General features: G+C 45.0%; 2 protein-coding genes across 2 annotated transcripts; one reads left to right on the top strand and one right to left on the bottom strand.

The window, feature by feature from the left end:
• Nucleotides 1-15,774: 15,774 nt before the first annotated feature.
• C1H4orf46 (chromosome 1 C4orf46 homolog) lies at nucleotides 15,775-26,540 on the bottom strand. The gene is made up of 2 exons (XM_044297877.1): nucleotides 26,397-26,540; nucleotides 15,775-16,259 (listed from the first exon to the last, which is right to left on the bottom strand). The coding sequence occupies exons 1-2, from the start codon at nucleotides 26,469-26,471 to the stop codon at nucleotides 16,104-16,106; spliced, it is 231 nt and encodes a 76-aa protein (XP_044153812.1). The 5' UTR covers nucleotides 26,472-26,540; the 3' UTR covers nucleotides 15,775-16,103.
• A 262-nt stretch (nucleotides 26,541-26,802) lies between these two features.
• ETFDH (electron transfer flavoprotein dehydrogenase) lies at nucleotides 26,803-55,909 on the top strand. Its single transcript, XM_044300058.1, has 13 exons — nucleotides 26,803-26,941; nucleotides 30,596-30,736; nucleotides 33,620-33,849; nucleotides 35,943-36,024; nucleotides 36,770-36,888; nucleotides 37,385-37,462; nucleotides 37,737-37,883; nucleotides 41,810-41,950; nucleotides 42,058-42,201; nucleotides 42,385-42,553; nucleotides 42,698-42,880; nucleotides 51,648-51,869; nucleotides 55,410-55,909. The coding sequence occupies exons 1-13, from the start codon at nucleotides 26,911-26,913 to the stop codon at nucleotides 55,571-55,573; spliced, it is 1,851 nt and encodes a 616-aa protein (XP_044155993.1). The 5' UTR covers nucleotides 26,803-26,910; the 3' UTR covers nucleotides 55,574-55,909.
• Nucleotides 55,910-72,089: the final 16,180 nt, after the last annotated feature.

The raw sequence follows: 72,089 nt of genomic DNA, 5'->3' as shown, positions 1-72,089 counted from the left end.
CTCTGAATCCGGTGGAGGAACAGACTGAAGGAATACACTGTATCTGGCATACATACCGGCTTTCAATGGACAAAAAATTCTACATGCAGCATTTTTTTGTCCAGCTAAAAGCCGGCAGATATGAGGAAAAGCGTCCGGATCCCATTACAGTGAATGGGGATCCAGCGGTGCATGGTGGTATCCGGCTGTGCTGGATACAGTGAACTCCGGCAGTCTGTTCCTCCACCTGAACAGACTGCCGGAGCTCACAGTTTTATCACAGAGTAGCTCACGCAAATTTATCACAGAGGCGCAAATGGCGGATCTTCAGCTCTGCCCCTTTTCCCACTAAACTACACTGCTTTCCTGCCAGACCACACCAGGGCTCAGCGGATTATTCTTTTGTGATGTCTAAGATGAGACAATAGTAAATGTGGGCCAGTGTCTAGTATGTAACTAATTCATCCATCAGTGGATGGCACCATAGCTGGAGGTTCTTACATGTGCTGTGTGCAGCATTCACAGAGGTTTGAAGATGTGTAGACTGAAAGGATGCCGATGTTGGAGACTAGGTAAGATTCATGTTGTTTACTCTTATAAGAGTCTATAAGTGAACAGGCTTTGACATGAGAAGGCTTAATTTAAAGGGGTTATCCCATGACTATTGAAAAAGAAAATGAATATCATACATCATACAGTACATGACGATCTCTTTCTAACAAAGCTAGAACCGGCCCTGCACCTCGCATGGATCCAGAGATCTCCACATTCACTGTTCTGCTAGATTTATATCAAGCTGGCAGCTCATGGGAGTGTCTTATCTGCTGCAGCTCAGGAGGCGTGTCCATGCTCTCCCTATCACAGCTCTGGGGGGCGTGCCCATGTCTCTCCCTATCACAGCTGAAGGGTGAAAGGGTGATTCCTTATCAATACACCTTCATTCCTTCCTTTGTCCCCGAAGACAGGCGCCTGGAGAACGTATTTCACAATGACACCTGCAGTATGATGTCAGAAACAGTTCTGTTTATTCCTTACAATACAGGTCTATATATACATCCATCCATACATACAAGAACAGCTGCAGCTCTCATTATAATAATGCTGACAAGGAACAGTTCCTTATACAGACAGAAGGTCAATGTAAATATAGTCACCCTCTAATATGATGTCACCCAACCTCCTGTCCTTCGTACAGATCATACAGCTAATTCTATTTAACCATTCAAAGGGGAGTGTCCCTGCTCTACCTATCACAGCTCAGGAGGCAGCTGAAGGATGAAACTGAGCACGTGCGGCCATATCAGTGAGGAGCTGGACAAAGAAATAAGAAAAAGACCAAACGGCAGGTGGAGCTATACATTTTATTGAATACCTCAGTGGCTATACTACATTTTTAATTACATGCAATTACAAATTAATTCAGATCCAGGTGCTGGTTTGAACTGTAGAATATTTTTCGTGTGACAACCCCTTAGGGACCCATGACGTACTGGTACGGCATTGTTCCGGAGTCCTTAAAGGGAACCTGTCATGTGGATATTTGATTATAATCTAATTATATACAATCATTAACTACTAAAAAGTGCCTTAAATGTATTCACTTACTGGTGTGACAGATGGTTACCTCATAATATACACACAAAGATGCCACATGCTAATGAGCTGATTTGAGTCCAGCGTGATGTCATTGAGTCCAGCGTATATTTAATTAACAGCTATAGCCACTCCCCTGCCCACCTGCTGCTGATTCATATGGAAAATAACTGTCATTCAGCAGCAGGTGGGCGGGGAGAGTCAGGAGCTCATAAATATTCATGACTCATCATTATCAGCTGGAGCTTTTCAATACAAGATGTTGGCAGATTGACTGGGTCAATTAAAGAAAGTGACCCAGCATTTTGAAGAGAATCAGTAACTTATTTATGTTGCCCTTAGTTAGGACACCATAAAACTGGTGACAGGTTCCCTTTAAGGACCCATGACGTACCGGTACGTCATGCGTTGTTCCGATCACCGCCGCCCGGCAGGCGGTGATCGGAACAAGGTGCCTGCTCAAATCATTGAGCAGGCACCTCTGCTAAATGCGCGGAGGGTCCCGTGACCCCCCCCGTGTCGGCGATCGCTGCAAACCGCAGGTCAATTCAAACCTGCTGTTTGCGGCTTTTACCTGGTGCGGCGGTGGTGCCATTGGGTCCCCAAGGGGCTGTGGGGGGACCCGATGGCATGGCCCCGGAAGCATGGCCCCTGGATCTCACAGGCCCCGGAAGCTGTATGAGTAATACACACAGTATTACTCATACAGCCAATGCATTCCAATACAGAAGTATTGGAACGCATTGTAAAGGAATATACCCCGAAAAGTTCAAGTCCCAAAGTGGGACAAAAAATGAAGTTAAAAAAAAAGTTGAAAAAATAAAGTTTTCCTCCCCAAAAATTTAGTTTCAAGTAAAAATAAACAAAAACGTCATTTTCCCCAAATAAAGTTAAAAAAAAATTGGTAAAAAATAGGGGGGAAAAAAAGTATACATATTAGGTATCGGCGCGTCCATATCGATCGGCTCTATAAAAATATCACATGACCTAACCCCTCAGATGAACACCGTAAAAATTAAAAACTGCTAAATAAACAATTTTTTGTCACCTTACATCACAAAAAGTACAACAGTAAGCGATCAAAAAGTCATATGCACCCCAAAATAGTGCCAATCAAACCGTCATCTCATCCCGCAAAAAATGAGACCCTACCTAAGATAATCGCCCAAAACTGAAAAAACTATGGCTCTCAGAACATGGAGACACTAAAACATGATTTTTTTTTTGTTTCAAAAATGATATTAATGTGTAAAACTTACATAAATAAAAGAAAAGTACACATATTTGGTATCGCCGCGTCCATATCGACCGGCTCTATAAAAAATATCACATGACCTAACCCCTCAGATGAACACCGTAAAAAATAAAAACTGCTAAATAAACCATTTTTTTGTCACCTTACATCACAAAAAGTGTAATAGCGAGCGATCAAAAAGTCACACGCACCCCAAAATAGTGCCAATAAAACCGTCATCTCATCCCGCAAAAATTAAACCCTACCCAAGGTAATCGCCCAAAAACTTAAAAAATTATGGCTGTCAGACTATGGAAACACTAAAACATGTGTTTTTTTGCTTCAAAAATGAAATCATTGTGTAAAACTTACAAAAATAAAAAAAAGTATACAAATTAGGTATCGTCGCATCCGTGACAACCTGGTCTATAAAAATATCACATGATCTAACCTGTCAGATGAGTGTTGTAAATAACAAAAAAATAAAAACTGTGCCAAAACAGCTATTTCTTGTTATCTTGCCTCACAAAAAGTGTAATATAGAGCAAACAAAAATCATATGTACCCTAAACTAGTATCAACAATACTGCCACCCTATCCTGCCAATACTGCCACCCACCCTAGTTTCTAAAATGGGGCCACTTTTTTGGAGTTTCTACTCTATGGTTGCATCAGGGGGCTTTAAATGGGACATGGTGTCAAAAAAAACAGTCCAGCAAAATCTGCCTTCCAAAAACCGTATGGCATTCCTTTCCTTCTGCGCCCTGCCGTGTGCCCGTATAGCTGTTTACGACCACATATGGAGTGTTTCTGTAAACTACAGAATCAGGGCCAAAAATATTGAGTTTTGTTTGGCTGTTAACCCTTTCTTTGTAACTGGAAAAAAAATATTAAAATGGGAAATCTGCCAAAAAAGTGAAATTTTGAAATTGTATCTCCATTTTCCATTAGTTCTTGAGGAACACCTAAAGGGTTAACAAAGTTTGTAAAATCAGTTTTGAATACCTTGAGGGGTGTAGTTTCTTAGATGGGGTCACTTTTATGAAGTTTCTACTCTAGGGGTGCATCAAGGGGGCTTCAAATGGGACTTGGTGTAAAAAAAAAACTGTCCAGCAAAATCTACCTTCCAAAAACAGTATGGCATTCCTTTCCTTCTGCGCCCTGCCGTGTGCCCGTACAGTAGTTTACAACCACATATGGGGCGTTTCTGTAAACTACAGAATCAGGGCCATAAATATTGAGTTTGGTTTGGCTGTTAACCCTTGCTTTGTAACTGGAAAAAAAATATTAAAATGGGAAATCTGCCCAAAAAGTGAAATTTTGAAATTGTATCTCTATTTTCCAAAGTTTGTAAAATCAGTTTTGAATACCTTTGAGGGGTGTCGTTTCTAGAATGGGGTCATTTTTGGGTGGTTTCTATTATGTAAGCCTCGCAAAGTGACTTCAGACCTGAACTGGTCCCTAAAAATTGGGGTTTTGAAAATTTCTGAAAAATTTCAAGATTTGCTTCTAAACTTCTAAGCCTTGTAAAATCCCCAAAAAATAAAATATATTCCCAAAATGATCCAAACATGAAGTAGGAGGGGCGTGGCTTGCTCATGGCAGAGTGAGACGTGCGTCGCTGCAGCTCTCCCGCCATTCTAACAGCTTTAGCTATTTCCACGCTATAAAATCAGCTTTCAACAGACCGATATGGGCAGAAAGACAGCCAAGACCACGGCGGACGCCGACCAGCCAGGTGATGGAGCCGGAATCCAGAAGTTCTTCGGCTCCCAGTCGAGCACAGTGGGACAGCAGAGAGCTCCCAAGATGGCCGCCGGCACCTCCACGCCGCTTCCAGAGAGCGGCTCCCGGTCGGTCCCCTCAGACACTGACTCCAGGAGTCCTTCCTCGTGCACCTCCGATATTGGATGGGACCTGCGAGCACAACTAAGAGCCTTACCTACAAAGGAGGACTTAGAACATTCGGTCTCCCGCCTCGAGCAAACTTACAAGTCAGAGATGGAGGTACTGAAGGGGGAGATTGTGCATTTGGGTCACCGGGTAGAGGCCTCTGAGAAAACGCAGGAGACTGTATTCGAACACCTTGCAGATCACCAGCAGGTGCTTTCTGCCCACTCCTTACAGATATCCCAGATCTTATTTCACATTGACGACATTGACAATCGTCACCGTAGAAACAACCTACGGATAAGGGAACTGCCGGAATCTGTTACACCGGCCGACTTGGAGGCCTCTGTTCAGGGGTTATTTAGCTCCCTGCTGCAGGGCTCGAACGATTCCCCCATCGAGCTGGACCGGGTCCACAGGGCCTAAATCGGCTGACCCTAACAGACCGCGGGACATTGTGTGCCGGGTGCATTTTTTCAGAGTCAAGGAGGACATTATGAAGGCAGCGCGCCAGTCCGAGGACTTGTCCTATCAAGGGACCCCGATTCAGATCCTGCCTGACTTATCAAGGAGAACACTGCAACTATGTAGAGCGGTGCGCCCTATTCTCACCCTCCTGAAAGAGAGGGACATCATATACCGCTGGGGCTTCCCGTTTCAGCTTCATGCCAGGAAGGACGGCAAGACAGCGACGTTCCGAGACCTGGACGATCTTCCGAAATTCATGGAGACTTTCTCGCTGCCCAAGGTTTCTCTCCCAGATTGGCCAGTGCTGCCATCTCCTGCACAGCTGCCAGACAGAGTGCAGTGTGGACCCAAGTTTCTCCGCGGTCCGCAAAACCTAAGAAGTCACCGTGATTTTCGTGGCTAGTCTCCTTATGTTGGCCTACTCCTAGTCCATCTATTAAGTGGACCACTACACCTGTTGTGTATTATTTGGGCCCACATACTCAGTTTTCTGTCCATTGTTCGATATAGTCTATTCTGACTGTTCTCGGTTCTCATTTATGCTCACCTATGTGTGTTACCTGCAATACTGTTGGTGCTGGCCGTGCCTAGGCTCCCATATAGGGACTACTGCATGGGCAGTACTATATTATATATAATAGCTTTATGCCTGTTTTCCGTTCATTATGAATGGCGGGAGGGTGTCAGCTCACCCTGGGCTTCCACTGCTCCTTCCGACAGAGTCTGTGTGGCAGAGACTCCCCTGAGATGCCTCCTTCTCAGACTGTTTGCCACTGGTTCTTGCCTTATGTGCTAAGTGTGAGTTTATGTGTTGTCCACCCTGTTTTGTCCTGTCTTCCTTGCCGTTCTTCCCCTCCCCCCTTTGTCCCTGACACTGGTGTACTCAGATCTCTGGTACTTACTTCCTTTGATGGCGTCTGTTAGAATCAGTTCCTATAATGTGAATGGATTTAATGAACCTGCTAAGCGCAATCAAATCCTGTATAGCATGCACAAACAAAAAGTCTCAATAGCTCTTTTGCAGGAGACACACTTTAAAACTGGTCATGTGCCCTCCTGCAAAAATAGGTATTTCACGACCTGGTCGCATTGTACCCATTCCGAGTCCAAATCTTGGGGCGTGTCCATTGCTGTCCACAAATCAGTGCCATGTGAAATTTTGGACACAGTTTCTGATGCCTCTGGCCGATTCTTTTTTATTAAGGTGTCCCTATCCTCAAGACTCTTGATAATCGCTAACGTTTACTTTCCTAACACAGGGCATTCTCGTTTTGCTTCCAAGATGTTCTCCTCCTTGATTGACTTCGCGGATGGCTTGCCGATTGTCCTGGGAGGTGTTATCAACTTTCCCCTGGACGTATCCCTGGATGCCTCCTCCGGTAGGTCCTCTATCTCCCCTGTGGTAGCCCGTGGCTTCAAGAGACATCTCAGATCCCTTAAACTTGTAGACGTGTGGCGAATTCTATTCCCTACCACGAAAGACTACACATACTTTTCTGCATCTCACAACACATATCACCGCCTGGACTATATTTTTATCTCCCACTCCTTACTCGACTCGCGTCCAGTTGCAGGGATTGAACCTGCTTTATTCTCAGATCATTCCATGACATGGGTGGCCCTTGACATTGGTACCTGGAAACTCAATGACAATATACTTAGGGATCCTGTCTGCGCTGCTGACATTCGATCCGCCCTCACCGACTTTGCATTAAACCATGAATCTGACCCTTCTAGCCCGACCATTCAGTGGGAAGCCCTGAAGTGTGTAATCAGAGGCAGATTCATTTCACACGCTTCTAAAATTAGAGCTGGGGAAGTTAAAGGGTTTCTACCACTTGGATTTCACATAACTAGGTGTCAGACACTAGCGCTCCGCTAGTGTCTGCTCTGCCAAACTATCCTGCTATAATAGATTTTGGGGCAACCGTTTACCTAAAAAAAGAACTTTTATTAATATGCTAATGACCCTCTACGTGCTTTGGGGGCGTCATTAGCACCTAGAGGATCGGTCTACCTTCTCAAGATGCCGCCGCTCAGCGCCTCCCTCCAGCCTGCCCATCTGCTTCGGAATGCATCAAACGGACGACTTCACGTGCATGCGCCGTGCGCGGCTGTATTCGGCGCATGCGCAGTGAATGTCCGACCGCTTCCCTGCTCAGACATCTCCACTGCGCCTGCGCACGGCGCATGCGCGTGAAGTCGTCCGTTTGATGCATTCCGAAGCAGATGGGCGGGCTGGAGGGAGGCGCTGAGCGGCGGCATCTTGAGAAGGTAGACCGATCCTCTAGGTGCTAATGACGCCCCCATAGCACCTAGAGGGTCATTAGCATATTAATAAAAGTTCTTTTTTAAGGTAAACGGCTGCCCCAAAATCTATTATAGCAGGATAGTTTGGCAGAGCAGACACTAGCAGAGCGCTAGTGTCTGACACCTAATTATGTGAAATCCAAGTGGTAGAAACCCTTTAAATCGTTATTGATAAAACTAGCGGATCTGGAGAAGAAACATAAGGGATCACTCTCAAATGAAGCTTTCCAGGAGGTATGTGAGACTCGCACAGCTCTCAGGAAAATAATTGATGAGAAGTACCTGGGCGCTAGAGATAGGTTGCAAAAACTCTTCTATGGTCACGGAGATAAAAGTGGCAGATTGTTGGCAAGGATGCTGCGGCCCAAATCGAACGCTTCTTATATTCCTTCCCTGAACCGCAGATTAGGTGGGAAAATACATGCTACAGGGGACATACTCCAAGAATTCCGTTCCTATTATGAAGAATTGTATAACATTAAGGGGAAGTTTGCGGATTTACCCATGTAAGCTAAAACTAAAAAGATCAGGGACTATATGTCCAACTTACTTGGCCCAACATTGTCCGCTGAGCAGAGGGAGGAATTAGACGGTGAAATAACGGAAATGGAGATCCATAAATCTATTAAGGGGTTGATGGTCGGCAAAAGCCCAGGGCCAGATGGCTTCACGCCTCGTTTTTATAAGAACTTTCTGAACGAGATCTCATCCCCCTTGAATGTGTAACTCCTTGGCGGAGGGCTCATCTTTCCCTCCTCAGGCTTTAATGGCCCATATATGTGTTTTTCCGAAACCGGGGAAGGACCCGTTAGTTTGTGGCAATTATCGCCCTATCTCTCTGATCAACGTAGACGTGAAGATCTACGCAAAAATATTAGCGGATCGAATGAAGCCCCTTATTCCATCTTTGATTCATGTGGACCAGACGGGCTTTGTCCCGGGGAGGGAAACACGTGATAACACCATCCGAACCATGGCCGTCATTGACCATGCTAGCAAAGGGGGCTCTCCTCTGTGTCTCTTGTCGATCGACGCAGAGAAGGCGTTCGATCGAGTAGATTGGTCCTTCTTATCAGAATCCCTAAAGGCGTTCGGCTTCGGCCCTGGCATGATCGATAGGATTCTGGCATTGTACCGTGACCCTAGCGCCCAGGTCCAAGTTAACGGATCATTATCGACTCCCTTCCGTATCCATAATGGAACCAGACAAGGGTGTCCACTTTCCCCTCTGTTATACATTATGGTTATGGAATTTCTAGCTAGAGCTCTACGTGCCAATGACTCCATCAGGGGCCTAAGTACGGGGGATTTGGAGTCAAAGATTGCCATCTATGCAGATGACCTCCTGATCTTTTGCACAGATCCACTAGTCAGCTTCCCTAACATTCTAAAGGAATTCTCGATCTTTGGTGACCTCAGTAATTTTAAAGTTAATCTTCACAAGTCTGAGGTCCTTAATATTACCTTACCCCAGGAACTGGTCAATAACCTACAGTCCTCCTTCCCCTTTCGCTGGGCCCGCAGCCACATATCTTATTTAGGCATGGTCATTCCCTCTAACTTGACCAACCTCTTCTCTTTGAATTTCATTCCCCTTATTGAGGAGGTCCGTAGGGACTTGAAGGACTGGGGGGGGGGGGGGGGTTGCCGTTGTCATGGTTTGGTAGGATTCACACACTTAAAATGAATATTCTTCCTCGTATACTATACCTTTTTCGCACCATACCAATACCCCTCCCGAACACCCTTTTCAGGACTCTGAGATCTATGATCCTTAAATTTATTTGGGCAGGATCCTCCCCTGGGACGGGGATGAGATTTTTGGTACGCAGCAGGTCAAGGGGAGGCATGGGGGTTCCGGATTTACCAAATTACCATAAAGCAGCAATTCTTTCATACATATTGGATTGGTTCCATAACGGGCATTCTAAAAGATGGGTCCAATTCAAGAAGCAGGTGGTGGGATTCCCATCCCAAAATCTACTTTGGATTTCTAAGTCCAAGAGGCCCTCGCGACTCCCCCTATTGACCTTGGGTATCTTGAAAATCTGGGATAGAATAGCAATACCATTAGGCCTCACTCAGTCCCCCAGCCCTTTGACTCCCCTTCTCAACAATCCTGACTTTCCTTTGGAAAGGTTGTACGTCCTTTCTGGGTTTGGATCGCGCGGACAATCCTACGGTATCTATGGTTTAGGAGAGGGGATCCCTGCAACCAATTTCCTCCTTCCCGGGAGGGTCAGCTAGAGGGGCATGGCTTCAGTATATCAGTTTGAGAGACTTTTTGTCCTCGCTAGGCCCCAATAACACTTTATCTAGGGACCTTTCCCCATTTGAGGCGCTGTGCACCCAAACATCCCCACCCACGCATTTAGTGTCTCTGGTTTACGGGCTACTCCAGGGGAGAGATGATACCATATCTGACCTTCCCTTTGTAAGGGCTTGGGAACGAGAATTAGGGAAATCTTTTCCTCCTGACATATGGGAGAAGGCATTTGAGATATCTTATAAATCGTCAATAAGCAGCAGTCTTCAGGAGAAGAATTTTAAGATTTTGTCCAGATGGTACAGGACCCCGATCCTGCTGCACTCTTTCTTTCCTTCTTGTCCGAGCACTTGTTGGAGATGCGGCCATGTGGAGGGCAGCATGTCCCATATCTGGTGGTTCTGCAGCAAAATCACTCCTTTCTGGGAGGCTATTAATGATCTATATGACATGGTTTGCGGTAGTTCCTCCAGATGGACTCCTGAGGGCGCTTTGCTCTCCATGTTCCCTAGCCCTATATCTGCTGTGAAAAAGGGTCTTCTGAGATTCTTTGTTCAGGCAGCACGTCTGGTTATCGCTAGATTCTGGAAGTCCACATGCGCCCCTCTCCCTAGGGACTGGCTCACCACCTTTGAAAAAATTTACAGAATGGAGGAGCTCTGGGCGGAGGACATGGGCGACTCCACTAAGTTCTTGAAAATTTGGACTCCTTGGATTCTGTTTAAGGGATCTCCTGATCTTACCACGTGGCTGAACAGAGGGGTTGCCGGTCCCTAGGGAGACTGTACCTCCCATTTGGATTTCTACTCTTTTTGCCTCCTTGATGGATGCGCCTAAGTTAGAGTTTATTCCACCTGCATTCTACACGCCTTAATAGGATATATTTTACATTGTCCGTCTTATCTCTACTTGTCTGGTCAGGGATTCCCCTTCTCCTTCCCCTCCTCCCCTTATGTGGTCCTGTCCTTGTCTGTCTTAAATTGTTGTGTAATTTAAGTAGGAGCTCTCGGTACCTCCTTTCCCGTAACTGGGTCTATGAGATTCCTTTACTTTGAATGTTGGGATCACATGTTATTCTTTCCATTGTCATGTCTACAAAGGTTTTTGCTTATATTTACTTGTACGCTGATAATATACACAGCCTCGACTTGGAATCGGGCTGTTTTCAATGTAAAATGATTACTTTGGCTCTTGCTAATAAAAGTATTTGAACAACAAACATGAAGTAGACATATGGGAAATGTAAAGTAATAACTATTTGTATTATTGAAGTAGAGAAATTGAAACTTGGAAATTTGCAATTTTTTACAAATTTTTGGTAAATTTGGTATTTTTTTATAAATAAAAATGATTTTTTTTTACTTCATTTTACCAGTGTTATGAAGTACAATATGTGACGAAAAAAACTATCTCAGAACGGCCTGGATAAGTCAAAGCGTTTTAAAGTTATCAGCACTTAAAGTGACACTGGTCAGATTTGTAAAAAATGGCCAAGTCCAGAAGGTGAAATAGGGCCGAGTCCTTAAGGGGTTAAAGGGGCTTTCTTGTCAGGACAACCACTGTAACAAATACAGCACCCCTTGGCTAACACCTGGTCACTTTTTCCCCCAGTGAGCAGCTAATATTGCAGAGGAAACTATAAGAGCTTACATAAAGCAAATCATTACAAACAAAATAGTGGCATAGTGATACATCACTGTTCGTATTGTCACCTGTTAGCTAGTTACATCATGATAAATATTAACACAATAATCATGCAGGGTCAGGTCTTAGCCTAATACTAAGTTAAACAATGTGAAATGTTTTACTTTTGGCATGTTTTTTCAGCTTCCCATTCATTTCAATGAAAGAATCAGTGTGGATTGTACATCAAGAGGTAGCATGCTGCTTTTTTCAGCCTGGAAAAAAAGTTCTGCCTCCCATTGAAAATGCCGTGTGAACGGACCCTTATTGGTAGTTTATTTTTGAGCAGTTATATATTGATATGGATAGAGAGATTAAAGTGACCTCCTTCTCCAGAAAAAGTGGGGGAATGTATAGCTAAAGTAGCCGGTGATATCTTTTTAGTCCTTCTCTCATGGTTCCCCCATTTTTAATTCCCTCCACATTCACCTAAAATGGCCACCAGATTTTCAAACTACATTATACACACTGTGCTTTCTTTTATAAAAAAAAAAATAATAATAACAAAAACAAACAAGGAGGCTGCATTTTAGCAACGGTGTTATGGCTGCAAGACTGAAGCCTATTGAAGTTCTAGAGGATAAAAGCTATAGAGTGTGTGAGAAACATACAACCGGCCATCCCAATGATGTCAAATAGAGCATAATTTGTCAGACACCTTCATCTTCCATTACTCCAAGGTAGGCGCTTTTAGCAGTGTTCAGCATTGGCCCTCTGACTGATCTGCAGCTACATCGTCCCATAAACATCCAGCTTTGATGCACCGTGTATGCCGACACCATTCTATCATAGCCATAGCTGTATCAGCAATTTATGCATCAGTAGTTCTTCTATGGGATCGAACCAGATGGACTGACCTTCTCTTCCTAAGGGCTCATGCACACGACCGTGTTTTGCGGTCCGTTTTTCACTGACCCGTTTGTCCGTATCTGAGTTTTTTTTTCCCTCTGATTTAAGTCCTCTTCCGTTCTGTTATTCCACAAAACATATCCATATGGTTTCCGCATTTGATCCATTTTTTTGCGGATTGGAAACTAAAACAGTAACTTATTAATCACCAAACACATGAGCAATATGGGCTGGGCACAGCATTTCTACAGTAAGGTTCCGCAAAATACGGATGTGTACCATATTTTTTGCGGACCCATAGACTTTAATGGGGCCTCGGACCGTGATTTGCGGACAATAATAGGACATGCACAACTTTTTTGTGGAACGGCCATGAGGACAAACGGAATGCACACAGAGTAACTTCAGTATTTTCTACAGCCCCATTGAAGTGAATGGTTCCGCATACGGTCCGCAAAAAAAAAAAAAAAAACACGGAACGGAAGCGGAAAGAAAATACGTTCATGTGCATGAGCCTTAAGAGTATCAATGAGCCCTATCGATCATCCCTGCTTGGGCCACAAAAACAAAAGCCATAAAACTACTGTGGAATTGCGTTTTTCCAATTTCACCCCATTTGTAATTTTTTTCCAGCTTCCCACTAGATTGTATGCAATATAAAATGATGCCATTGTCCTGCACAAACAGGCACTCATACACGTACAGTACAGACACAGTACAGAACTTTGGACACACCTTCTCATTCAAAGAGTTTTCTTTATTTTCATGACTATGAAAATTGTAGATTCACACTGAAGGCATCAAAACTAAGAATTAACACATGTGGAATTATATACATAAAAAAATGTGAAACAACTGAAAATATGTTATATTCTAGGTTCTTCAAAGTAGCCACCTTTTGCTTTGATTACTGCTTTGCACACTCTTGGCATTCTCTTGATGAGCTTCAAGAGGTAGTCACCTGAAATGGTCTTCCAACAGTCTTGAAGGAGTTCCCAGAGATGCTTAGCACTTGTTGGCCCTTTTGCCTTCACTCTGCGGTCCAGCTCACCCCAAACCATCTCGATTGGGTTCAGGTCCGGTAACTGTGGAGGCCAGGTCATCTGGCGCAGCACCCCATCACTCTCCTTCATGGTCAAATAACCCTTACACAGCCTGGAGGTGTGTTTGGGGTCATTGTCCTGTTGAAAAATAAATGATGGTCCAACTAAACGCAAACCGGATGGAATAGCATGCCGCTGCAAGATGCTGTGGTAGCCATGCTGGTTCAGTATGCCTTCAATTTTGAATAAATCCCCAACAGTGTCACCAGCAAAGCACCCCCACACCATCACACCTCCTCCTCCATGCTTCACGGTGGGAACCAGGCATGTAGAGTCCATCCGTTCACCTTTTCTGCGTCGCACAAAGACACGGTGGTTGGAACCAAACATCTCAAATTTGGACTCATCAGACCAAAGCAGATTTCCACAGGTCTAATGTCCATTCCTTGTGTTCTTTAGCCCAAACAAGTCTCTTCTTCTTGGTGCCTGTCCTTAGCAGTGGTTTCCTAGCAGATATTCTACCATGAAGGCCTAATTCACACAGTCTCCTCTTAACAGTTGTTCTAGAGACGTGTCTGCTGCTAGAACTCGGTGTGGCATTGACCTGGTCTCTAATCTGAGCTGCTGTTAACCTGCGATTTCTGAGGCTGGTGACTCGGATGAACTTATCCTCCTCAGCAGAGGTGACTCTTGGTCTTCCTTTCCTGGGGCGGTCCGCATGTGAGCCAGTTTCTTTGTAGCGCTTGATGGTTTTTGTGACTGCACTTGGGGACACTTTCAAAGTTTTCCCAATTTTTTAGACTGACTGACCTTCATTTCTTAAAGTAATGATGGCCACTCGTTTTTCTTTACTTAGCTGCTTTTTTCTTGCCATAATACAAATTCTAACAGTCTATTCAGTAGGACTATCAGCTGTGTATCCACCTGACTTCTCCACAACGCAACTGATGGTCCCAACCCCATTTATAAGGCAAGAAATCCCACTTTACTTTGAAGAACCTAGAATATGACATATTTTCAGTTGTTTCACACTTTTTTGTTATGTATATAATTCCACATGTGTTAATTCATAGTTTTGATGCCTTCAGTGTGAATCTACAATTTTCATAGTCATGAAAATAAAGAAAACTCTTTGAATGAGAAGGTGTGTCCAAACCTTTGGAATCACTAATGGAAATCAGTGACCAAACACTGACTGTGTGAATAAGGCCTAATTGTGTTTTATTATGAGGCCTAGACCAGTGGTCGGCAAAGTGCGGCTCGCGAGCCACCAGCGGCTCTTTAGACACTTCTATGCGGCTCTTTGGTGCACAATAATCGAATCACGAATAATCGATAAATGCGATTTTGCGGACCCGAAAATTATATATGAAGGGGCACATAACTGGCTTTGTGTGTGAAGTTTTTTTTACTACTGTCTGAACTCTGAAACAAGCTCTCTCCTATTGATAATATGGCCAGCCTCTGTACTCACTGTCACTATGAATGCACTGCAGCGAGCGGCTTCCGGTGCAGCTACATCACTTCCGGGTATAGACTTTTGTCCGGGTATAGAAAAGTGGCAGAACACCGGCCCGCTCGCTGCAGTGCATTCATAGTAAAAAGCGAGTACAGAGGCCGGACCTGTTATCAATAGGAGAGATTGTTTCAGACAGTAGTAAAATACTTTACACAGAAAGCCAGTTATGTGCACAGTTTAGGACACACAAGAGGACATAGGGCCATGAGGGGGACCAGCAGAAGATGCTATATGTGTGTCTTATGCTGGCCCCGCTCATGGCCCTATGTGTCATAGCACACATCCCCTGCCCATAACAGCGCCATCCACAGATCCACCCCATAACAGCGCCATCCACAGATCCACCCCATAACAGAGCCATCCACAGATCCACCCCATAACAGCGCCATCCACAGATCCACCCCATAACAGCGCCATCCACAGATCCACCCCATAACAGCGCCATCCACAGATCCACCCCATAACAGCGCCATCCACAGATCCACCCCATAACAGCGCCATCCACAGATCCACCCCATAACAGCGCCATCCACAGATCCACCCCATAACAGCGCCATCCACAGATCCACCCCATAACAGCGCCATCCACAGATCCCCCCACATAACAGCGTCATCCACAGATGCTTAACAGTGCGTCATCCACAGATGCTTAACAGCGCTTGCACTACTTTTTTGCGTTGCGGAGGCACAGCCAGAAGCACTCTGTAGCAGTCATATCCTGGATCCTGGACCCGTGTGCAGCCCGCATCATGGACCCATTCACTTCAGCATGCGCTTCCTTCCTATATATTTTAGGTTTTAAAAATTTCGCTGTCAAAAGAAATTTCAGTCGTGGTTTGGGCGATATTTGGCTCAGTTGACAAAAAAGTTTGCCCACCACTGTCCTAGGCAATCACAATTTCTCCATAAAAAATTATAATAAATAAATAAAACCTTAGAAAAAGATGATTTATTTCAAAAGCTCGGTAGTGAATACTGTTACACACAGTAGAACAATTAGTCAACAAGAAGCTCAACCGCAGAGAACTTTTCGGTACAGTAGCTTTAACATAAAAGTAATCGCTTCAGAAGAGTCAGTATAGAAAAACACTTTGCAGCAATGAAAAGTGCACCGTGCTCAGGAAGAACCAGCACTCATCCAAATGGCTTAATATTTCCAAAATTGTCCCAATCAGACATAAAACATATCAGATACATTATTTCTGAGGCTGAACTTCTGATCCTTGCTTGCTAAAGCAATACTGAAGGTTCTTCAAGTTCACTTGAAGATTAAGGATGGGGTTGCAATGACTGATATCCCTCCTTCAGAAGGTCTCTCCAAGCTTTCAGAAAGCGGGCATTCTCTTTGCACTTGGTAGCTAGTTCTTCAACCTGAGATGACACAGCAGATGTTGCTTCAAGAAGCTTTGTCAGTGAAAAGGCAGCCTGCAAAGAAAAAAACCACAAACTGTAATTTCAACTCACTAAGGGTACTGTCACACTAGCGTTAATATTTTCCGGGATAGAGTTCCGTCATAGGGTCTCAATACCGGAGAAAAACGCTTGCGTTTTGTCCCCATTCATTATCAATGGGGACAAAATGTAACTGAACAGAACGGAATGCACTAAAATGCATTAGTTGCGTTCCCATACTGGAGAGCAAACCGCAGCAAGCTGCGGTTTTCTTCTTATCATGGGATGCGGAGCAAGACGGATTTGTCATGACCCACTATGCAAGTCAATGGGGACGAATCAGTTTTCTGTGACAATAGAAAACGGATCCGTCCCCCATTGACTTTCAATGGTGTTCATGACGGATCAGTCTTGGCTATTTTAAAGATAATACAACCGGATCCGTTCATAACGCATGCAGACGGTTGTATTATCAGTAACAGAAGTGTTTTTGCTGAGCCCTGCCGGATCCAGTAAAAACGCTAGTGTGAAATAGGGCTTAAACGATTACTCGATTAAATCGACACAAAGAAATCCTCGATACAAATTTTTTGCATCGAGGATTCGTTTGTGCCATGTGACCACAGAGCATGAGTGAAGCGCTTGCTATTACTCACGCTCTGTGGTGTCCCGCTGGCTGGCACCGCACTGTATCCCGATACATCGTCAGAACATACTGCGCTTCCTATGACCTGACACTGTGTGACATCAGGATACAGTGCAGAGCGTGAAGACAACAATGCAACTACAGAGTGTTGGTGGTGCCCCTACAGGAAAGGTTAGTACTTTATTTTACTGGCGCTGGGGGCCCGATAGCTAGGAGGGGGGAGATGATGGATGGCATGGGGGAGCCTGATGGTGCTGTGAGGACTGATGGCATGGAGGGAACCGATGGCGCCCAGTACTGATGGAACCTGGGTCTGATGATGGCAAGGGGATGGGAGGGTGATGAGTTTTTATAAAGGAAAACATTCTTTTAATTAGTTTTTTCTTATTAAAGTACTGGATTAATTGCTGGAATAATCTGTAGAATACTTGATTACAAAAATAATTGATAGCTGCAGCCCTAGTGTGAAAGCAGTCTAAGGCTAGCGCACGCGTGCCGCCGGAGGTCCGCTCGGCCCCATTGACTATAATTGGGGTGGGCCGGAGTTCTGGAGGCAGCACAGCAAACATGCCAAGAGGCGGCCTGAATAAAACTACGACATGTAGAATCAGCAAAAACACTTCTGTTACTGATAATACAACCATCTGCATCTATTATGAACAGATCCGGTTGTATTATCTTTAACATTGCCAAGACGGATCAGTCATGAACTTCATTGAAAGTCAATGGAGGACGGATCCGTTTTCTATTGTGTCAGAGAAAACAGATCCGTCCCCATTGACTTGCATTGTGGGTCATGATGGATCAGTCTTGCTCCGGTTTGCTCCCCGGTATGGGAACGCAACTAAACGGAACTGAATGCATTTTGGAGCGCTCTGTTTAGTTACGTTTTGTCCCCATTGGCAATGAATAGGGACAAAATGAAAGCATTTTTTCCAGTATTGAGACCCTATGACAGATCTCAATACCGGAAAATAGAAAACGCTAGTGTGAAAGTAGCCTAACATCCAAATAACCCAAATCATTTTTTGCAGACCGCAAAATACATACGGTCGTGTGCATGAGGCCTTACTGGAATACCGCATTAAAGGGATGTCTCACTTCAGTAAGTGGCATTTATCATGTAGAGGAAGTTAATACAAGCCACTTACTAATGTATTGTGATTTTATGCACACTATATGGAAAAGCACTAACCTATATGCCCTTCCATCAGGGTGGATAAAAATCAATGATTTAAAAAAAAAAAAATATTTTTTTTTTTATTTAAATCTGATTTTGTTTTATTTTTTATATAAAATGCTTTTTGAGGAAAATATATCACCATCCAAAGGTTATTCCATCATGAAATAAAGATTAGTTTTCTAATTATGTAGAATAAGGCTGTATATGTTACATTTTTGGGGTAAATAAATGTCATTAATCCATTCACAATGTCATGCTCTTCCAGTGGTTTTTGTAAGATTATTGGGCAGTTTCTCTGCCTACAACAGGCATGTCCAAACTGCGGCCCTCCAGCTGTTGCAAAACTACAACTCCCAGCATGCCTGGATAGCTTACAGCTTAAGATATTGTCACAGATGCTTGGTTTACTTTTGCAGTTCTCAAAACTGAATTTGACTCAGCAGAGATCACATGCCTCTTCTTCACAGCAAAAATGTTATAACATGAACAGAGTTGAAAAAAAAGTCCTTAAAGTATAACTGTCATCTTTTTTTTTTTTTTTGGAGTATTGGATTGTGGTGATTAATATCTCCTTGGTGGCCCTATTTCAACTTTTCACTGTGTATTCAATTACCCCTTAATTCCACAGTTTTGTTCCCTGTACTGCCTACTTTTACCTGTGCTTAATATAGGGTTGCTAGGCATGGTCCGTCTATGTGTTGAAGGACGGAGGATGCAGAAGCAGGCTGCGTGCAAGGTCACATTACTGACAGCCAGGGACTGTAAGTAAATGATTAAAGCCAGGTCCTCCCCAGCAGCTGCTAACAGTGCCTGGGCTGTGTGCACTTCTCCCTGTCCTTGCGCTTGGCAGACGCTCCCTCACTCAGCAGAGCTGGAGAAGTAGAGTTGAAGCAACGCAGACCAGGGAAGGGAGATCTGCCGTCTGCTCAGTGTATAAATGAAAGCAACATGTGGGAAGAGGACCCCTTTGTGCTGCAGGAGATTAACCCTTTAGGGGGAGGGCTCTGGTTACTGACACTTTTGGGGGGCTGTTACTGGCTAGTGAGGGCAGGCGGGATAAGCCTCAGGGTGAGGGCAGTGGCGGCCATCTTAACTGAATAGTGAAATTGCAGTTTTATGCAGACTGGTTGCTAAGGGCTGAATCTTATTAAATATGGGGTAAGTCAGTCTAATAGTAACTGATTCTGGAATATCATGTTATTAGTAACTACATATATGAAAATTAATATTAAGGTCTAAGTGTGACAGTTATCCTTTAAAGGGAACCTGTCACCAGGATTTTGGGTATAGAGCTAAGGACATGGGTTGCTAGATGGCTGCTAGCACATGCGCAATACCCAGTCCCCATAGCTCTGTGTGCTTTTATTGTGTAAAAAAAAACAACGATTTGATACATATGCAAATTAACATAAAAAAGAGTCATATCTTACTTGTGTGACCAGAGAAGCGTCATATTTTCAAGCTCTGACTCATCTCAGGTTAATTTGCATATGTATCAAATCGTTTTTTAAAACACAAGAAAAGCACACAGAGCTATGGGGACTGGGTATTGCGGATGTGCTAACGGCCATCTAGCCACCCATGTCCTCAGCTCTATGCACAAAATCCAGGTGACAGGTTCCCTTTAATCCTAACTTCTACAAACCTATGAATGAAGAATCAACCTAATCAAACTAATATGAAAAGTTGTTATTCTAAAAATCTTCATCTACTTGCATATTATAAGTTATATCAGCAAGAATTAGTCTTTATGTAGAAAACTATGATTTAAATCAAGCCTTACTGACCGGTGATTTAAATCAAATCCACCCTGCCTTCCATGGTCCCGGCCACCAGAGAGGCTGACGCTTTTTCCTGTAGTGTGCAAGCACGACCACCACTGATGGATTGCAGGGTGGTCTGTAACCGTGGAAACTAGCAGTGTATAATGTGATAGAAAAATGAATCCAGCCAGCAGCAGAAGCACTATGGACAATCACAATACATTAGTAAGTGGCTTGTATTAACTTTCTCTACATGATAAATGCCACTTACTGAAGTGAAACAACTCCTTTAAGAGTTAATGGGGTTCCCAAACCTTATGTCTAGCAGTTCCCTCACCGATCCTGGTATAATTTCTGGGATATATACTGACGACTTCTGTTAGTTATTACGCTATTGGCCGAGCCATAATAAGGATGACACAGCTATCTGGCTCAGTCCTTTCATCTTCATTGTCAGGGCTCTCACATCAAAGTGATCGCTTTAAGATACACAGACTTTTATGGAAAAACGTGCCAAAAGAGCATCTGTTCTGGTTATTTTGTATTTCTTGCTGGATGAGAAGGAGCAGATGTCTGCACATCTCCATGCAGGAGAAAAAAACAAAAAAACTGATTCCACACTTTCAGTTGCAGTCCTGCCAAATAATCAATAGAAAGTAATAGGAGGATTAGTTAAAGGGAGTCTTTTTGACCATATACAGCACTTACATAGCTCTGTAGCACACCTATACATGAATGTTATGGTACCTTTGTTATTTCCTTTACACTTGCAGAAGCAGGAAAAACAACGTTTAATTCATATACAAATGCGCACTTGCAAGTGCCAAGGGGTGGCGCTCAGTGTGTAGGAGCCCAGGCTGCTCTGCCTTCTTTCAGCATAACTCCTCCCCAGTCTCTTCCTTTGCCCGCCGTTCTATTCCCTTGCGTCATCACTAGGTCTGGCCGAGATCTCGCGCCTGCGCACTGCTTCGCCGGACCGGGGCATGCACACTGCAATGCCCATTGTGGGCATGGCACCGCTTCATCTAGTGCGCATGCGCCGGCAAATGGACACCATTGCGGAATGGACCTAGGTACCTTGGAACCAAACCAGAGTTCGGTAAAAGGTTTTTTATAGTACAAATTAATTTCTGAAGTTACTACCCGAAGTACTGCGAGACTTCAAGAAGTAATAACTTCGGGTCATCAGAGCCGCTCCGTACAGTATTCTAACGACGTTTTATGCCAATCGACTTTGGATGTTTCATGCAAAGTCGATTCGCTCATCCCTAGCTGTTGCCAATACAGTCAATACATCTTGGCTAGAGCACTTTGCATAAACGCTCTTTCCCGATATTTGGCCTGTGTAAAAGGTGCTGGCGACCCCCCAGCGAATAAGCAGATGCTTGTTCATCTAAACAGGAACACAATGTCTGTAGCGATCGCTTGTCCCCACAACAGCGGAGGTGATTGCTTCATGTAAATACGGCCCTCAGGTACACTGACGATCAAGCAATTATCAGGAACAACTGTTTCATTCTAGATAATTGCCTGATATATCAGTCCGTTTAGGTCCCTTTCACACGAGCGTTACGGTTTGTGTCAGAATGTGTTCAGTAAAACTCGCACCATTTCGCAAGCAAGTTCAGTTAGTTTTGTCTGCAATTGCGTTGTGTTTTAGTTTTTTCCGTGCGGGTGCAATTAGTTTTGATACTATTTTCACATGCATGAAAATAAACTGAAGATTTAGGGCTCTTTCACACTTGCGTTGTCCGGATCCGGCGTGTACTCCATTTTCCGGAATTACACGCCGGATACGGAAAAACGCAAGTGAACTGAAAGCATTTGAAGACGGATCAGTCTTCAAAATGCGTTCAGTGTTACTATGGCAGCCAGTAACACTGAACGCATTTTGCCATAGTAGTAGTAGTGGGGAGCGGGGGAGCAGTATACTTACAGTCCGCGCGGCTCCCGGGGCGCTCCAGAATGACGTCAGAGCGCCCCATGCGCATGGATGACATGTCCATGCGATCACGTCATCCATGCGCGTGGGGCGCCCTGACGTCACTCTGAAGCGCCCCGGGAGCTGCACGGACGTTAAGTATACTGCTCCCCACTACACTTTACCATGGCAAACAGGACTTTAGCGTCCTGGCAGCCATGGTAACCATTCAGAAAAAGCTAAACGTGAAATCCGGTAATGCGCCGAAACAACGCTTAGCTTAAGGCCGGATCCGGATTAATGCCTTTCAATGGGCATCAATTCCGGATGCGGTCTTGTGGCAAGTGTTCAGGATTTTTGGCCGGAGCAAAAAGCGCAGCATGCTGCGGTATTTTCTCCGGCCCAAAAACGTTCCGGTCCGGAACTGAAGACATCCTGAACGGATTTCTCTCCATTCAGGATGCATGGGGATAATCCTGATCAGGATTCTTCCGGCATAGAGCCCCGACGACGGAACTCTATGCCGGAACAGAACAATGCAAGTGTGAAAGAGCCCTTACAAACATCTTCTCGCAACCATCAGCGAAAAACGCATTTCATCCAGATGCAATGCGTTTTTCACTGAAGCCCCATTCACTTCCATGGGCCCAGAGCTGCCTGGAAAATGCAGAATATAGAACATGCTGCAATTCTCACGCAACGCAGAACTGATGCGAGAAAAACAATCCTCATGTGCACAGACTAGGGATCGACCGATATTGATTTTTTAGGGCCGATACCGATACCGATAATTTGTGAACTTTCAGGCCGATAGCCGATAATTTTTACCGATATTCTGGGAATTTTCATTTTTGAAAAAAAAAATTAAATTCCCACAAATCTGCTGAAAATTAATGTTTATTGTTAATGTGTATTTTTTTTTTTGTAAATCTTTCTTTTTCATTTATATTTAATATTTTGGTGTTTTTATTTTTATTATTATTATTTTTTTTTAACTAACTTTTAGCCCCCTTAGGGACTAGAACCCTTGTCCTATTCACCCTGATAGAGCTCTATCAGGGTGAATAGGAGCTCACACTGTCCCTGCTGCTCTGTGCTTTGTGCACACAGCAGCATGGAGCTTATCATGACAGCCAGGGCTTCAATAGCGTCCTGGCTGCCATGGTAACCGATCGGAGCCCCAGCATTACACTGCTGGGGCTCCGATCGGAGGAGCAGGGGAGAGGGAATCCTGTGGGGGGCGCACTGCAACTGGGGTGGGGGGGGGAGGGGGGGGCGCACTGCGCCACCAATGCTTAATACTGGGGGGCTTGGGGGGAGGCGCACTGCGCCACCAATGCCTAATATGGGGGGGGGGAGGGGGGGCGCACTGCGCCACCAATGTCTGATACTGGGGGGCTTGGGGGGCGCACTGCGCCACCAATGAAGCTTAATCTCTAGTTTATTCATATACAGGAGGCGGGAGCTGGCTGCAGGATCACATAGCCGGCTCCCGACCTCTATGAGCTGTAGCTGCGATCCGCGGCACCTGAGGAGTTAACTACCGCAGATCGCAGCTACAGCTCATAGAGGTCGGGAGCCGGCTATGTGATCCTGCAGCTCCCGCCTCCTGTATATGAATTAATGTGAGATTAAGCTTCATTGGTGGCGCAGTGGCCATAGCTCCTCCCCTCCTCTTGTCCCCTGTCCTTACACTGGCTGGAGCGGCAGCAGCAGCACAGGGGGAGGAGACACTGCTCCTTCTCCCCTGTGCTGCTGCTGAGGGAACACGGAGAGCGCTGAGAGCAGCGCGATCTGTGTTCCCAGGACGTTATCGGAATATCGGCAAAATAAATGCCGATAACGTTCAAAATCCTTAATATCGGCCGATAATATCGGTAAATCCGATAATCGGTCGATCCCTAGCACAGACCCATTGAAATGAAGGATTCAGTGCGGGTGCTATGCGTTCACTTTATACATTTCACACAAGCAAGTTTTCCACGTGGGTGCAAAGGGGCTTTAGCTTCACCTGAAGGTGAAAACCAATCCAGGGCTCCAGATGGCCAATGCGACTTAGAATTTACAAATGGCGACAAGACTTTTTAGTCTGGTTGCCATTTGCGACTAGACCCGCCGCCGCAGCTCTGCAGTTGAATACAGCGGCGGGGCACAGGAGATGATAGTTCTCCGGTGCGGTACCTGGGGGGTTAACTGCAACGGATCGCAGCTCCTTGTCATAGAGGTCGGGTGCTGGCTATTTGATTCTGGCACCTGCCTCCTGTATTTGTATTAACAGGTCAGTTATCTTCATTGGTGGCGCAGTGCGCCCCCCAACACCCCAGTATAATAAACATTGGTGGCACAGTGCCAATGAGGGTTAAAGAAAAAAAATTAACTCACCTCCTCCAATTGATCGCGTAGCTTCCGGTCTCCTGTTCTTTCTGTAGGACCTGTCAAAGCACCTGTGGTGATGTCACTGAGCTCATCACATGGTCCATTACCATGGTGATGGATCATGTGATGGACCATGTGATGAGCGCAGTGTCGTCACCACAGGTCCTTTTCCTCACAGATGAAGACAAAAGAGAATCCGGGCTGCGAGAACAAGTGGACTAAGGTGAAATAAATTATTTTTTTTATTTTTTTTAACCCCTCCAGCCCTATTTTACTAAGCATTCTGTATTATGAATGCTATTATTTTCCTTTATAACCATGTTATAAGGGGAAATAATTACATCTACACAACCTTGAACCCAAACCTGAACTTCAGTGAAGAAGTTCGGGTCTGGGTACCACAGTCAGTTTTTTTATCACGCGCGTGCAAAACATATTGCACCCGCGCGATAAAAACTGAACGACGGAACGCAATCACAGCCAAATCTGACTGCAATAGCGTACCTACCCGCGCGAGTTTGCCGCAATGCACCCGGGACGCATCTGGAGCCAAAACGTGACACTTGTCTGAAAGAGTTTATTTACAAATGCCTATCCAGGCAATAGAACCTGTCTTGACCCAGGTATAAATTAATACCAGCCATGAGTGACCCCGGCCACCTGGAGGTTTAAAGGGAACTTGTCATCGGGATTTTGTGTATAGAGCTGAGGACATGGGCTGCTAGATGGCCGCTAGCACATCCGCAATACCCAGTCCCCATAGCTCTGTGTGCTTTTATTGTGTAAAAAACCCGATTTGATACATATGCAAATTAACCTGAGATGAGTCCTGTCCCTGACTCATCTCACATACAGGACTCATCTCAGGGTAATTTGCATATGTATCAAATCAGTTTTTTGACACAATAAAAGCACACAGAGCTATGGGGACTGGGTATTGCGGATGTGCTAGCGGCCATCTAGCAGCCCATGTCCTCAGCCTTATACACAAAATCCTGGTGACAGGTTCCCTTTAAATAGTGTGTAAACTAATTGACAGGTTAGCCATCCTATCAGTTACAAAGGACAAAGCACTGCCAACCAATAGCGTCCTTAGACACACCCCTACAATCTGATTGGAGTGCCGGACACCGTCGCCCACTATACGCATCATCAGAAAAAAAAATAATAATACATTTATTATCAGTCTTCAGCCTTAATCTCACTGCGCACGGACTTAGACTGCGCCAAACACCGTTGCCCACTATACGCGTCATCAATGACGCGCTGCACCCGAAGTGCCTGCGCAAACACTTGACGCGTATAGTGTCGCGTATAGTGGGCGACGGTGTTTGGCACAGTCTAAGTCCGTGCGCAGTGAGATTAAGGATGATATTAATGGCTGGTATTAATTTATACCTGGGTCAAGACAGGTTCTATTGCCTGGATAGGCATTTGTAAATAAACTCTTTCAGACAGGTGTCACGTTTTGGCTCCAGGTGCGTCAATGCGGCACTTATACATTTCAATTGAAAATAATCCGGCATTCCGGCAAGTGTTCAATATTTTTGGCTGGAGAGAAAAATACAGCATGCTGCGTAAGAAGGACTGAACTGATGCATCCTGATCTCTCCATTCAGAATGCATTAGGATAAACCTGATCAGTTCTTTTCCAGTATTGAGCCCCTAGGACGGAACTCAGCGCCGGAAAAGAAAAAGACTAGTGTGAAAGTACCTTAAAAAAAACGGATCTCAGACAGAAATAGCTCAAATGCATGCCAAATGTGCATAACTGATGCCACAGGATCCGTTTTTTTTCTGCTCTTCTGACAGATCAGAACAAACTCAGCCTAAGGGCTCATGCACACCAGTGTGCGTGCCCTGTGCCAATGCTGCGGACTGCACATAGTGGTCTGCAATGCACGGTACTAGTGCACGCCTTTTTGGTTTGCAAACCAATTTACTTGAATGAGTCCACGGTCCGCAAGATACGGGAAGAATTAGGGTCCATTCACACGTACGTAAGTGTTTTGCGGATCCGCAAAACACTGACACCTGCAATGTTCGATCCGCGGACCGCACATCACAGACACTGACAAGAATAGGACATGTTCTATTTTTTTCAGGAACGAAATTGCGGATCCCGAAAAAACGGATGCGGATCTGCATCTGTTCCAGCCCCATTGAAAGTGAATGGGTCCACAAATTGCGGAACGAATGCGAACGTGTGAATGGACCCTAACAGTGATGTGAACCCTAAACCCCAGCACAGACATGTCCGCCCACCAGGCACCATCCTTACATCATCTATCTGCAGCTCCACCTCCTCCAGCAGCTCCTGCGGGTCACCCCGCGCTCCCTGCACCGCTTTAGCCATGGACCAAAATCCCCTAAACGTGGCAACCGGACTTCAAAACAGGCGCGGAGCGGGCAGAGCGATCCGCTGCAGCCAATCACAGAGCTAGAGTTTCTTGGCCAATAGGAAACGTTTTCTATGTATTTTTTTATATTTTTTTCTGAAATAACTTTATTATACCACCGTGAACAGTTGACAGTTCTGTGGCAGTTATTGATAGTTTGCTGTTAGTGGTAATTTCAGTGTCCTGGCGGCAGAGGGCGCTGCATATACTTATCACACCTTGTGATTTATCTCGATTGTGACTACTAGTAAAGGCTGCTTTACATTTCCTGACAGCTCTGTTCGCGCAGGCGCACTCGATGTTTTTTTTCCCGAAGCGCTGTAGTGCGCAGTTCAGATCAGTCAGTGAGCTGGGAGCAGCAGCCCCAGTATAGTGAACCTATACTCCGCCGTCACCATGATATCTGTCTGCAGGTACACGGTGCAAGGTAAGCGGGTGTCTGTCTAGCAGCTGGCACTTGTACTCGTGCAGCTGTTGTGACACTACAACTCCCAGCATTCGTCATTCGGGTCTGTCTTCCAAGGCATGCCGGGATGTGTAGTACCACACTGCGGAGCCCCTGGCTACTCGTGCGCTCCAGCTCCCTCGGGCCTGACTGGTGACCTGTGCCCGGGGTCAGCGGACTAGCCATGCAGTGTGTCCTTGCCCGGTCCTATAGTAAATATACGCGCTCAGTGCTGCCCCCAGCGGCCACACCGGGAATGTAGGGGAAAGGTCAGCAGCCCAGACCCTGTGTCCAGTCCTGTTACATGGGTGGCATTTCTCCTGCCACACACCTCTCTCTTTCTGACTGGTCCTCCCCTCATCTGCGAGTTTACAGATCATGGGAGTAGTAGTTACACAACTGTGCTATATAACCTGCAGATCAGTAGAAACCGGTGTGGCCTACACCCTAATTACAGCATGTTCTGCGCCCAATGCTCGAGATATCAGATCTCATCCGCACACGTAGAGAAGTTGACTTGCAGCGCGAATCTTAAATCAGTCAGCTCTTTCTGCGGATTTCACCTGTTGCACTGTATAGGGAGAAATCCGCTGCAACTCCAAGACGAAATGTGCATCCAGACGTGCAGATTGTGCCAGGGGTTCAAAATGCTATGTATGTTTCCATTCTGTGTGAACATGCCCGTGCGGTAGTTCTGTGGTTTATGTATATAACGCAATCATTTCCCTAATCTTTGATACACCGACCTCTGAGGGATCTGCTGCAACTGTGATCAGTTATCTTCTGTCCTTACACGGCCCCCGCAGTGGGCACCGAAGACAATAAAGCATGTAGTATCCTCAATATCTGATCCCACTCCGGGCTCCTAGGTCATCACTATTAAAAGCTCTTTAAACTCTCGAAAACCCCCTTTTAAAGGAGGAAACTGGATCAGCCTGCAGTAAAGAACTGCTCAGTATTTATCTGGCATACCCGTCTCCGATGCTTTGTTCACTAGGCTGCATCGCTCATGTCACATTGACAACACTTGACTGCTGCAGCCAACCACTGGCCTCTTCAGTGCAACAGAGCGGCGGCATTGGATATACCAGGTAAGCCATGAGCCAGTCTTTATTGCAGGCTGATCCCCAGGACTACAGGACAACCCATTTAAATGTCTTTAGTTTATAACATACAGGACACTGGGCATTTATAGGATGTCATAAGGCTGACCTTGCTTGGCTTCATATTGTCTTGGCTTTGCTTATTGAACATATTAAAAGGGTTGTCCAATGGGATAAAATTGTTTAGAAAAAGGTCAAAATGGGTTAAAAAAATAAAAGCATTACTCTCCTGGCCAGTCCTGCTTCTTGGTCCCATCTGAATACACAGGAAATGGCAGGTAATCCCTGCGGAGGTGGGTCACCAATGTGGTCACTGATCGGTAGAGAGACCATTTCTTTCCATTTCCTGTGTGTTAGCATGAGACCAGCAGAGACCCCGTATGACATTGGTGCGGGATCAATGTATTTTTTAGTTTTATTTTTTATAATTTTTTTGCCTCTTTAACACCAAATCATGTGGCAAAATCGCAGGACTCCAATCAATTGCTATGACAGCGTGGGGCCTTGATTATAATAAGCTGCCCAAGAGGGGTGTCCGTGTTCTGATGTTCATGACCTAACCCCAGGATAGGTCATCAATGTCAGATCGGCAGGAGGCAGACAGCCAGCCCCCCCTTCTGATCCGCTGTTTGAGGAGACCATGGTGCTCCTGCGGGCACTGTGTTCTCATCACTGTTTACCTGCTCGCGTTGACATCGCATCAGCAAGCGGTATAGTAACAATTGCACCTTCGATTGAATGGGACGGAGGAGCTGTCGATGGCCTGCAGGTAAACAGAGAAGAGAACACAGTGCTGTGGTCTCTTCCAACAGCTGACTGTCAGGAGTTGGACCCCTTCCAATCTGATATTGATGACCTATCCTGATAATAGATTACCAATATCAGAAACAGGACAAACCCTTTAAGACATGCCTACAGCACAACTTGACAGGCAACCAGTAAAAATCCCATAGTCTATGGTATAAGTGATCAGAGGATCACATCTTCAAGTCCCCAAAGGGGGCTAAAAATCGTGCATTGTGAATGCTGTAATATAAAAATGCATGATTCAACATTTTTATGTCACCTTGCCCCCTCTCTAAAAAAAAGAATTGAATAAAAAGTGATCAAATAGTTGTACGCACGCTATAATGGTATCAATAAAAACCTGCAAAAAACAAGCCCTCTGTAGACAGAAATATAAAAAAAAAAATATGGTGATTAGGGATCAGTGAATCAACTTCGGATGAAACATCCGAAGTCGATTTGCATAAAACTTTGTTCGAATACTGTACGGAGCGGAAGCCGAAGTTACCACGAAGTCTCGCGACACTTTGGGTATTAACTTCATAAATTAATAAAAAAAAAAAAAAAACATTTCCCGAACTCGGGTTCAGTTCCAAACTTTGCAAAAGTTTTTATTTTTTTAATGCAGTAAGACATAATAAAAACAATGTACGTTTGGCATTGCTGTAATTGTACAGAGCCTCAGAATATGATCATCATGTGGTATTTTCTCAGCTATGGTAAATTAAATGGTGACCTTTAGTATAAGCATATAAATTGTCCCACAAAAAATATGACTATGTGAACAGAAAACTTAAAAAGGTATGGCTCTTAGAAGGTGGTAAGAAAAAAAATTACAATGCAGAAGATAAATTAGCATGGCTCTTAAAGGAAACCTGTCACCATGATTTTGCGCATAGAGCTGGGGACATGGGCTGCTAGATGGCCACTAGCACATCTGCAGTACCCAGGTCCCATATCTCTCTGCGCTTTTATTGTGTTAAAAAAAACGTTTTGATTGATATGCAAATGACCTGATATGTGTCCTGTAGCCGGAGATGAGTCAAGCGGAAAGGAGCCCAGCACTGCCCCGCGTCCTCCGAATCTCCTCCTTGCCGGATGACGTCACAGAGCTGGAGCGTCGAAATCTCGCGATGCGCGAGCTAGCGCATGCATAGTTCGTTCCCTGTGCTGATGCCAGTACAGGGAATGAACATGATGCCGACACTGCGCATGTGCTAGCTCGCGCATCGCGAGATTTCGGCGCTCCAGCTCTGTGACGTCAGCCAGCAAGGAGGAGATTCGGAGGACGCGGGGCGGTGCTGGGCTCCTTTCCGCTTGACTCATCTCCGGCTACAGGACTCATATCAGGTAATTTGCATATCAATCAAAACGTTTTTTTTAACACAATAAAAGCGCAGAGAGCTATGGGACCTGGGTACTGCAGATGTGCTAGTGGCCATCTAGCAGCCCATGTCCCCAGCTCTATGCGCAAAATCATGGTGACAGGTTTCCTTTAAGAGGTTAATATTATTCAGACAAGACCAGCATTCAGCACCATACCCTTCTTCTCAGGCAGAGACATCAGTTCTGCTCCGTGCGGTTCGGTCATTAGTGTCAGGACACGGCCTGGCTAGCTCTATTACGCCAAGCAGTGCACCGATACCAGGATACAAATCTGGACTTGATGGTGTTATGCATCTCACAGAACAGTGACAGAATGGCTCCTTTCTGCATTATTAATAATAGACAACTTGTGTCCGTGCAGCGCACCATTGCTTACCTTACCTGAAACCACTGAAGAAGTCTGTGCCAACCTTCTGCATCAAGAGATGGGCATCAGCGACTGTGCCACGAATCACCACGCATTATACCATCCACCCCCGTGACAAGGACAACAGATGGGAAGGTATTTGATTTTGAAATCCCGCAGATGGAACATGTTTCTAGATCATTCAGCAAAGTAATGTTCATTGTTCTTTACCATTTAACCCCATGAAAGTGCTGGCCCAGCAGCCACATCTGTCACCTATCCATAGAATAGTTAAATGGGTTGTCTCATCATAGACAATGGGGGCACATCACTAGGAGAACCGCTGGGACCCACACCTATATAGAGAACGGAGACCCGCAAGGTGGTGGCTGGAGGACTCCGGTCCGGCCACCACCAAGCCGATTCCCCATAGAAGTGAATGGGAGTGCAACGCTCATGACCGGCCACCGCTCCCATTCACTTCTATGGGCTTGACGGAAATAGCCGACCCCATAGAAAATTAATGATGGGGGGCTGCGTAATCGCAGTGCTCCCTCCTTCACTTTCGGGGCTCTGTTCTCGATATAGGTGCGGATCCCAGCGGTGGGACCCGCACCTATAAGACAATGGGGGCACATTCTAGCGATATGCCCCCATTGTCTGTTATGAGACAACCCCTTTAATACTGGGCCCCTCCATAATCAAGAGAATAGGGTTCTGAGCCCCCGTTTGAATTCACCAGTAGTCACACTGATCGAGATAGGGGCCATTTAAGCTAATAGAGTCTACCTGTGCCAATACTGTGTTCTCCTTATAGGCCCCTTGCAGACGAGCGTGTCCAGATGCGTTGCAAAATGCGTTCAGTGAAAAATGCACGATTTCGCAGGCAAAGTCATTCAGTTTTGCCTGCGATCACATTCAGTTGTTCAGTTTTTATCGCGGGGGTGCAATACGTTTTGATGCGTTTTGCACGCGGGTGATAAAAAACTGAAGGTTTACAAACAACATCTCTTAGCAAACATCAGTGAAAAACGCATCGCATCCGCACTTGCTTGCAGATGCGATGTGTTTTTCACGCAGCCACATTCACTTCTATGGGGCCAGCTTTGCGTGAAAATTGCAGACTATAGAACATGCTGCGATTTTCACACAACGCACAAGTGATGCGTGAAAACTAACGCACATTTACACAGCCCCATTGAAATGAATAGGTCCGGATTCTGTGCGGGCGCAATGCATTAGCATCACACATTGCACTCACGCAGAATACTCGCTGGTGTTAGGCTTATGCACACGACCGCATGGTTTTTGCGGATCCATTGTCGCAATGCCTGTCCTTGTCCGCAAAACGGACAACAATAGGACATGTTCTTTTCTTTTGTGGAACGGACATGCGGAAATGGAATGCACACGGCGTCGTTTCCGTAATTTTTTATTTTCTTTTTTTTGCGGACCCATTGAAGTGAATGGTTCTACATATGGACCTGTAAAAAACCAGAACGGAAATGGAAAAATAATACGTACGTGTGCATGAGCCCTTACTTATGGTTGAAGTTTGGGGGCTAGATATCTTAGCAAGGGCATGAAACAGATGCCCCAATTCATGGCGGTGTTTTACCCTTACGCTGGGTTCACACCTGAGCGTTCTGAAAGGAGCGCTCTGTATGCGCGATTGTACCGGCGTTTACAATCGCACATTCAGAGACAAGCGAATGCCCATTGTCGCGCGTTCCCGAAAGTCTATGTACGGGAACGCGCAACAAAACGCCCCAAAGAAGCTCAAGAACTTTTTAGAGCGTAGGGCGTTTTTCAGCGCGTTCAAACGCGCTGTAAAACGCTCAAGTTTGAACCAGGGCCATAGGGAAGCATTGGTTTTCATGTGTTGAGCGTTTTACAGCGCGTTTGAACGCGCTGTAAAACGCTCAGGTGTGAACCCAGTGTTAGACATCCCTAAGGTAACCCTGCAGCGACCTGATCGATGGTTGTCAGCAGGGGATCTACTCTGCATCCAGGCATTTGAAAATGAAGCAGTCCATAATACTGAATGAAAAATTCTGTTTGGGTATTGCATGCGTCAGGCCCACAATGTGCAAGGAGGTTTCTGTGTAGTTCTAGTTAATATTTATTACATTTGTCGGCATCATACGCTTGCTGAGTGTTTTTCCTTCTGCGCTCCAAGTAGCATAGATTCAAACTGAGCAAGTGCCAAGACCTGTCATCTTGTGCCTGCGCTGTGTCTCCCGAGACCAGAAGATACAGCGCAGGCACAAGATGACACCTCTTGGCTTTTGCCGAGTTTTAATCTGCACTGCTTGGAGCACAGCAGGAGAAACACGGAGCAAGAGCTGTAACCAAAAGATACAGTGCAGGCAGGAGAACACAGCTCTCAGTGCTAGGAGAGCAGCAGGCACGAGAAGACTAGCCCTGTCAATCCTGGGGAAGGGGTGTAACCAACTGGTGCTCCAAGTGCTCTTGCCGGCCATTCTGTGCTCCAGTTAGGTTACTCGCAAATAAATACAAATGCAGTTTTCTCAGTAATGAGGTCAAGGAGAGTCATAATAAGGGTATTAGCATGATTAACCCTACCAGGCTGTATGCCTGGTTTAATAGGGTCGATCATGCTGATAGATGCTTTTTAACTCTTCCAGACAATCCCTGTGACTAAAAAGTGGGGTTGTCACTCAATTAAAGCATGACACATTGGACAAATCAATGCGATGCTCTGCTGTGAGCATCCTTATCTAGGCATATCAAAAATAGACTAGAACTGTTATCCTTATTCTACTAATACTAGTATAATGAGGATTACCCTACAGATACCATCTTCCTTTTACAGCAGCAATAAACAATGGATTAGCTACCTTTTGTAGGGGGTTTTATCATTTGCGCTGACTGCTACAGAAGGACAGTTTATTTTGTATTACATTTTTACAAAAATACTACAAAAAAATGTTTTCTATAAATAAGTTTTAAAAAAATGCCTCTTTCGACCGAAGTGTTCCAAAGTCCATTGTAATGGCTTTGTTTGTGCCTTGTTAGGTGTCAGTATGGAGAGGTTTGCAGAGGAAGCTGATGTGGTGGTAGTTGGAGGTGGACCTGCAGGTCTCTCTGCAGCCATACGGTTAAAGCAGCTTGCGGCTGAGAGTGGTAAGGAGCTGCGTGTTTGCTTGGTGGAAAAATCATCTCAGATCGGGGCTCACATCCTCTCTGGGGCCTGTCTGGAGCCAAGAGCCTTGGAGGAACTGTTCCCTGACTGGAAGGAAAGAGGGGTATGTACTTGTATATTAATTGTGAGCCATTCACTAGATATTATAAACTGTGTCCAGTGGCATGAAGCATTGTGGGTGACGCTAGGGAGGCCTCGTCACTGTCTGCCATTGGCTTACCCAACCCATTTAAACTAAACGTACACAGGACATACAATGCACATTGCCTCCCACAATCTGAATAATGTTTTTCCCAGTAAAAAAATTGTCAATTGCTGCACATGCATTTTATTGTGTGATAATTAGTTACATGCCTAACTCCCTCCGACATCCGCTGTACATGTAGAGCAGATGTAGGGTCTTTAAAGATGGCGCCTGCTCCAGAGCCGTGTGAGAACCGCAGCTTCACGCAGCAGACACCCGGGGCTTATGTCTGCGATTGGTAAAAATGCCTCAGATACCATGGTAATTTGTGACTACAGCATCTGAAATGGCTTTTCCCAGAGCAGTGGACTCCCGCGCCCCGAATGGCTCTCCTGCGATCAGGGAGCCGTTTGTTCCTTGTAGTAGCCTCAGTCGCTCTGCAGGATCCGGGGCTACAACAGCCATAGTTCCTATGGAGGCCTGCAGGTGGCAACGCTCCATAGGAAAATACTGCAAATCCCTAGGCTGCAATGGTAATTCATTGCAGTTTAAAGGACAAACAATCTAACAATCGCTTGTTTAAAGTCCCCTAGAGAACTTAAAATATGTATAAAAAAACATGTTTTTAAATAAATATATAAAAATCATCCCCTTTCTCCATAATAAAAATAAACAAAAAATAAAAATCATTTGCACCGCTGAGTCCCGAAACGCCTGTACTATGACAGGTATAAATGTGTTTATGCCGTAACTGGCCTATTCACCACTTCATCTCCCTAAAAAAATTAAATAAAAAGTGATCAAAAAGGCTTGCTCTAAAGGGTTTAGATTATTATTATTTTTTTTTCAGTATTAAAAGACAAGAAAAACAGTATAAATGTGGTATTGCGGTAATCGGATCAGTTTGCATTAAAAACAAAACCCATAAAACGGTGGTGGAATTGTTTTATTTTCCAGCCTTCCACTACATCATATGCAATATAAAATGGTGACCTTAGAAAGTACAACTTGTCCCGCAAAAGACAAGCCCCCATACAGCTGTGTGAACGGAAAATAAATGATGAGTCTGAGAATGCAGGGAGTGGAAAAACGGAAAACCGCTGCATCGGGAAGGGGTTATCAGGTGATTTCTGTTGTCCTGTAAGAGCAGGATAGAAGCGGATCTCTGTGATATGTAGGTGTATATGATTTGGAGCAGGATTTCTGCATCATAAGCAGAATTCATTCTGACAGGACCCACTCTGGGTGATTGACAAGCTTCTGTGTACACACTGATACAGCGAAAGCTGTCAATCACTGCGTGTAGGCGTGGTAATCAGGACTCTCACTGTATCTCATAGGAGTCCTGTCACGATTTGCTCTCTACTTATCACAGAACTCTTCAACAGGTTCACTTTGAGCAGAGATAGCCATGACAGATTGAGAGCAAGTCTTCAGTTGGGCTCTGTCCACATCTGCGTTATGGTTTCTATTCTAAAGCCAAGCCGATCTGCTTTGTCATTATGTTGGCAAGAATAGTGCGGCGGCTCAGAAGCCTAATATAGAAAATCCCTTTAATAATTATTGAGATTTTCATACGGATGACCTAGCCGTGTGGAGGCACCAGTGCTCCTGTGAGCGCCTTGACCTTCTCTCAGCTTTTCTGTCCCCTAGGAAGTGAATGGGGCTAAGCTCGATACCAAGCACAGCCGCTACATGATATACAGCGCTGTGCTTGGTGAGCAGGGAGAAGGCCGCGGCGCACACAGGAGCTCCACTGCCTTCTCAAACAGCTGATCGGTGGTGGTCCTGGGTGCGGGACCCCCACAATCAGATACTGATGACCTATCCTCCAGACAGCTCATCAGTTGAAGAACCCTTTTAATGATCATCGTGTTTTACCCTGTTTTAATGTATTTTGGCTTTAGTTTACTACTGTGGCTGGGCAGGTGTTTGAGGTTCATGATGGGTGGGAGGTTAATATTCCAGTGTTTGATTTACAAAATACATTGAACACAAACGTGTTCTCACAGGCCCCACTGCACACAAAGGTGAATGGAGATAAGTTTGGAATCCTGACAGAAAAACACAGAATACCAGTACCTATGCTGCCAGGTAAGTTGTCTCTGTAAAGCCACATGTGAGGTGAGGCAGCAACAGGCTTTGTCAGCTCTCATGCACACTTACCCCATGACTTGGGCTTAGAACTTATCTGCCATGCCTTCAGGAAGGACAAAGCCATGCAAATCAATGGCGGAACAAAGTCCGTGAAGGCAGTGTGAGAGATGACCGTGAAATCCCATAATGTGGTCCCCACAATGAAGGCATCTTTAAATGGGGTATTCCCATCTCCGCCTCTCTCTGCCTTGCTGTGGCACAGAAGACTTAGAGTAATTTTTTTTTTTTATTTCCTAAAATAATATATGCTTTGTATGGGCAGAGTAAACCTGGCAAGCCACCATTTATTAAGTCTGTTTCCTTCTTTTCAATTGTGCAGGGAAAGGGGGCTGAATTCTGCATTGTGAGAACCCCTACCAAACGGCTCCCGTTATTTCAGTTTCCCTAAGGCATAATCCTTACTACATCCATGGGCGCCCATTCACTTCATCTTTTGGCCTCTGTAGAGTTGGTTTTTCATTTTACTGTGTGAAATAACAGCGGCATATACCGTACAGTATACATGAGACCCTATGTACAATGGAGTGCCATACATTGGAAAATCCTCCCACACAGGCTGTGAATAGACCCTTGCTTTATTGAAAAGTAAAAATGCATATTACATGCCTTCTCATTCACACACACTCTTTCATACATCCAGAAGAACATTGTCAGTGCTTTAAACTTTGTCATTAACCTCTAGGACTTCCAATGAATAATCATGGCAACTATATTGTGAGGCTTGGCCACTTCGTCAGCTGGCTTGGTGAGCAGGCAGAGGCTCTTGGTGTTGAAATCTACCCTGGATACGCAGCGGCAGAGGTAAGTTGCTTGTCTCCTGGATTTTCTATTTTACACCAGTTATATGAAGGACAAAGACTACAGGTTAGGCTACTTTCACAGATCCGTCTTACAAATGCATTGCAAGAACAGACCCATCTTTCCGGATGTCATCCGGGGAAACGGATCCGTTATATATTTTTTCAAATGCGCAGACCGGAAGGACGGATCCAGCACGAATACATTTCAATGTGAATTAATGCCGTATCCGGCATTCCGGCAACTGATCCGGAATTTTGGATGGAGATAATACCGCAGCATGCTGAGGTATTTCCTCCGTCCAAAACGCCGTTCAGTGACTGAACTGAAGACATCCTGATACATCCTGAACGGATTTCTCTTCATTCAGGATGCATAGGGATATGCCTGATCAGTTCTTTTCCGGTATAGAGCCCCTAGGACTGAACTCGGTGCCTGAAAAGAAAACGACTAGTGTGAAAGTACCCCAAGTTAACCGTGTGCATTTCTATATTTTCAGGTGCTTTTCCATGAAGATGGTAGTGTTAAAGGAATAGCCACAAATGATGTTGGTATTCACAAAGATGGCTCCCCAAAGGTAACACTGAATACATCCTTCTTGTATCACAGAAATAACAAACGTTATGAGGTGCGGGTCTAGGTAAAGTGTAATCGCACCCGTTCTTCTGTTCAAAAATATAATTAATATATATAAAAAATATGATAATCTTTTATATATCTTTATATTCTGCAGCGCTTTACAAATTGTTATTGGCTACATATAACTATCCAAGTAAAGGTTCTGTGGACATTATCGCTTTCTGCAGTACAAAGCAGTGACTTTACTTGCCACTTCTGCTTCATTCCTATAGCCCACATTTGAACGAGGCCTGGAACTGCACGCTAAGGTCACCATTTTCGGAGAAGGCTGCCATGGGCATCTTGCCAAACAGTTGTACAAGGCCTTCAATCTTAGAGAGAACTGCGAACCACAAACCTATGCAATTGGGCTAAAGGAGGTACGGCTTTTATCTGCTGTAGAAAGCAGTAGTTATTGTAGAAATTGTAGTAGAATTTGAAGGAAATGCATACGGCCAAGGTTAGCGATTGTGTCTGCACCTAGAATCTGAGTAAAAAAAGAAGTGGCTTAGTTTGTGACTCGCTTGACGAGGGGGTCAAAATGTGCCATTCTGCACCAGTCTGTCCTGCAGCACACTTATCATTCAGCCTGAGCCCGTGATAAGTTTGATTCATGTTTACACAAACTCAAAAAAAAAAATATATATATATATATATATATATATAGCACCAACATACTCCTCAGCGCTGTACAGTCATCACTCACAACAGTCTGTGTCCTCATTACTTAATTTTCCTATCCTACACATTTGAGTCATTTTTATAGGAAGAAAATGAAGGGGGTTATCCAGCCATTTAAAGCAGATTGCCTTTCCTTAGGATAGGTCATCAGTATTAAAATTTTTGAAACCCCATTTAATCTACTAACAGATTCATTTAAATTGGAAAAACCCTCCCAAAAAGGTCACTTTTTTTGTTGTTGTAGATCTTTAATATGGCTGAAGTAAATCTTATGGCACACAATTGCATTTTTATCCCCTTAGTGACCTAATTTATTTTAGACTTAAAGGAGTTATCCCATGATTATAGTAAAAATTGAAAATCAGACATCATGTAGTACATGACAATCCCTTTCTAATAAAGCTAGAACCAGCCCTGTACCTCACATGGATCCAGAGATCTCCCCAGCTATTGCTCTACTAGATTTAAAGAGGGCCTTTCACCTGTAAAAATAATGTGAACTAAGTATGCTGCCATGGAGAGCGGCGCCCGGGGATCTCACTGCACTTACTATTATCCCCGGGCGCCGCTCCGTTCTCCCGTTATGCCCTCCGGTATCTTCCCTCTGTAAGTTATAGTAGGCGGTGTCTGCCCTTGTCCTGTGGGCGTCTCCTTCTCCTAGGCTGCAGCGCTGGCCAATCGCAGCGCACAACTCACAGCCTGGGAGGAAAAAACCTGTGTGGTATAAAAACCATAACCTTATTCTGTGTGTCACTACAATGATGGTCATGCCAAATCTCTATATATCTCCTCCTGCAGGCTGTCAGCTTCCCAATGGCCCCCTCCTCTTCCAGACTGAAGGGGAGGTGGCTGCTGTAGTTACTCATTTCTCTGGATAGAGATATGCAACTTTCAAACAATACCAGAATGACAGCATTAGGCTACTTTCACACTAGTGTTTTTGCTGGATCAGACAACCAGTTATGAACGGATCCGGTTGTATTATCTTTAACATACCCGAGACGGATCCGTCATGAACCCTATTGACTTGCATTGTGAGTCATGAGGGATCTGTTTTTCTCTGCATCCCAGGTCGGAAGGCAAACCGCAGCATGCTGCGGTTTGCTCTTCGGTATAAGAACAGAATGCATTTTGGAGCATTCCGTTCTGTTCAGTTAGTTACGTTTTGTCCCCATTAACAATAATTGGGGACAAAACAGAAGCTTTTTTTTTTTTTTTCCGGTATAGAGACCCTATGACTGATCTCAATACCGGAAAATATTACTGCTAGTGTTTAAGTAGCCTTATCTTCACTACATGGGAAGATATTGCTGTTAGAAATCAGTAGAAGTAACGAGGGGACATCCTCTGCGTCTGGAGGAAAGAAGGTTTGTACACAAACATAGAAGAGGATTCTTTACAGTAAGAGCAGTGAGACTATGGAACTCTCTGCCTGAGGAGGTGGTGATGGTGGGTACAATAAAGGAATTCAAGAGGGGCCTGGATGTATTTCTGGAGCGTAATAATATTACAGGCTATAGCTACTAGAGAGAGATCGTTGATCCAGGGATTTATTCTGATTGACTGATTGGAGTCGGGAAGGAATTTTTATTCCCCTAAAGTGAGGAAAATTGGCTTCTACCTCACAGTTTTTTTTTGCCTTCCTCTGGATCAACTTGCAGGATGACAGGCCAAACTGGATGGACAAATGTCTTTTTTCGGCCTTATGTACTATGTTACTACATTTATTCCAGACTCAATTTCTAACAGTGATATCTGCTGCCGAGGTTGTGCTAGTGCTAAAGCCTGGAATGCAGGTAGAGCAGCCCCCCTCCCTTTCCCTTCTGCCCGAGCTCTGCTTCGGGTGAACAGTTAAGTGTTTTTCCCAAAGCCTGAGCTGAACTTTGGCAAAACTGTGGTGGTTTAGGGACTATTCGACTGCACGATTATTAGGAATAAGCATTCATAGGGGCGCATGTTCACAATAATTGGCTCATATAATCTATCAGCCGTTGGCTGCTGGGCTTTTTTCATCAGGATATCTGTCGCCGATAATCAATAGAACTGAATGAGGAACAAATTGATCCTCCCACGTTCTGCTTGCATTGGCCTGTGTAATCAAGCTGCTGGAAACGAGCCCTGATGGATGTGTTATCTAAAGATGCTCAGTGTAATGACATCTTAAAAAAATCCAGCTTGTAGAAAAAAGACACCTTAGAAGTGATTTAGTTTACATATATAAATTCATATGTGGTCAATACAAAGAACTGGCACAGGAGGAGGAAAGGCAATTTAGACATCAATACAGGAAGGGATTCTTTACGGTTAGAGTTGTCACACTATGGAATACCCCACCACAAGAGGTAGGAATGGCAGATACTATGTCAGCATTTATCTCATATCAAGTAGTATTGATGGTTATAATTAATCTTATAATTAATGTTGTATAATAGATCCCAGAAAGAGTAATTGATTGACCTATGTCTGTTTTCAACCCATGTAACTGTATGAACACATGAAATCTCTGCGCTTCCAATTATTTTACAAAAAGCTGTTATATTGATGCATAAATAAATGAATAACCCAAAAGCAGATTAAAAAAATATAAAAAACAAGGACATGGAACCACAAAGATGAAGCGATCCTACTGCAGCAAGCCACAAAGAAGGCACAAAGGGGGAAATTTATCATTCATCATTCTTCTTTTCACCGGATATAGGATTTTTCAATGCATTTGCAACTTTTCTAGTTGCAATCTGCCGTAGGTTTCATTCTGGCACACGGAGAGCCAGAGAAGGCAGGTAATTTATGACGAGGCCTGCACCACATGATGAATGACAGAAACTCCACAACAGAGAGGCACAAGAAAAGATACACCAGAAATGTTATTACATGAGGAATGCAAGTAGTTGTTAACCTCTGAGTGACCGACCTGTTTTGCACTTTAGTGGCCTGTTTTTTTTGTCGCATTTCAAGAACTAAAACTTTTTAATTTTTCCATCAACGTAGCCGTATGAGGGCTTGTAAAGTTGTAGTTTTAAATACACTAATTTGCATCGCCACTCATAGCTCTTTTTATTTTTCATTCTACAGAGCTGTATAAGCGCTTGATTTTTGGTGGTTGCCTTGTAGTTTTCATTAGTATTATTTTGGGGTACACACACTATTTTGATCACTTTTTATTCATTTTTTTATTAATTTTTGTGGATAAACAGCAATTCTGTTTTGTTTTTGTTAGTTTTTTTTTTTTTTTTATTCCCCATGCAGGATCAAGTATGTGATAATTGTATGGTTCAGGTCATTACTGAAGCAGTGGTTAGCTTTATTATTTTTTTTCCATTAAAGCATTTTTCAATGGAAAGCGTGTTTTAAAAAAAACAACATATTTTTTATTTTACTTATTAGATGTGTGATCCTCCGATTGGTTCCATAATACACTGCTACTTATGTAGTGCAGTGTATTATGCTAAACCTGACAGGCACTGCCTAATAGGCAAACACTGCAGGCAGACCTTAGGCCCGCGTCAGCCGTGTAAAGACGTGCATCTAGTGCTAGGGTTTTATTTGCATATTAAGTATTGTTTTCTGTGGTTTAGATTTTATTATAGCAGTAATGTATTGTTGCTCATTGCATTTTTTCACCCAGCTCTGGCTTATCGATGAGAAGAAGTGGCAGCCCGGTCTCGTAGAACACACTGTGGGCTGGCCGTTGGATAGACACACCTATGGTGGCTCATTCCTTTATCACCTCAATGAGGGAGAACCACTCGTAGCACTCGGTTTTGTGGTAAGTGTAAGGCTTACAAATGAGCACCATCCAAAACGATCCTTGCTGCATTTACAAAAAGACTTGATCACAGCCTTGTACATTGTGAATTTGTGTTATCCTTCCAGGTTGGCTTAGATTATCAGAACCCATATTTGAACCCATTCAGAGAGTTCCAGAGGTGGAAACATCACCCCTCGGTGTCCCCTACACTGGAGGGTGGATCCCGAATTGCTTACGGAGCACGAGCTCTTAATGAAGGAGGTTTCCAGGTAACGCACCTGCGTTTGTCTGTTCTGCTGTATTGTGTAAGATCAAAAGTTTGACGATTGGGCTTTTAGAAGAACTGATTCTTTGAAATTGATAGATTCTCAGAATTTTCTTTTTATTGTTTAGCATCAGGAAGTTTCATTCCACTGACTTATTATGAAATTCTAAAAAAAAAATCTTTTCAGTCATTGCCAAAGCTCACGTTCCCTGGGGGAGTTTTGGTTGGATGCAGCCCTGGCTTCTTGAATGTTCCAAAGATTAAAGGAACCCACACAGCAATGAAGAGCGGCATGCTGGCAGCAGAATCCATCTTCAAGCAGCTCACTGATGAAAGCCTCCAGTCAAGTACGCAAGGTATCCAGTAGATTTTATTGCTGCATCATCCGGTTTCTACAAATCTTCTCTCCCAATGCATTTATCTGGTGAAACCTGTGTCTTTCCGCCAGTGGAAGTGAGTGATGTAGTGGGTGTTGCTCATTATCTTCATTGGTTTTCTAGGGCTCAATATCACAGACTATGAAGAAAACATAAAAAAATCTTGGGTATGGAAAGAGCTTTATAGCGTGAGGAACATCAGACCGTCCTGCCATGGACCTCTGGGATTGTATGGTGGCATGCTATACACTGGTATTTTCTACTGGATACTAAGGGGGATGGAGCCTTGGACATTGAAGCATAAAGGTACCTGTGTGAAACTTAAGTCATTTGATAGCAGCTTGTTAGAAGTTCAAAGCTTATCCCCCTGACCACAGGAAAATGGGGCTCCTGTGCTCCTGTACGAATGAAGCAGCAGGTCACACATGTCTGTTGCCACTCCACTTATTTTCTACATGTTGCTGGAGATAGCATTGTTCTCATGATTGGCGGGAGTTCCGGTTTCTAACTTGATGCAATCCCTAAAACCACTGTACATGCCAAAGGATCGGTTAAAGGGGTTATCCCATGATTGATGTAAAAAATGAAAATCAGACATCATATAGTACATCCAGAGATCTCCACATTCACTGCTCCAATTGCCCTGCTAGATTATCCTTAGCCTGGCAGCTCAGAGGACGTGTCCTTTCTGCTGCAGCTCTCTCCCTGTAACTGACACAGCTTCTGACAGAAGATATGGCTGGTGGCAGTTTAAGATTTAAACTGAGCGTGTGCGACCAGCTCAGTGAGACGGACAAGAAAAGAATAAACAGCAGATCCAGGTGCTGGTTTGAAAAATGTGGAATTTGCTTTGTGACGCAACCCCTTTTATACTGGATTCATTTAAACATAGTATATAAATCTAATTTGTGCAATATTTCTTATGCACGTCAGTGATGTGTGTGTTTTGTTTTTAGTTTTTTTTTCACGGACTGTGGCTCAATGGAAAAAATTGAATCACTGCTTTGGGCTGTGTTGCCAAACGCTCCCATTAAAGTCTACAGGTCTGTGAAAACCATGGACAAACCACTGATGGTATCCTTGTCGGGTCCCTTTTTTCTACAGACTGATACAAGGAGATGCTACGGAAGTACTCTTTTCAGTGTGGCAGTGCAGATTAACAGGGGGTGACGGAGGGTAAAACACGGAAACAACGCAGAATTTTCAAATGTACATTAACTGCTCTGCAGTCAGTCTAATAGCAAATAATCTAATAGTTCTATCAGAAAAGAACCTTACCTCTCCACTGTACCATATCTGGACAGTATCTCCCTATTATCATTTAAAGGGGTTGTCTCACATCAGCAAATGGCATTTACCAGGTAGAGAAAGTTAATACACGGCCCTTACTAATGCATTGTGATTGTCCATATTGCCTCCTTTGCTGGCTTAATTCATTTTTCCATTACATTATACACTGCTCGTATCCAGGGGTTATGACCACCCTGCAATCCAGTGGCCGTGCTTCCATAGGAAAAACGTCCCAGCTATTTACTATGCTCCCATTGCTAGTTGGTTCCTTTAGTGGCCATCGCTGCACTGATTCCATGAGTTTCTTACGGGAAGCCCCATGTAATTCCTCTAATCTCGTTCAGTAGACGTGTGTTTTGTAGCTCCACTACCCAGAATGTGCTTCTTTTCTTCTCTTCGTCCTAGTGACTGCTGCTGTTTTTGGTGCTCATGTTCACTTGCATTTTAATACTAATAATAATGCTCTGCTGGATCCAATCCCAGTTTTGGCTGTGGATGGGGGAGAAATGCCAAAACTGCAGAATATGTGAACAGGGCCCAACACGGGAACAGTGACCCGTGAAGTGACCTTGAATAGGGGAACAGAAAAGCTTCCTGCCAATAATTTCTGCTCCGAAGTCTTGCTGTGAAGCGGCGTGTGAGAATCGCACGTCGCTCTCTGTCCTGAATATTATCAGGCGTTGGACCTGTTTCTTGCTTCGTAAAGAGCTGACGGTAGTTTACACACAACCTCAATCTATCTCCACTTTAGACCAAAGTTCACGCTGCAGCGTCCACGACAGCCAGGCTGCCTTAAAGGGACTCTGGACTATTGTATGAGTAGTATAGATTAGTCACAGTGCAGAGAGGACTCCAGAGTACATATGTATATAAGGGCTCATGCACATGGCCGTAGTTTCAGTCCGATTCTGATCTGTGTTTGATGCAGGCCCATTCCTCTTAATCAGGGCCGGTTCTAGGTGAAATGGGGCCCTGGGGCGAAAAACAATAACATGCCCCCCATGACACTTGATGATTTTTACAGAAGAAACTGTATATTTTGGGGCACAGTGTAGAGGTATACTGTATATTGTGTGGCACAGTGTAGAGGTATACTGTATATTGTGGGGCACAGTGTAGAGGTGTACTGTATATTGTGGGGCACAGTGTAGAGGTGTACTGTATATTGTGGGGCACAGTGTAGCGGTATACTGTATATTGTGGGGCACAGTGTAGCGGTATACTGTATATTGTGGGGCACAGTGTAGAGGTATACTGTATATTGTGTGGCACAGTGTAGCGGTATACTGTATATTGTGTGGCACAGTGTAGAGGTGTACTGTATATTGTGGGGCACAGTGTAGCGGTATACTGTATATTGTGGGGCACAGTGTAGCGGTATACTGTATATTGTGGGGCACAGTGTAGCAGTATACTGTATATTGTGGGGCACAGTGTAGAGGTATACTGTATATTGTGGGGCACAGTGTAGAGGTATACTGTACATTGTGGGGCACAGTGTAGCGGTATACTGTATATTGTGTGGCACAGTGTAGAGGTATACTGTATACTGTGTGGCACAGTGTAGCGGTATACTGTATATTGTGGGGCACAGTGTAGCGGTATACTGTATATTGTGGGGCACAGTGTAGAGGTATACTGTATATTGTGGGGCACAGTGTAGAGGTATACTGTATATTGTGGGGCACAGTGTAGAGGTATACTGTACATTGTGGAGCACAGTGTAGAGAGGTATACTGTATATTGTGTGGCACAGTGTAGCGGTATACTGTACATTGTGGGGCACAGTGTAGAGGTATACTGTATATTGTGGGGCACAGTGTAGAGGTATACTGTATATTGTGGGGCACAGTGTAGAGGTATACTGTATATTGTGGGGCACAGTGTAGAGGTATACTGTGTATTGTGGGGCACAGTGTAGAGGTATACTGTGTATTGTGGGGCACAGTGTAGCGGTATACTGTATATTGTGGGGCACAGTGGAGCGGTATACTGTATATTGTGGGGCACAGTGGAGCGGTATACTGTATATTGTGGAGCACAGTGGAGCGGTATACTGTATATTGTGGAGCACAGTGGAGCGGTATACTGTATATTGTGGGGCACAGTGGAGCGGTATACTGTATATTGTGGGGCACAGTGGAGCGGTATACTGTATATTGTGGGGCACAGTGGAGCGGTATACTGTATATTGTGGGGCACAGTGGAGCGGTATACTGTATATTGTGGGGCACAGTGGAGCGGTATACTGTATATTGTGGGGCACAGTGGAGCGGTATACTGTATATTGTGGGGCACAGTGGAGCGGTATATTGTGGGGCACAGTGGAGCGGTATATTGTGGGGCACAGTGGAGCGGTATATTGTGGGGCACAGTGGAGCGGTATATTGTGGGGCACAGTGGAGCGGTATATTGTGGGGCACAGTGGAGCGGTATATTGTGGGGCACAGTGGAGCGGTATATTGTGGGGCACAGTGGAGCGGTATATTGTGGGGCACAGTGGAGCGGTATACTGTATATTGTGGGGCACAGTGGAGCGGTATACTGTATATTGTGGGGCACAGTGGAGCGGTATACTGTATATTGTGGGGCACAGTGGAGCGGTATACTGTATATTGTGGGGCACAGTGGAGCGGTATACTGTATATTGTGGGGCACAGTGGAGCGGTATACTGTATACTGTGGGGCACAGTGTAGCGGTATACTGTGGGGCACAGTGTAGCGGTATACTGTATAACAAACATATTTCACATGAAAACTTACAATTACTTGGCTTGGCCCTTGGGGGTCTCGGACACCACTTCCACACTTTGGCCGGGGCTCGGCGGAGCTGATGTTGTGTTTTATCCTAATGAGAAAGATTTCATAATAAGGATTTGGAGAAGGGGCAGAGGGGTCGCAGAGCAGGGAGAGGCCTGGTGCTGCTACTAGGGGGTCATACCATGGGGGGGTAATAAAGCCCACCATAATGTCTCCTCCCCCCCCCCCCCCCAGTAGAAATAATTCTCCTTATGATGTGTCAGTGCAAAAAATACCCCCCTGTAATGCCCCCAGTTGAGCTAATGTCCCCATAATGTGCCAGTATAAAATACCCCTATATAGTGACCCCAGTAAATGCCCCCATAGTGCTCCTCTCCCCCCTAGTGCCCCCCAAAATGTACCAGTATAAAATGCCCGATATATAGTGCGCCAGTAGATGCCCTCAGTGTCCCCCATAATTTGTAAGCATAAAATACCCCTTCTCAGTGCCCCCGTAGTAGTCCTCTCCCCACTTCCCCATAGTACCCACCACAATGTTTCCCAGTATAAAATGCCCCTATACAGAGCCCCCATATAAAATAACCGTTCTTTGTGGCCTCAGTAGATGCGCCTATAGTGCCACCAATAATGTGCCAGTAAGAAGTCCCCCCATAGATGTCCCCCAATAATGTGCCAGTGAAATGTGCCCTCATAGATGCCCCTTAATCATGTGCCAGTAGCCTCAGCCCCCCATTAACATGTGCCAGTAGCCATAGGCGCCCCCCTATCATGTGCCAGTAGCCATAGGCGGCCCCCCATGAACATGTGCCAGTAGCCATAGGCGGCCCCCCATGAACATGTGCCAGTAGCCATAGGTGGCCCCCCTATCATGTGCCACTAGCCATAGGGCCCCCCCTATCATTTGCCAGTAGCCATCAGTATTGTACAGAAAAAAAAAAAAAAGGAAAAAACCCCTATACTTACCTCCTTGGCAGCGATGCGATGCAGGCCTCTTCCGGCCTGTGTCCCGCGCTGTGCAGGGCTCAGGCGGCGCGATGACGTCATCGCGCCGCCTGCGCCGGCCTCTGATAGCAGGGCTCCAGACTAAAAAAAATACCTAGTAGCCATTGGCTCCTGAACTGAAAAATTTAGGAGCCCAATTAAATTTTTAGTCGCCAAATCGAAACCGAATGAAAATTTTGGTATCGTGACAACGCTACGCCGATCAGATCGGCGTAGGGTTGTTTCAATACCAAAATTTTGATTCGCTTTCGTCACCATAAAAAAGTATTGCGATACTCAATACCACGCAAAAAAGCCATGTGCATTTCGCATTTTATGAAATGTTCGGCCCAGTCCTATCCTATTTTTTGGGGTGACAAGGTGACTAAAAAATGGCGAATGCTCACCACATAGGAGATATTTCTTAATAATTTAATAGTTTGGCCTTTTCGGACGCAGCGCTATGTAATATGTTTATTTATTGTATATATTTTTTATATGTAAAATTGGGAAAGGGGGGATTTAAACTTAATATTTTAGAGTACTTTCACACTAGCGGTTTTCTTTTTCGGCATAGAGTTCCGTCACAGGGTCTCTATACCGGAAAAGAACTGATCAGGCATATCCCCATGCATTCTGAATGGAGAGCAATCCGTCCAGGATGCATCAGGATATCTTCAGTTCAGTCATTTTGACTGATTAGGCAAAAGATAAAACTGCAGCATGCTACGGTTTTATCTCCGGCGAAAAAAACTGAAGACTTGCCTGAATGCCGGATCTGGCATTTTTCCCATAGGAATGTATTAGTGCCAGATCCGGCATTCAAAATACCGGAATGCAGGATCCGTCCTTCCGGTCTGCGCATGCCGGTAAAAAGATACAAGATGGATCCGTCTGTCCGCCTGACAAGCGGAGACATGGATTCATTCTTGCAATGCATTTGTGAGACGGATCCGCATCCGGATGCATCTCATAAATGCTTTCAGTCACATCAAGATCGGCGGATCTGGCAGGCAGTTCCGACGACGGAACTGCTTGCCGGATCACACTACCGCAAGTGTGAAAGTAGCCTTAGTGTTTGTGTTTTATTTTTACTTACTATTAGTCCCCTTAGGGGCTGGAACCCTTGTCCTATTCACCGTTAGGCCCCTTTCACAGTGCACCCCCCTCCCCCCCCAGTATAATAAACATTGAGTGCGCTCCCCCCAGTATAATAAACATTGAGTGCGCCCCCCCCCCCAGTATAATAAACATTGAGTGCGCCCCCCAGTATAATAAACATTGAGTGCGCCCCCCCCCAGTATAATAAACATTGAGTGCGCCCCCCCAGTATAATAAACATTGAGTGCGCCCCCCCCAGTATAATAAACATTGAGTGCGCCCCCCCAGTATAATAAACATTGGGTGCGCCCCCCCCAATATAATAAACATTGAGTGCGCCCCCCCAGTATAATAAACATTGGGTGCGCCCCCCCAGTATAATAAACATTGAGAGCGCCCCCCAGTATAATAAACATTGAGTGCCCCCCCAGTATAATAAACATTGAGTGCCCCCCCAGTATAATAAACATTGAGTGCGCCCCCCCAGTATAATAAACATTGAGTGCGCCCCCCCAGTATAATAAACATTGGGTGCGCCCCCCCCCAGTATAATAAACATTGAGTGCGCCCCCCCCAGTATAATAAACATTGAGTGCGCCCCCCCCAGTATAATAAACATTGATTGCGCCCCCCCCCAGTATAATAAACATTGATTGCGCCCCCCCCCAGTATAATAAACATTGAGTGCGCCCCCCCCAGTATAATAAACATTGAGTGCCCCCCCAGTATAATAAACATTGAGTGCCCCCCCAGTATAATAAACATTGAGTGCCCCCCCAGTATAATAAACATTGAGTGCCCCCCCAGTATAATAAACATTGAGTGCCCCCCCAGTATAATAAACATTGAGTGCCCCCCCAGTATAATAAACATTGAGTGCCCCCCCAGTATAATAAACATTGAGTGCGCCCCCAGTATAATAAACATTGAGTGCCCCCCCCCAGTATAATAAACATTCAGTGCCCCCCCAGTATAATAAACATTCAGTGCCCCCCCCCCCCCCCCCCTAGTATAATATACATTGGTGGCACAGTGGGCAGTGCCAATGAGGGTTAAAAAAAAATAAAAAAAATTAACTCACCTCCACCAATTGATCGCGCAGCTGCTGGTCTCCTGTTCTTTCTTTAGGACCTGTCAAAGGACCTGTGGTGACATCACTGTGGTCATCACATGGTACATCATGAACCATGTGATTAGCTCAGTGACGTCACCACAGGTCCTGAAGCAAGAACAGGAGACCGGCAGCTGCGCGATCAATTGGTGGAGGTGAGTTAATTTTTTATTTATTTTTTTAACCCTCATTGGCACTGCCCACTGCGCCACCAATGTTTATTAAACTGGGGGGGGGGGCCTCACTCAATGTTTATTATACTGGTGGGCGGCCCCCACTCAATGTTTATTATACTGGGGGGGGGGGGGGCGCACTGCGCCACCAATGTTAATACAAATGCAGGAGGCGGGTGCCGGAGTGAAATAGCCGGCACCTGACCTCTATGATAGGGGGCTGCGATCAGCGACAGTTAACCCCTAAGGTGCCGCTCCCTGTCATAGAAGTCGGGTGCCGGCTATTTGATTCCGGCACCCGACTCCTGTATTTGTATTACAGGTCAGTTTTCATCATTGGTGGCGCAGTGGCCACAGCCCCTCCCCTCCTCCTCCCATGTCTCTTCTTATTGGCGGAGGCGACAGCAGCAGCACAGGGGGGAGGGAGAGAGCCCGCCCCCGCCCCCTCCTCTATGGAAGCGCCGACGCCTCCCTGCCTATAGTTAGTTGCGGGCTGGCGCGGGGGGCCCCTAAGGACTTGCAGGCTGCATCCGTAAGTCCGTTCCGTGTCCCTTTAAAAAAATAAAAATAGAAATTGTTCTATTCTTTGCCGTTTTGCGGACAAGGATAGGACATTTCTCTAGACTGGGGGGGGGGGGAGAAAGTCTACATGCTCACAGCAGTATGGCCGTGTGCATGAGGCGTTATGGAGAGGACTCCTGGACTGGTGCGCTCTATGCGTTGCAGGACCACTTTACATCAATTTAACAAAGAGGCAAGCGTTTTTATTGAAAGGGATCTCTATTGCTGTACTTGTATCTCAGACCCCCCCCCCCAGACATTTACAGCCCCTTTTAAAGTCTAGATCCAGCCTAATGGAAAGAGGAGGGATATCGGTGAATTAAAGGATAGCTGGAGTATTGGATTGTGGTGATTAATATCACCTTGGTGGCCATATTTAAACTTTTCACTGTGTATTCAATAGTGAAATTGCAGTTTTATGCAGACTGGTTGCTAAGGGCTGAATCTTATTAAATATGGGGTAAGTCAGTCTAATAGTAACTGATTCTGGAATATCATGTTATTAGTAACTACATATATGAAAATTGAAATTAGGGTCTAAGTGTGACAGTTATCCTTTAAGTTATCGGTCTGCTCAGCTCCTCTTGGTCTGTAACATGGTGCTGGCAGATCGGACGGCATGTTCAGAGCGACAGGTTTCCTTTAAACGTCGAGCATAGCCCTGATCCCTTAGACTTTATAAGTTCTAAGAAAATCCTTTTTGTTCCTGTAGTCTCATTTAGGCCTCATGCACACGACTGTATCCTTTTTGTTGTTTTCAAATCGCTGATCCACAAAATATGGATGCGGTCCATGTTGCATCAGAATTTTTTAGTTCAATGGGTCCACATTTTGCAGAAAAGTATAGGACATGGTCTTAAGACCTATGGCTGCAGCACATGGATCGTGGGTCCCCAAGTAAAATGCGGAGAGCACACGCACCACATCCGTATTTTGCAGTTCTGTGATTTGTGGACTGCAAAATGGATGCGGTCATGCGTATGGGCCCTTGGGCAGATTCCTGGATCATCTGCTATATTTAGTTGTATGCTTATTCCAGTTATGTAATATGATTCAGCATAATGCACTTCTAATGAAGTTATGTTTTCCCCAATAGGTTTGGATAGTAACCAGCTAAAACCAGCCAAGGATTGCACACCCATTGAGTACCCCAAACCTGATGGCAAGCTTAGTTTTGACCTCCTTTCATCTGTGGCTCTAAGCGGTACGAATCATGAGCATGACCAGCCAGCACATCTGACATTACGGGATGATAGCATACCAGTCAACCGGAACCTTGCTATATATGATGGCCCGGAACAAAGATTCTGCCCAGCAGGTGAGTGGCAGTGACCTAATGTGGTGTACCATGGTCAGTAATGTCATGATCTTACAACTTTTTGTTCGTTTTTTTTTACACCACTTTCACTACGTTTAGTGTGTGGAAAAGTGGACGTGATTTAGCTCCGCGAGTAGGTGTAAGCTAGATTTATCAAATGCGGAAAATGGCACAATTTCTCTTCAGTAATGGCTGGCATAGAAACTCAAGTAACATTTAGACAAAAGTCTTACTTTTAAAGGGTTTGTCTCATTTCACCATTACTAAGGCGAGATGAGGCACAGTCCCGACCACCAGCCGGCCAGGAAATAGCAGTGCGCTCCGGCGCTCGCTGCTTCAGCAGCTCCCATTGTGGTGCATGAGAGCTATGGAGAAGGTGTAGCACAGCAAGCTCTGCTGTTTCCCTAGCTTGTTGTGCTACGCTGTTTCCATAGATCTTATGCATGGCAGTGGGAGCTACTGATACAGCGAGCGCCAGAGCGCACTGCTGTTTCCTGGCAGGGAGGTGGTCGGAACGGTGTCTCATCTCGCCTTCGTAGCGGTGACAGAAGACAAGCCCTTTAAAGGGAACCGGTCATAATGAAAACGCTGTGCAGTCTTTTTCCACAAAACTATACATCAATCTGCTCAGCTCCTCCTGCTCTATAACCTGCTGCTTGCAGATTACCCTGCATTTTGTGGTGACAGATTCCCTTTAAAAAATTTAAAAAAAATATCAAGTCAGCTCATCCCCTTTCTATGCAGATTTTGAGCTAATAATGGTAATGTATAAAAAATAGCACTTATACCTGGAAGTGCTGTCGGTAGTGATAGTACAGAATTGTTCATTTTTGGCTTGTTACTGAGAGTTGATAAACGCCATTGCCGGGTACATCTGCCTGTGACTCAGAAATCACTCATTTACTAGAATTAGATTTTTTTTTCAAAATCTAGTGACGTTTGTTACCAGGTGAAAGTTTTATAGCTACTAATTTAGTTACTGACAACTATTGTCCCCATGGCACAGAAGCAGCTAGAGAGACTGTTTAGGATCCCAGTCCATGTGACGCCTGAATTTCCCAAACCAGCCATGGCTTGGCTGACCCGAACTCATGCTGTAAAGGGGTTGGCCACCATAAGTATAACAAACAATAAAGTGCCCCAGACAATAACTAAGGCCAAGAGGAATTTGTGTCATGACAGATATACTGTGTATATATCATTTTTCTACTGCATTCGGCATAGCATGCTCCCATTAATGAGAGGCTGTGTGGGCGGAGCAGCTGCAAAGTGAAAGTAAAAATCCCAGCATGCATCACAGCAAGCGTCTCCAGGGGAGCAGTCACATGACATCTCTGCCTACTTGTGATGCCATAGTGACAACAGCACATTGGGTGTCATTTCATCAGTGCTTTAGCATACCTCCCAACTTTCACACTTGTGCCCAAGGCTACTTTCACACTTGTGTTTTTTGCGGATCCGTCATGGAGCTGCAAAAATGGTTCTGTTACCATAATATAACCGCATGCATCCGTCATAAACGGATCCATTTGTATTAGGTCTTCTATAACCATAACGGATCCATCTTGAACACCATTGAAAGTGAATGGGGGACGGATCCGTTTTCTATTGTGCCAGAGGAAACGGATCAGTCCCCATTGACTTACATTGTGTGCCAGGACAGATCCGTTTGGCTCAGTTTCATCAGGCGGACAGCGTTTTGGTGTCCGCTTCCAAAGCGGAATGGTGACTGATCGGAGGCAAACTGATGCATTCTGAGTGGATCCTTTTCCATTCAGAATGCATTAGGGCAAAACTGATCCATTTTCGACATACCTCCCCCGTACCAGGAGCGCCACTGAAATCCGGGATTGTCCTGCCGGATACTGGAAGGTGGCTTTAGGCCTCATGCACATGACCATAGCCATCCTGTGCCTGTATTGTGGCCAGCGAACAAGGGGTCTGCAATATACAGGCACCAAGCCGTGTGCGCACCGTATCAAGTGATGGGTCTGAAATCCGAAAGATACAGTGTGGTCTGGAATGGAAGCACAGATCGGAAACCTATGGAGTGCATCCATGGGTTTTCTGTCCATGCCTCCGCACTGCGAAAAAGTACTGTTGGATGCAGATTGCAGACCCCATTCAAATGAATGGGTTCATGTCTGCAGACAGTGGACACACTGTCGGCGCCCATGCATTGCAATGTATACACACACACACACACACACACACACACGTACGTGTGTAAATATATGTATATATACATATGTGTATGTATATTCATATATTTATATGTACACATACTTGGGCTCTATTCACACATCCGCCATTCTATTCCGCATTTTGCGGAACGGAATTGCAGACCCATATATTTTTATGGGGCCGCACGATGTGCAGCCCCGATCCGGAATTGCGGACCCGCACTTTCGGGTCCGCAATTCCGATCCTGAAAAAAATAGAACATGTCCTATTCTTGTCCGTAATAGCGGACAAGAATCGGCATATTCTCTTAGTGCCAGCAATGTGCGGTCCGCAAAATGCGTAATGCACATTGCCGCTGTCCGTGTTTTGCGGATTCGCAAAACACACACAGATGTGTGAATGGACCCTTAGACATAAATACATACACACACATATATACATATATGGTCAGTGCCCATGCATTGCGGACCGCAATGTATATACACATATAAATATATTAAACGTGTGTGTTATATTACATGCGCATGGACCAGCTTCCTTTAAGCTCCTCCTTGTCGCGTGCAGCCACGGACGAACTCCGCTGCAAGGTAGAGCAGGACTAAGGGGGCGTGGCTTATAACTGACAGAAGCAGGCAGGTGTGTTTAATGAAGTATATTAGGGACTTCGTTTTTTTCCCTGCCTGCCACACTGTAGTGGAGAGTATTTAAAGAGTGGCCAACCCCTTTAAATGAAGACCATGATGCAGTGAGATCCATTGCTGTCCTGTACTCCAAGGATGCCATGTGCAGAGAACAGTACATCCGTGGTCAGGTTGGAGCTCACAGCATCGTAGATCACTGAGTTCGGGTCTCAGTTGCAGTCGGTCCAGGCATCACGCAGACTATATTTCCCAGAACGCACGTACTCATGTGAAATGGGTTTTAGGTCCTGTGAATGCAAACTGGTGGGGGGTCGGGGATAGTGTTGAGCTTAAAATCATTTTCTTTTGTATGTATATTACTATATGTATCATTCTAAATTCATAAAAATGTGTAGCTCTACCTTTCTATATTGTGAAGAAGGAAATTGTGGGGGCATTACACCATATGGATCTCTGAACGGCGTTTTGGACGGAGGAAATGCTGCGGTATTCTCTCCATCTAAAATTTCGGATGAGATGCCGGATCCGGCATTAATTTGAAATTTGTGTGATAACCCCTAGGATTGCAGTCAACTGTTCAGGTTTTAATTGAAGTCTTGCTTTAGTATTGTGTAGTGCCCAAAACAAAGAGAACCCCATTGCAGATTCCTAACTAATTTGCCGATCTGCACCTTTCAGACTGAAGGTTCATTTGGAAATTGTTCTTGTTTTTCAGGTGTTTATGAATATGTTCCCCTGGAATCGGGTGAAGGATCACGGTTACAAATCAATGCTCAGAACTGTGTGCACTGCAAGACTTGTGATATTAAAGATCCAAGTCAGAATATCAACTGGGTTGTGCCAGAAGGTGGCGGTGGACCTGCCTACAATGGGATGTGAGCGCCCCTGCAGAGCAGTATCAGGGACTGGTACCAACCTCTGACCCCAGAATGTTTCTGGAAAATTAATTATCAGGCTTTAATCGAATGTGATACCAGGGCTGTGGAGTTCCACCATTGCTTGTGGGATGACACTAACACACTAATGTAGAACGGGCATCTGATTTCTGCTTTGTGCCAGTGAAATGCCTTATTATATCTGGTCGACTTGAGGACTACTGTGAGGCATGCTCAGTGTCGGCTACGGACAATGCCTTATTTATGCATCTAATGTAAAAGAAACACTTTGTATGTTCCACATTTTTATGTGAAAAAAAGAACAGACGTTTTTACAAAAGTTATCTTCTATGTTTTCTGCTTACACAGATCCATTCGAGAAGCTGTCCAGCATCATAAAAAACCGCCATTAGTACAGTACAGACCTCATCTTTGTTAGGGTACCGTTTAGAGGTCTTTATTTCAAAAGGTCTTGCCTAGGTACAGTATGATGCTGAATTAGTCCTAAATTAGGCATATTTCAGGCACAGTTTAATTGCGCCGCAATCTGCAACTTCTGCCCGCTCACGCCAGGTCTAAAAAAAAAGTGGGCGTGGTGGAGAAGGGCATGCAGGCACTTCTCATTTACTATTTTCTATGCCTGTTTTAGGCGTAGAAAAATGCCTAAATGTAAGACAGCAAGAAGGCCGCCTTACACATAGAACTGGCGGAGGATCCTCCGAAGTTATATAGAGGCCGACGCCTCTTCATAACATCTGTGGAACCACCGCCAGCTTAGCACTTCATTAAGATCGGTGTCTAAAATGCCGGTCCTAATAAATGTGTCACATAATCTCTAATAATTACTTAAATGGATTCTGTCCCCTCAGACAAGCCTGTGGCTGTGTCCAGATCAGTCATTTGTATGTCGTTACCTGCCCTTGTCTCTCCATGTGCGCCTGCAAACTGGCCGTGGAATTAAGACGTCTTCTCTATTATGTATACAGGCCCGATACATATTATACTATTGAGTAAAAGACCCACTGTTTTCAGTGGAATTAGCTGACAGATGAGGTCGAGCAGAAGGACTGTGCGCTTTGAACTTTATGCCAGACTCGCCGAGGACAGCATAAATTAGTGACAGACGTACTGACACCAGCGGTGTGTCACTCGTGAGCTAGAAGTAAGTGGTTGCCGAGAACCAGTATCATAATCATTGCAGCCCAGGCCTTGAAAAGAGTCAAATCTACCTGAGAAGAGTCCTGGTTATCCATAATCTCCTGCTCTCTCCCCATCTGCTGATGATTGGCAGTTTTCTCCTTACTTTTCCCTAGAAGAGAACTGCCAATCAGCAGCAGATGGGTGGGGAATGCAAGAGCCCATGAATAAGGCCACTTGCACACAACCGTGTGTCCCCAGTGGCTGTATTGCGGGCCGCAATACACGGGACACCGGCCGTGTGCATTCCGCATCACGGATGCGGACCCATTCACTTGAATGGGTCTGCAAATCCGTAGATTCGGAATGGAACGGAAGCACTACGGAGTGCTTTCGTGGGGTTCTATTCCGTGCTTCTATTCCGCAAAAAGATAGAACTTGTCCTATCTTCTTGCGGAACAGACGGATTGTGGACCCCATTCATGTAAATAGGGTCACGATCCGCATGCAGCTGGACCACGGTTGGTGCCTGTGCATTGCGGACCGCAATTTGCAGTCCGCAGCACACGTTCGTGTGCAAGAGGTCTAACTCTGACTCTTCTCAAATAGATTTGACTCTTTTCAAGGCCTGGGCTGCAATGATTATGATGCTGGTTCTCGGCAACCACTTACTTCTAGCTCCTGAGTGACACACCGCTGACATCAGCATTTCTGTCACTATTTTATGCTGCTCTGAGTGAGGGCAGTATAACGTTGATGACAGGGGGTCAGCACCCACCAGTTCTCCAGCTGTTTTGAAAGTACAACTCCCAGCATCCTCCTTCCATTTGTACTCGGGGAACAGCTGAAGGGTGCATGCTGAGAGTTGCAGTTTCACAACAGGTGGTGTGCAGGAGGTTGCAGACTCCTGATTTGCAACATAAAACAGTGGGCTTCATATCTCCTGTAAGGACCGTAAATAAGCTCTTATGCTGGAGGACAAAGCTAGCTTCTAGTGCCAACTATTGGATGGCTCCCCTATAAGGACCTCTGGATCTTTAAACGGGCCTTGCATGAATGTCTTGGAAAAAAGCCAAAAAGCAGACTCATCTCCATAAATAAACATGTACCCGATGCATAACATTTTTCCAGGGAGCCTGACTTATAAGGGCCCGTTCACACAGCAGATTTTTGACCGCTTCAGAGATTGTAGTCCCACTTGCGGCTTAGCTCCATTGAATGGAGCAGACAGCTACTGCAGCTTCAAACAGTGACTATTCACACACTATGCCAAGAAGGGACACGTTCCCTCCTGCTGCGGTCCTGACAACTGCCGGGACACGAACTGCATCATTGAGAGAAAAGGAAGGGAGGCAGACGCCAGTGGCAAAATCCGCCGTGTTAATGGTCCTTTAGACTATCTGTGCCAAGTTGGTGGCCTCCACAAGGAGAAAAATCATTCCTGACCCACGTCAAAGGTCTACCACCCAGCCAACAGTACCCTGCTCTGCATTCACTTGGGACAAAACTGTGAATCTGCTTTAGGCTACATTCACACGACCGTATGTGCTTTGCAGTCCGCATAAAAAAACGGATGGTGTTCCGTATGGCATCTGTTGTTTTTTTTTTTTTGTTGTTGTTTTTTGCGGATCCATTGTAAAACAGAAAAGAATAGGACATGTTCTATTTATTTTATTTATTTTTTTATATATTTTTTTTTGCGGGGCTACGGAACGGACATACAGCTGTGTATAGCACACAGTGTGCAGTCCGCATTTTTTGCAGACCCATTGAAATAAATGGGTCTGCATCCTATCCGTAAAAAAAAACGGAATGGAACGGAAACAAAATACGTTCGTGTGAATGTAGCCTTATGTGAATGGTTGTCTTTTCAACTGCATTGTATATTTTAAAAAAAACGCAGCACTCACTCGTCTTCAATTATGCAGGATTTATTCACCAATATAAATGCAAGCTTGAGAAAGACCATGTCGGTCGAAACATTGCATTTTTGTTGGTGAATAAATCCTGCATAATTGAAGACGAGTGAGTGCTGTGTTTTTTTTTACATATACGACGCATTGAGGGGGATCTTCAGACTGGCTCCCAACACGGCTGGCACCACCACAAGAAATTTTTTCGTTGTGCTGCTATAAAATCTTTTTTTTTTTCCTATGTCTTTTCAACTGCAGGTAGGTCAACTTCACTTGATCTGTGTGATTTCCGCATTCGTATGTCTGTTCCACAAGGTGTTAGAACATGTCCTATACTTGGCCACAAACACAATGGGTCAGTGAAAAAAAAAAAAATCATCCATGTTTTGCAGACCACAAACGACATGCAATCGTATGAATGTACCCTAAATGATTTATGGTAAAAAAATAAAATCTGTCATTTATTGATTTAAACCCTGCTGCTTCTATGCTTAGGAGCCACGCAGGATTATTGATTTCTTCAGGGTGGTGTCATACACATCTTTTTGTGGTAGGTTGGAAGGGAATGTGAAATTTTTAAAGGAAGGACTTCTCCTTTCGTCCTGGAACCACTCTGGCTTTGGATTTAAGTGAAATATGTCATCAAATTTTTTATTTTGCCAGTTACAACCAGATAGTAGCAAGTGTCCCTTTTTCTAATCTCTTTATTTTGTGATTACAGATTTTTTTTTTATTTATTATATATTTACTGAACATGATTATGGGGCTGCCATCTTGCCTGATCCTGTTTCTTAACGGCATTTACAAAGCAGTAAGAAAATTGCTTTACGGCAGCCCCATGGTCCATAGACACAATGGTCAGGAGGGAACCTCATTGACTTATATGGGAGAGTTTTCTAGGCATGATCTGTGACCTGTACAGAAGCCATTGTACAAGGAAAGAATAGATAAGGGTACTTTTACACTAGCGTTTTTCTTTTCCAGCACTGAGTTCCATCTAAGGCTACTTTCACACTTGCGTTGTTTGAATCCGGCGTTCAATTCCGTCACCGGAACTGCCCACCGGATCCGGAAAAACGTGTAAAAAATGATTACATTTGAATCCTGATCAGGATTTTGATCACAATGAAAAAATGCATTGGTAAAAACGGATCCGCCATTTATGGACTTCAACTTTTTTTTCACATTTTTCGGGTTTAACATGCAAAAGCCGGATCCGGTTTGACGGAACACACGGCGCCGGATACGGCGTTAATGCAAGTCAATGGGAAAAAGGTTGGATACGGCGTTCAGTCAAAGTGTTCCGGATTTTGGGCCGGAGGTAAAAATACAACATGCTACGGTTTTCTGAAAAGCCTGATCAGTCAAAAAGACAGAACAGAAGACATCCTGATGCATCCTGAGGGACGGACTCTCCATTCAGAATGCATTAGGATAAAACTGATCAGTTCTTTTCCGGATTTGAGCCCCTAGGACGGAACTCAGCGCCGGAAAAGAAAACCGCTAGTGTGAAAGTACCCTTACTCTACATTCAGAATGCATGGGGATAAAACTGATCAGTTCTTTTCCGGTATAGAGCCCCTAAGGGTACTTTCACACTAGCGTTTTTCTTTTCCGGCGCTGAGTTCCGTCCTAGGGGCTCAAATCCGGAAAAGAACTGATCAGTTTTATCCTAATGCATTCTGAATGGAGAGTCCGTCCCTCAGGATGCATCAGGATGTCTTCAGTTCAGTCTTTTTGACTGATCAGGCTTTTCAGAAAAACGTAGCATGTTGTATTTTTACCTCCGGCCAAAAATCCTGAACACTTTGACTGAACGCCGGATCAGGCCTTTTTCCCATTGACTTGCATTAACGCCGGATCCGGCGCCGTGTGTTCAGTCAAACCGGATCCGGCTTTTGCATGTTAAACCCGAAAAATGTGGAAAAAAAAAGTCCATAAATGGTGGATCCGTTTTTTTCCAATGCATTTTTTCATTGTGATCAAAATCCTGATCAGGATCTAAATGTAATCCGTTTTTACACGTTTTTCCGGATCCGGCGGGCAGTTCCGGTGTCGGAATTGAATGCCGGATTTAAACAACGCTAGTGTGAAAGTAGCCTAATCCGTTCAGGATGTCTTCAGTTCAGTCTTTTTGACTGATCAGGACAAAGAGAAAACCGCAACATGCTACGGTTTTATCTCCGGCCAAAAAAAATGCCTGAACGCAGGATCCAGCATCTTTTTCCCATAGGAATGTATTCAGTGCCAGATCCGGCATTCAAAATACTGGAATTGCGCAGACTGAAAAAAAAGGTGAAAAAAATAAATGACTGATCAGTTTTTCCAGATGACACTCCGGAAAGATGGATCCGGAATGTCAATGCACCTTTCTGACTGATCAGGTATTTTTCAGACTGATCGGGATCCTGATCAGTCTTACAAATGCCATCAGTTGGCATACGTTTTGCCGGATCACTCTGCCGCAAGTGTGAAAGTACCCTTATCCTGTTTTTTCTGTCATTTCTAACCCTGCCTATAATGATATTGTCTCTGTGCATAGATAGGCAGATAACTGCAGTAAAGTGATCTGTATAGACCAATTATTATTATTATTATTAGGCTAAGTGGCCAGTGGGAAAACTGCTGGACTTTTTTTTTTTTGTTGTTGTTGTTTAAATATAGATACTGATATGGAAAATTAAAAATCAAAAACATTATTTAAATAATAAGTCATTTTCTGATTGAACATTTCCTTTAAAAACTACCACAAAAAACTGTGTATGACAGACATTACCCTATGGCCCCTTTCACAAGGGCGAGAATTCCCGCACTGAATCCAGACCCATTCACTTCAGTGGGGCTGTTTAGATGAGCAGTGATTTTCACCCATTACTTGTGCGTTGCGGGAAAATTGCAGCATGTTCCATATTCTGCGTTTTTCACGCAACGCAGCCCCCATAGAAATGAATGGGGGATGCGTGAAAATTGCAAGCATCCGCAAGCAAGTGCGGATTCGGTGCGATTTTCATGCATGGTTGCTAGGAGATGATAGGGATGAAAGCAACCCCGGACCCCAATATAGTGTATTCCCAGTATTATTTTCCCTTATAACATGGTTATAAGGGGAAATAATAGCATTCTTAATACAGAATGCATAGTAAAATGTAGATTGAGGTGTTAAAATAAAATTAACTTACCTGTTCCAATTGATCACGCACCCGGCATCCTCTTCTTGCTTCTCCTTTCAGGACTTGCAAAAGGACCTTTGGTGACGTAATTGCGCTCACTACATGGTGAGCGCGGTGATGTCAGCGCAGGTCCTGCTGAATGAAGATAGAAGATCAGCAGGACCTGCGCTGAGGTCACTGCGCTCACCACGTGGTGAGCGCGATTACGTCAAAGGTCCTTTTGCAAGTCCTGAAAGGAGAAGCAAGAAGAGGATGCCGGCTGCGTGATCAATTGGAACAGGTAAGTTAATTTTATTTTTATTTTTTTAACACCTCAATCTACATTTTACTATGCATTCTGTATTAAGAATGCTATTATTTTCCCTTATAACCGTGTTATAAGGGAAAATATTAAAATCTACAGAATACCTAACCCAAACCCGAACTTCAGTGAAGGGGTTTGGGTCTGGGTACCACAGTCAGTTTTTATTTTATTTTTTATCACGCGCATGCAAAACATATTGCACCCGCGTGATAAAAAATGACTGCAATTGCGTACCTACTCGCACAATTTTCTCTGATCGCAGATGGAATGCACCCGGACACGCTTGTCTGCAAGGGACCTTAGGCTGGATTCAGGATTTTTTTTTAGCGCTGTTTTTTTTTTTTGCCCTTTTGCTGTAAAAGCTCCAGCTATTAGCCAAAAGTCTATTGGAAATATAAAATGTAGGACACACATATAGCAGCATACTGTAGCTTTTGGCACCTCTGTGGGGGAATATGATACTTACCAGTAATTTGATTTTCCAAGAACCCCCCTGGCAGCACCATAGAGAGGAGCATCAACCAGGGTTTGTGGTGTTGCTGGTGGAGCTCCTGCTGTAGGGAGAGGATGTTGTCGGTCTGTGCTATCTACGCACCCAAATAAAACACCTTCCTCTGGTGCACGCAAGCGACAGGACGTTCTGCGTCATTTTGTAGGCCTGAATACCACTCTAAGAATGGTGAGAACAGAACAAGTTAGTAGATTGGATGGCTGAGAGTGCCTCCAGTTCCTTTACGTTGTCTTATACCCTATCCACTGCTAAAACAGCAGAGTTGGCAGTGGTGGCCCACGAGCATCAGTCTTCCACCTTAACCCATTGCACAGCCAAGCAGTCTGAGCCCCAAGTCATGCAGTAGTCACTTATGCTTTTTAATGACTCTACTGGTAGGGTTTTCCAACTAGCCTTACCCCAGAAGTGAAAGAGACGCCCAACCACTTATGTTTGAGGACGCGGAAGAACCACCACAGCATGTCTTTGATGACGAAACACAGGTATCAACTGCTGCAGATTTCTGCAGTGTGCAGACCGGCCAGGAGGGAAGGGGTGAGGAGAGGGTGGAAGATGATGGGGAGGATGATGAGGTCCTAGACCTCACATGGCATCCAGGTCATGCTAGTGACGTGTGCAGTTCAGAGGAAAAAGTGGTGGTCATGCAGCGACAGCTACACAGCAAAAGAGGGAGCAGGGTGGCCAGCCTGTACACCTGCTACAGCCCAACGCTCAAAGAGACATGGAACACCAAAGCCAGCGGAAAGGAGTTCCCTGGCGTGGCAGTTCTTCGGGCAGTGTGCGGAGGACAGGACATGAGTGGTTTGCACACTGTAGTCAGAGCCTGAAGCAAGGCATAAATGTTCTAAATCTGCAAAGCACAAGCTGCAGTGGAGTAGACACCTCAAGAACCACGAAATATCAGAGGCTCCTCCTGTTCCTTCTTCTTCCCCCTGTGGAGTGACAGTGGCACCTGCCACCCTGCAAAGAGAGGATGTCACAGCAACACCACCGTCACTGAGCATCTCCACACTGTCCCATGGAAGCATTCAGATGTCTATCCCCCCCCCAAACAATGGAGAGAAAGAGGAAGTACCCACCTGCGAGCCTAGCCCTGAATGCCAGCATTTCAAAATTCCTGGCCTTTGAAATGCTGCCATTCTGTCTGGAGATGAACAGTTTTTAAAAATGTAATGACAGCAGCTGTCCCACAGTACATGGTTCCCAGCCGCCACTACTTTTCCAGGCCTGGGCAGCATTTTATATGTATATGCGTTTGTGAAAGAGGAAACTGAGTATAATAAAAGATATTGAATGCTTTTTACCAGCGGGTCTGCCCTATGTTGATTTCCTTTTTGAAGGAAAGGTGGCTGCGGTTTAATCTGGTATTGTGGAAGAAGTAGAATATAGACGAGTTGCTTACTGCTGGTCGGTATAGAGGTTGAAGTGATGGTGATAAAGGAGATCAACTGAGGATCGAGTTGAAAGAAACACCTGAGGAATTATAAACTGCATTTTTCTACCCAATATTGTAGCGCGGTCCTAACATGTATTTATTTGTCTGACTATTTTGGAAGTGTGGACCTATCTTCCTTTGTTTTAGGACTGCAGCTGGTAATACGGAAATAGACACCTTTTTTGTTTAAGCACTTTTCCAGGGCTGCCCTGCACGAAGAAGTGGCAGAAAAAAAATCATATGTGCGCTGCCCGCCATCAGTGGCAAGGTCCACATAACCACCGACACATGGACTAGTAAGTACAGGTAGGGACGTTATATCTTCTTAACTGCCCACTGGGTAAATGTAGTGGGGGCTGCGCCTGAGGCAGAAAGCGGTTTGGTGCATGTCCTACCACCACCGAGGATTGCGGGACGTTTCTCTGTGCCTCCTCATACAGTCTTAACACCTGCACCACCAACTTCAGCACAGCCAGGGGGAAACGACAGCAGGCTGTTCTGAAACTCATATGTTTGGGGTAAAAACCCCACACCGTGCAGGGGCTGTGGGCAGGCATAGGAGAACAGACTGATGAGTGGTTGGTGCCACTGCTCCTCAAGCCCAGCCTGGTGGTGTGCGTCAATGGGCGAAATCTCGTAGCAGCTCTGGGCCTAGCTGGTTTGGTGGTGCAAAGGTTTCTGAAAAATGACCCTGATATGTTAGAACTGCTGCAGTCTGTGCACGCTTTTGGGGTTGTCACGCTGCTGCTGCTGCTCACCTGTCTGCACTGCAGCGAAACTTCAGCCTTCCTGCTCACCACCTCATATGCGACATATCCACAATGTGGAACTCTACCTTGCACATGCTGGAGAGACTGCGAGCAGCAGCAGGCGATAGTGGAGTTTCAGCTGCAGCATGCACAGGTGAGTCACTCTGCGGAATAGCACCACTGAGTGGCCCTCCATGCGGGACGTGTATTCCACTAACATGGCCAGCGGTGATGATGTCACAATCAGCATTACTATCCCACTTCTGTCTCCTTGAAAAAAAAAAAAAAAAAAACACTTCAGGCGCTGATGGATGAGGATGTGGCACAGGAATCATTCCCACAGTTATCAGGCCAGGTGGCTCAGAGGGTGGGTTCCTGCACCAACAGCGGCCAGGTACACACCTGTCCAGCTAGGACACAATTTTAAAGAATGATTAGGAAGATACGTAGTCACAGCAAGGTGGCACTCAAATCAGCTCACAGGCATCACTGGAGCATGGCTGGGGGGGGATACAGAGAACAGACAATACACCTCTCACCAAGGACAGCTTGTAGTTGCCTCTGGACAGCCTGGCACACATGAGCGACTACATGCTGCAGTGCCTGTGCAATGACTGCCATGTTACCCTCATTCTTACTAGTGATTACAGGGTGGCCACAATGCTGGATCCCTGCTACAAGGACAACATGCCATTCTTACTTCTGTCACTGGAACGTGGTCAGAAGATGCGCAAGTACAAGCACTAGCTGGTAGATGCGCTACTGGTGGCATTCCCATCTGACAGCAGGGGCTCAGTGGAAGCACAATGGTGAGGAAGTCACCAACACAGCTGGGGCACCGTCAGCACCTCAAAAGAGAGAGTGTTAGCATGGCCGAAATATCCAGCACCTCCATCTGATACGGACCGTCTTAGCAGGAGGCAGCATTTCAGCAATATGGTGGAACAGTGCATATCCACACGTACTGACTGATAGGTCTGCTCCCATTTAACTTCTGGGACTCCAAATTGGGCACATGGCCTGAGCTTGCCATTTGCTGGCCTGCCCTGCGTAAAGTGTATTGTCCAAACATGTGTTTAGCATGGCTGGTGGGGGGGGGGGGGGGGGGGGGGGGGGGGGCCATGGGTGATTAGGGACAGGCACAGCAGCCTGTCCACAGCAAAAGTGGACAAGCTCGCGTTCACAAAAATGAACCAGGCATGGATCCTACAGGACTTGTCTGTACCTCGTTAGCTTCTTCCTCCACCTACACCTCCTACTCCACTTGGACCTCCGCCTCCAGGTTCAAGATTATTTTTTACTTTTATGTATTTTTTTTTCTTTTTTTGTCATTTCTCTATCCACATTTGTTTGCGAGCAATTCTGCTGCTCTTTCCCCCATTTTGGATCCTTTTGCAGCTCTCTAACCCTTTCTATAACTTTTACAGCCATTTTAGTGCCCCAAACTTCAGGTCCCCATTGATTTAAATGGGGTTCGGTGTTCAGTTGAACCCGAATATCCAGCAGTCCGCTCATCCCTAAATGGCCTTTAGAGGGACAATAATTTATATATTTTTTTAAGAAAGGTACTTATTAGGGATGAGCAAATAGACTTCGAATGAAACACCCGAAGTCGATTCGCATAAAACTTAGTTCTAATACTGTCCGGAGAAGGAGCTAAAGTTATTGTGGTACCTTGGAACCAAACCAGAGTTTGGGAAATGTTTTTTTACAGTACAAATTAATTTATGAAGTTATTGCGCGAAGTCTCATGAGACTTTGCAAAGCAATAACTTCGGCTCCTAATCCTGTACGGAGCTCCTGCTCCGGACAGTAGTAGAACTAAGTTTTATGCAAATCGACTTTGGGTGTTTCATTCGAAGTCGATTCGCTCATCCCTAGTACTTCTCTTGACACAGGATGCCCAAAACTAAAAGATTCAGTACAGACACTGGACCAACAGTCCCAATGTCTGCTGGAGGCCCTTTCACTTTCCTTTCCATCGCATCCACCAAAAGTATATCAGACCTCAAACTGTCCACTCTTCCTCGCAATTTCACAACTGCACCAGAACCCTCCTACCAGAAAAGCAACAGATCTGTGGCAAGAGGTCCAAAGAACCCCAAGGCGGCCCACACCGCCAGAACCTATCACACACTAATGGACCTCAGCAGACAACTACAGTCACCCAGATCACCGGGTTTTGCTGGTGCATCATAACTCCTGTAGGCCATCCACACCTAATATAGCCCTATCTTTAGGGTTTAGCTGGAGTACCAGACCCGATGAAATGGCTGAACCCTTCATACATCTTCCCACCATTCAGGAACAAACGCAGAGGCAGCCAGCCATAAGGGGAGAAGCAGGTCATCATGCAGGCAAAAGTGCAAAAATAAAATAAAAAATAAATAAAAACAGCCTGCTAGGCAGGCATAGAAGCAGTCCACCTGCAGACATAACTGCACAAGCAGTCAGCCCATAGTGATAGCTGCAAAGACAGACAGCCAAGCAGGAATAGACATAATAGTAGCCAGTCAAGGAAGCATAGAAGCAAATCAGCCACCCAGGAAGCCATAGACCCAAAGGCAACCAGCCCAAAAGGCATAGACACAGAACCCGAAAGGCAGCCAGGCACAGACCCCAAGAGGCCAAAAGACTCAGATTTATGAAATGTACAAAGGATACAAACCCACATTGTTCAAAATCAGCCACAAACAGATTCACTCCACCCAAACCCAAAGCCCCAGTGGAAGATCTAAATGCCAGAGACCCACTAAATTCAGATATTCACTGCAGACCCCAATTTTAATCCATCATTTAGGTGTTCCTTGTTTCACAGCCCCAGAGGTTGCATGCTGCAGGCTCCTCCAGCAAACCACACTGGAGGAGGAAGTGGGCGTTTCCTTTTTAAATTGCTGTAAAGCCTCTTGAACACGAAGGTTGTGTGCCCGTGGCTGTATTGCGGCGGGTCCGGAAAACACGGGCACCAGCCAGTGTGCACTCCACATCACGGATGCGGACCCAGTCACTTGATCACAGATGTGGAACGGAAGCTCGGATCGGTACCCTACAGAAGCACTACAGAGTGCTTCCATGGTGTTTCTGCACCGCAAAAAAAATACAACTTATTATTTATTAGCGTTCGCGTGCAAGAGGCCTAAGACTTTCTGTCCAGCTGCCGGGGCAGATCCATCCCTCTCTTTGGTGTTGTCATAAATAAAAGGGGGGGGGGGGGGGAGAGATTTCATTTACTTACAGGTAATTGGTTTTTCCTCTAGCCCCCACAGCAGCACGTAACAGAAGGATACCCCGCCTCCCCAGCGACAGGAAACAACATGGAGATCTTTAAAGAGAAAAAAAACTCCCAGGCTGTGAGTTGTGCTCTGCGATTGGCCAGCGCTGCAGCCTAGGAGAAGGAGACGCCCACAGGACAAGGGCAGACACCGCCTACTATAACTTACAGAGGGAAGATACCGGAGGGCATAACTGGAGAACGGAGCGGCGCCCAAGGATAATAGTAAGTGCAGTGAGATCCCTGGGCGCCGCTCTCCATGTCGGCATACTTAGTTCACATTGTTTTTACAGGTGAAAGGTCCTCTTTAATTAGTCCCCTCCCCTTACCTGCTCCAGTAAATAACCGAGAAACTCTGGAAAGGATGCAACATATTAATATTTATGTATTATCAAATTTGAACAAAACATGAACAAGGATATTTTCCAAAAAAATATAGAAAGCAAATAAATAATGGGGGGGGGGGGATTCCCTGTGCCGCTGTGGGGGCTAGAGGAAAAACCAATTACCGGTAAGTGAAATCTTTCCAAACGCCCCCACAGTGGCACGTAACAGGAGGAATAACAGAAGCTCTAAATTAGGGAGGGACTAGGTGGCTGCCTGGCAAATCTGCTCTAATGGAACATCCGTTGATTCAGCCCAAGATGCTGCTACCGACCGAGTTGAATGGGCTTTTAGACCTGCTTGGGAGAGGGGGGGGGGGAAGAGACTTTTTTTTGAGCCATAACACCACTGACTGCAAGATGGAGACCCAAAGGATGGAAGAGACACTTCCTGTAGACAGTGGAACTTAGAGACCACCTTGGGCAAAAAAGGAGAGCGTTTTAATACTATTCTTTAATGATGGTTAGATAAGGAGGTCTGCACGAAAAGGCTTGTATTTCCACCACCCTTCTAGCCGTAGTAATAGCTATCAGGGAAACTTTTGAAAGTAAGCTATTTTAAAGATATCTCCGGTAAGGGCTCAAAGGGACTGTCTGTTAAGGCAGATAATACTACGTTTAAATCCCAAGGGGGAACAGTGGGTCTAACCATGGGTTGTCTTCTCCGGGCCCCTTTCACAAATCTTTTGATGATGTCCGCTTCTGCCAGTTTAATATCCAGGAAGGCACTTAGAGAAGATATCTGGACTTTAATTGTGGTAACACTAAGACCCTTTTATAGGCCCGACTGGAGAAACTCCAGAACCTTAGCGATCATAAAGGGGCCCCTGATATCACCATCTGTAAATTTTATAAAATAACTGCCAGATTCTGTTATAGATCTTTGATGTCACACTTTTGCGGCTATAGAGAATTGTGGAAATTACTGCATCGGAGAGGCCTTTTTCTCTTAATAATTCCCGTTCAGGTTCCACGCTGCTAGCTCAAGTCGAGTTTCCCTGGGATGCCAAACTGGGCCCTGGTGAAGGAGATCCGGGACATCCGGTAGTAGACAAAAGTCCCCTGCTGACATCTTCAGTAGTAGTGGGAACCATGATCTTCTGGGCCAATAAGGTGCAATCAGAAGCAACCTGTGGCTTCCCAGCAACACTCTTTGTAGAACCTTGGGGGATTAGCGCAAATTGAGGAAAGGCATACAAGTTTTCATCCGGCCATGGCTGGGAGAGAGTGTCGACTATAAATGGGTGATCTGTGTAGGATAGAGAACCGAACTTTTCTGTCTGTTTAGTCGCGTTGCAAATAGATCGACTTCTGGAAAAAAAAAAAAACATTTTTTCTTTTATCTGAAGAAATATTTTCCGGTTCAGGCACCACTCTTTCAAGACATCTGACATTCCAGTGGGCCGAAAGAAATGTACTATTTATTTTGAGACTTTTGCTAGGGCAGGACTTTTTGTGCTTCCTTGTTTGCTCAATTAAGCTACGGTTATAATAATTTTATCTCCTTTCCCCTGAGTTCTGGGTGAAGGGCTTTTAATGCTTCCCAAACTGCGGTTAACTCCCTTAGGTTGTAGGAAGCTAAGCTTAGATGTTTCTGCCAGGGACCTTGTACTATGGACTGATCTGAAAAGGCTCCCCAGCCGCTTCTGCTGGCATCTGTAGTGATTGTAACGTCTGTTTGTTGCCAAGGAACGCCCCTGCCTAAATTTTTCCTGATCAGCCACCAACTTAAGGAGTCTTTTACGTATTGAGGAACTCTCACTTTCATCTCCAGTGAGTCTACACTCTTGTTCCATTTTCTGAGCATGAAGGACTGGAGGGTCCAAGAGTGAGCCTTGGCCCACCAGACCCAAGATCTTCATTATCAATCGGATTGTTACCTTGTATCTGCTGCAGAACAGGGTTAACTCCTGACTGATCTTCTGGATTTTTTTCCTGTGGAAGGAAGGTCTTCATGAGTTCAGAGTCCAACAACATCCCTAAAAAGACCTTTTTCTTTTCCGGACGGAGATCTGACTTTTTCGTATTTATCAACCATCCTAGATCTGTTAGACTCCGCTTTACCAATTCTATGTGTTCCAGAAGTAGATCCTCTGATTCTGCGGCAATAAGGAAGTCGTCTAAATAAGGGACAACTAATATTCCCTTCAGATGTAGGTCCACTACCGCATCTGCCATTACCTTGGAAAAGACTCTCGGTGCTGACGTAAGGCCAAATGGGAGGACCTGGAACTGATGTACTACTGTCTCTGACCGAACTGCAAATCTGAGGTATTTTTGGCGTTCTCTGCAAATTGGAATGTGGTAGTATGCATCGGTAAGATCTAGAGTTGCTATAAAGAGGTTTCTTTTTAATAGACTGATCGTGGATTTTATACTCTCCATCTTGAAATGCTTGTAAAGCAGATGATGGTTCAGCCCTTTTAGATTTATAATGGCTCTGTAAGCGCCGTTCGGCTTTTTTAAGAGGAATATAGGAGAATAATATCCTGTTCCTTCTTCCCCCGGAGGGACTGGAACTATGGCTTCTTTCTGCAATAAGATCTTTACTTGGTCTAGGATTAAGGACTGGACCGATCAGTTTTTTTAGTAATCTGGAAAACATTCTGGGGTAGAGAGGAAAATTCTAGCCTTAGGCCGGACAAAATTATTTACAGCACCCAATAAGAGCTGGATGAAATCCTTTAACCTTCCTCCTACCCTGCCTCTGGTGTCATTGTTTTGACGATTTCTGGGAAGAATCTGAGGGGTTGAATAAAAACCCTTTTCCTCTTCCCCTTCCCAAACGCCATCGGGATGAGAAATCTCTTTTTTTCTGATCCTGCCTGCCTCTTGATGATGAAGGAAAGTTTAGTATTTGACGAAAATTCCTCAGGTCTGAGGGGAAACCCCTTCTTTTTATCAATGGCCTTTTCTAAGATGTCATCCAGGACCGACCCGAACAATCTATCTCCTTCACAGGGGATGCCACACAACTTATTTTTAGATGCAGCGTCACCTGCCCACAACCTAAGCCACACTGCTCTTATGGTCGTATTTGAGAGGGCCGCTGATCTGGCTGCCAGTTTAACGGTGTCTACCGAGGCATCTGCTAAAAACTTCGCCACCTGCTTAAGCATCGTCAAGGAGGCCACAATATCTTCTCTGGGGGTCCCTGCCACTAGGTGTCCCTCGAATTAGCATATCCAAATTAACATAGATCTGGCCATGTAAGTGGAAGCTACACTAGGCCTTAGGATGGACATGGAAGCTTTCCAGGAACTTTTCAGTAGCGCCTCACCCTTTTTGTCCATAGGGTCTGTCAGCAGACAAATCTTCAAAGGGCAGCGCGGACTTATTTGTAATTTTTGCAACTGGGGGATCTACTTTTTTTTACACTTGTCCCAAAAAGTTGCATCTTCCTCTGCGAAAGGGTATTTTCTCTTTAGGACTCTAGAAACCCCAGGTCTTTTTTTCTAGGTTGACCCATTCCTTATTAATTATTCCTGTAATATTGGAGTTAAGGGGAAGACCTTTTTTTTTCCTCCTATACCCTTGAACATAAGGTCCTGCACCGTCTTGGGTTGTTTTTATTCTAAGTTTAGGGTCGCTCTAATAGTTTTTTAACAATGCGTCAGTGTCCTCTATGGAACAAATCGGCCTCCCCG

This window comes from Bufo gargarizans, chromosome 1, assembly GCF_014858855.1.
Source record: "Bufo gargarizans isolate SCDJY-AF-19 chromosome 1, ASM1485885v1, whole genome shotgun sequence".
In the NCBI taxonomy this organism is placed as follows: Eukaryota; Metazoa; Chordata; class Amphibia; order Anura; family Bufonidae; genus Bufo; species Bufo gargarizans.
This window is presented reverse-complemented; position numbering and strand designations above follow the sequence as displayed.

What these genes read in the sequence shown, in the direction of transcription:
- C1H4orf46 (XM_044297877.1), bottom strand. Translation starts at nt 26,471, where the DNA reads ATGGCTAAAGCGGTGCAGGGAGCGCGGGGTGACCCGCAGGAGCTGCTG. An exon ending in TGGAGCTGCAGATAGATGAT is followed by an intron (nt 16,260 to 26,396) that starts GTAAGGATGGTG and finishes TTTTCTTTGCAG; the next exon opens with GCTGCCTTTTCACTGACAAA.
- ETFDH (XM_044300058.1), top strand. Translation starts at nt 26,911, where the DNA reads ATGATATCTGTCTGCAGGTACACGGTGCAAG. An exon ending in TCGTAGCACTCGGTTTTGTG is followed by an intron (nt 41,951 to 42,057) that starts GTAAGTGTAAGG and finishes TTATCCTTCCAG; the next exon opens with GTTGGCTTAGATTATCAGAA. An exon ending in TTGGACATTGAAGCATAAAG is followed by an intron (nt 42,881 to 51,647) that starts GTACCTGTGTGA and finishes TTTCCCCAATAG; the next exon opens with GTTTGGATAGTAACCAGCTA.